The sequence below is a fragment of the Oryza brachyantha genome, chromosome 7 (genome assembly GCF_000231095.2).
Source record: "Oryza brachyantha chromosome 7, ObraRS2, whole genome shotgun sequence".
Lineage (NCBI taxonomy): Eukaryota > Viridiplantae > Streptophyta > Magnoliopsida > Poales > Poaceae > Oryza > Oryza brachyantha.
In genome coordinates, this window is record NC_023169.2 from 4044653 (window position 1) to 4110328 (window position 65676).

At 40.8% G+C, this 65676-nt stretch overlaps 5 protein-coding genes across 5 annotated transcripts; 1 reads left to right on the plus strand and 4 right to left on the minus strand.

Moving 5' to 3' along the window:
• Positions 1–16650: 16650 nt before the first annotated feature.
• LOC102702204 (alpha-amylase/trypsin inhibitor-like) lies at positions 16651–17115 on the minus strand. The gene has a single exon (XM_040526508.1). It carries the CDS (start codon positions 17113–17115, stop codon positions 16651–16653), a length of 465 nt encoding a protein of 154 aa, XP_040382442.1.
• Positions 17116–19234: 2119 nt separating this feature from the next.
• On the minus strand, positions 19235–19731 carry LOC121054910 (alpha-amylase/trypsin inhibitor-like). Its single transcript, XM_040525869.1, has one exon. It carries the CDS (start codon positions 19694–19696, stop codon positions 19235–19237), a length of 462 nt encoding a protein of 153 aa, XP_040381803.1. The 5' UTR covers positions 19697–19731.
• A 1001-nt stretch (positions 19732–20732) lies between these two features.
• Positions 20733–23263, minus strand: LOC102702483. Its single transcript, XM_040526465.1, has one exon. It carries the CDS (start codon positions 23236–23238, stop codon positions 20806–20808), a length of 2433 nt encoding a protein of 810 aa, XP_040382399.1. The 5' UTR covers positions 23239–23263; the 3' UTR covers positions 20733–20805.
• A 12518-nt stretch (positions 23264–35781) lies between these two features.
• LOC102715494 (bifunctional riboflavin kinase/FMN phosphatase-like) lies at positions 35782–39640 on the plus strand. Its single transcript, XM_006657496.3, has 10 exons — positions 35782–36255; positions 36360–36546; positions 37458–37588; positions 37695–37764; positions 38047–38112; positions 38298–38452; positions 38535–38630; positions 38849–39000; positions 39076–39159; positions 39247–39640. Exons 1-10 carry the CDS (start codon positions 36180–36182, stop codon positions 39421–39423), a joined length of 1194 nt encoding a protein of 397 aa, XP_006657559.1. The 5' UTR covers positions 35782–36179; the 3' UTR covers positions 39424–39640.
• Positions 39641–43198: 3558 nt separating this feature from the next.
• Positions 43199–46893, minus strand: LOC102715772 (eukaryotic translation initiation factor 3 subunit E). The gene is made up of 7 exons (XM_006657497.2): positions 46416–46893; positions 45701–45928; positions 45496–45617; positions 44778–44997; positions 44189–44331; positions 43667–43804; positions 43199–43550 (listed from the first exon to the last, which is right to left on the minus strand). The coding sequence occupies exons 1-7, from the start codon at positions 46806–46808 to the stop codon at positions 43445–43447; spliced, it is 1350 nt and encodes a 449-aa protein (XP_006657560.2). The 5' UTR covers positions 46809–46893; the 3' UTR covers positions 43199–43444.
• Between the last annotated feature and the right edge of the window lie 18783 nt (positions 46894–65676).

The following is a 65676-nucleotide window of genomic DNA, read 5'->3' on the forward strand; positions in this document are numbered from 1 at the left end:
CCGCTAAGGGGATATTCAAGTCCCAACATAATTAATAGAATATCTTCATGTGATTATCATATTTAACTATTGCAAATCTTTTAGTTGAGTTTCAATGCATAGATTCAGGTGGTAGGTGATATCTTTTGAAGAAGTTGTGCTTATTACACTATACTGTGAAGATCGAGCAACCTCAAATTGACACAACATTTTTCTTTGTTTGTGCTTCATCCCACAAGACTTTTATATTTCCCACAAATCTTCCGATACCCTAATGTCTGTACTAGATATATAAGAAGGATGTATCGGGCGTACACGAGGGCTGAGGATTGATTTTGCACGTGTGTGAGATGTGGCGTAGATTTTGGGTGATAGCCCGACATGCATAGGTAGTGGGCTCGGGATGATTTGGGTGTGGGCCGGGCTGAGGGAGGCGTTGGTTCGTTGGATTTGATGCAAATTAATATGCATTGTTGGATGTGTGACATGATGATGATGAGTAAAAACATGTTTGTGCAGTATATGGTAGATTGATCGATGGATGATGAATCTTTAAATATATAAACCATATACGTACAATGATCGATGGATGAATCTAGACAAGACCAATAAATTTTGCCGTAGAATGTGAGAGTGCATATATATTGAAGTGCAAACTAAAGGCAGTTAAGGACCATAAGGCATCCATGTCCATATAAATGAACACCACAGTGGTTGGGAAACCATCCTGTTCCCTGAACACACCCACATATCGTCATTTCTCATAACTAGAATTAGGGAGCAACCTGTTTGAGTGGTTTGAGCTCGCAGGGTTAAGAGGCACTGGGAGTGAAGGTTATGCATACTCTCACTTGCTTGCCATTGCATCTATCTCTTCACCTGGCATTCTTATGGAACGAAGTGCTATGATCAGAAGGTGCACCTCAGTGTGTTGGTGTTTGGTTTGTGCCGCACTGACATTGCGATGGGGGTAGCAATGAGGTTGTGGTACCCGTTCTCCTCGAGCATGCATGGTAGCACGCTAAGAACATAGAGGATTGTGTCCTAGCTCCACCGGCCTCTATGGTTACCCCACTGTCGTTTGAAAAGATGTAGCCGTGGATGATAATACTAGTGTTCGCCTAAACGGCTGTTTAGACCGTTTAAACGATGTCTAAATGGTAGATGGAATAAATCTGTCTCGTTTAGGGCCTAAACAGTGAATTAAACGGTCCAAGCATTTAAACGGGCTGAACGGTTTAAACGGCTAATTGAAATGGTAGTCGGTCCATTTAGACGGTGCGAGAGTGGATTAAACATCGACTTTATATGCATTTGTTGTGTGAATTTGGGTGTGCGATCATGTGACATTTGTCAACAGTTCCCTGTTCTAGCCGCTAAGGGGATACTCAAGTCCCAATATGATTAATAGAATATCTTCAGGTGATTATCATATTTAACTATTGCAAATCTTTTAGTTGAGCTTCAATGCATAGATTCAAGAGGTAGGTGATATCTTTTAAAGAAGTTGTGCTTATTACTCTATACCGTGAAGATCGAGCACCCTCAAATTGACGGAACATTTTTCTCTGTTTGTGCTTCATCCCACAAGGCTTTTCTATTCCCCACAAATCTTCTGATACCTTAATGTCTGTACTAGATATATAAGAAGGAAGCATGCATCGTACTACCAGGTTTAGTTACTCTTTTCACGTCTAAGGTGTTTCTGCTCTCACTCAGCAGAAAACAGAGTCCATACATAGTTATATCATTCATATGGGATTTAACGGTGTCTATACTTTCTGCAGGGTGAGGGTAGAAATATGTATGTAAGTATTTATGCACCTAACACATAAAGGGAGTAACTACACCCGGTTTTAGGATCTAATTTTCCATATAAGAAAAGCTTGTGTGCTCATTATCTCAATACTAGAACAAATCAAAACCATCATGAGCAAATAGACTAAAGTTACAATATGTAACATGTGTAAATGGTTTTAAAAGATACACATTTGTCCACACATATACAATTATTATTGAATATTGCGTCATATAATTCATAACACCCTGACTTTGGCATACGGAGTATGAATCCTACCACTCTTAATAATCTCCAAATGAAAATCTACCATATATATTGCAAATTAATTGAAGCTCATCAAACACATGAACAATGTCCATTTATATATCCATGCACAAGGCCGGACTTACCTGTTCATCACAGATTCAGTTTGTGAGGCGCTTATCTAAGTAATTTTTTTTCACGCAGAAGCCTCTTGCAAACCAGTTTGGTTTAATTAGGGTCAGGATGCATCAGGAATGGAGCCTTCTCTCCAAGCATTTTTGTGGTAGGCTAGCCAGTTCTTGGCTGGTACTGATCGGACAATGTTGCAAGACTGCTAATTCGATCTTGCTCGAGTGATTTAGTTAGCAAACAATGGGTAGGAAAGATATCTGTTAAGGCATTAAACCACGTAGGCTGTAGGATGATTGGAGCAAAATGTTATAAATCATCCAGCACCAGATTGCACACCTAAGTTAGCTGGATTATCACCAAATTATTTCTCGGTTGTTGCACGCACATTCTTCCTCTCTCATAAACATGGCATTTTATGCGCCTTAAGAGCATTTGGGCCTACATACATACCAACATATTTTCGTATTGACCAAAATACCCCTATTACTTAGTGTTGGAGATGGATAGCGGCTGAGCAGAGTGGCCGGCACGGCGTGGCACTGGCCGGAGTTGACGGCAGGCCGACAACGCAGCGACGACAACTGCGGGTGACCGGCACGACGATGGCTGAGGGTCACCGGCCCACCTATAGCGGAGGGGATGGCTGCGAGCGACTAGCACGCCGATGGCATAGGCGACGACTGCGGGCGACGACTGCGGGTGGACAGTGCGGTGATAGCTACAGGTGGCCGGTCACCAGAAGCGGTGGCCCTCTCCATCCGATACACTGCTACTGTCGCCAACCTAGAAGCGCTAGCCCTCTCTAGATCTCCCCGTGCGAAGACGAGCACGCCCTCACTGGATCTCCTTGTGCGAAGTCGTGGCCAACTGGCAGAGGTGACGGCGACGGCGACAACCGCGACTAACCAACGGAGGCGACGGCCGACAGGTGGAGGCAACGACGACGACTGTGACTGCCGACAGAGGCGACGGTGGCATGGTGGCGTCTGGTACCAGAGAAGAAGAGACTCCCCGTGTGAAGTCGCGGCCGACCGGAGGAGGTGACGATGACGACCGCGACTGCCGGCGGAGGCGACGGCCAACCGGCTGAGGTGACGACGACGACTGGCCAGAGGAGGCGACGACGGCGTGGTGGCGGCCGGTACCAGAGAAGAAGAGATGGAGTAAGGGCATTTTAGGTGATTGGGACAAATATTGGTCTACATGTGGACCCAAATGCTCCGAAGGCGTATAAAATGGCATGTTTCTGAGAGGGATAATTGTAAAAACATATTTACAATTAGGTGAAATATAATGTCATTTTTTAAAACTAACATATATTTGTAATGACATGGATCTAATTAACCCTTATTTTTTCATCACGAAAAGAACAGAACCTAGTACTATTTTCCTCATCCGAGAATATATACTCATTTATTCACACGCAATACATACACCAAGCATGCAATTAGACCTTGCATTGCATCAGTGACTGAATTGCAGCATATAATGCCCTGACTCTGACGATCATGCATGCTGCTAGCATATGGATGCAGGTACCTCTTTAATTGGCTTCAAATCAAACTAATCATTTATATCAAATTAATTGAAAGATCTCGACTCCTGAAGAGTGAACATATATCCATTTATCCATGTCGATGGCTACACGTCAAGCCTGACAACATACATGCGAAGCTCGCATCAGTGGCTGTTGCTTTGCAACATGATACCCCAGAAAAATACACCACAACATGAACGGGTGCAAAAAATGTAATAGAAGAATAAAGTATCATTAATAAATTATTAATTACAAAAATTAAATGAATGGATCGATACGATTTTATAAAGAAACTTTTGTAATTAAAATTTTCATAAAAACACTGTTTAGTATTTTGGAAAGCGTGCACATAAAAATAAGAGAATATAGCTTACTAACTTGGACAAACTAGCATGGCCAGAGTATCCTACTATTATTAATGTATCAGTCTCAAAATCGAAAGATAACCCTCCATCCCAAACCAAGTGATGATTTTGGGAAAAATATTTCTTCCAAAATAAGTGACAAACCAGAGCAATAAATATGGGCGTACACAATTATTGCACATATAGGGGAGGGGGAGGGGTAAGGCCAGTGCATCTTTTCATCCCAAAGAATGTTAACAAATAGTGCGTCACAAATGTCATTTTAGTCAAATATTAATTTATCTAAAATTGATAAGGCATTCACTTATTTTGGGATGGGGAATACCATACATGAAACTAAACGAATGGTCCTAAAGAGCAGAAAATACGGTGAACAATGTCTATTTATATATTTAAATGTGCAAGGCCTCCAATACCAGTTCTTCTCATGTTCAGTTCATTCAGTTTATGCAGTAACAATGCAAGTCCATACAGAAACCTCTTGCATACAAACCAATGTGCCTTAGGGTTAGGATGCATCAGGAATGAAGCTCATGTCCTAGTACTTATCTGCCACTCAGAGAGTATGTACACTGCCACTTCTTGCCTGTGTGACTATTAGACAAATGCGCAGCCGATGTGAGAGGAGGTCGGTGAAGCTACTATCCTACATACTACTACCCGGACGAGAAGGCATGCTGGCACACTGAGCTGCAAATACTGGGAATAGAAGAAGTTGACACAAATACAAAGGACATAAAATCAGTATTCAAATCTCCTGGTGCTAATTATGAACATTACTAATTAATACATGTTGAGAATATAAGGAAGTGGAGGGAATCTTGCTGTTGAAACTGTGCACATTAGACAGTGTAGTGTCTGCTGTAAAGTAGCTTCAAATTTGATGCATGTTGTTTGTGGTCATTGTGTAAAGCTCTTGTTTCCCTCAAATCCTCCAAGACTTCAAGAGATTAATTCGGTTCATAGGATTCTAATGGATGATTGTAGAAATTCAAACCTTAGTTGTGTTCCTATATATATGATTCTCATTTCACATAAGTATATTCTAGCCAATCCCAAGGATTGCATTCGTATGACCTTATTGCAGAGGATTCTTAGAATGAGATGAGACCTCTCGGTGAAATCACTAAGAATTTGTGTGCAAAAGTCATCCTAAATCTTCACATATTCTATTCCTGTAATTTGAAAATTCTATGAACTGAACAAGCCCTAAGATTTTACTAGAATAAAAATTTAAACAACACTAGAATTAATTTATATGTAGATTTCTTATCAGGACATATATGCAGCAAGCTAGTCTTTTGTATATTCAGTTCATTTCTGCATTGATCATTCTCTTCCCTTAATAGATATCTCAGAAACCATTCCTTGCTTGATATGCACGAATGATAAACGTGTTCTTTTGCATCATCATACATGGCGAATTGAATCGATCTGGACATTGTGTAGATGCAGAAAAAGGTATTTGTTTTTACCCTTTATGCACCTTTATAATATTTATTTCAAAAAAACAAACACCTTTTTTTTGAAATGTCATCAATAACATGTATTTTCTTTTGCATCATCATACAACGTATCACTGTCACACCATAATCTATTTGGTCTGTGACCGTGTTTTTGGTCAAGTTGGTCTAGCTAGCATAGCAAAACCACACAAGAAAAGTACATATCTAGCATCGTTAACATGTAGTTTTGCTGAATGTCATCAATAGAATGCGCTTCAATAAAATGTCACTATATATTAACCTGTTGCTAGCAGCTGGAATACCATTTTACTTATTTTTGGATTTTGCTTAATGTTTTGAGAGGTTGCAGATTTTTTGGACAAAATTGCCCCTAGATCGATTTCTAATATTCTTTCGTTTCTCTTCTCTGCCATCATTCTTCTCTGCTAGGGTGCGTCCATGGGGTGCAGTATAATGGTTTGTTTTGTGTACATGACCTGTATGACACAATGTGACAAGTTTAGGGACCAATGATGCACTTTACTCATTTTTAATTGTGATTATATGTTTTTGACGATATGCATATATTATTGAATGTGCATCACACGTCGGTTATTTTGTTTTATTATTGATTCTACGAACTACATGGATCTAATTACATAGTGTAACAAGTTTGTGTACCATTGATGTACTTTACTCTTTATAATAAAGATCATTATATCTTTTCGAGGATATGCATATATTAATGAATGTGCAATTGCATGTGGGATCTTTTTTTTTTTATATATTACCAAATATCACAAATGTGATTAAACAAAATGTTGGATATTTCCACTCACCACATAATGCTACATCTTTTGCTTGGGAAACATAATAATTGACATTTGCTAATTTAGATGTCATTACAGGACAATGCCTATGGTTCATTGCCAGGGGGGACATAGCCCATATTTTGCTATCATGGTGGATAAGAGAAAGATAGGAGGGGTTATGTCTTTTCAGGAAGATATGGCTCGAGCGCATAATGTATAAGTAAAAAGTACTAGAGTACATTCATATTAAATGCCTGGCTTGGATCAATACTTTTGTGAATATATATCAACCGTTCTGCTTGTACATGTCAAAATTTTGAGTTGGGAATGTACTAGACGGAAGCTATATATTTCGGCCAATGTACCTACCCAAACCGAGTGAAATGCATCGATAGTTGAGCAAGAAAATAGTTAGAATCAGCATATGGTCTGCAACTCTACATATATACAAGTACATGTATGGGTCCCATGACACTTTGATGATCATTCATGCTAATGCTGAAATCTCATGCAAATCTAAGATAGGGTTAGGATGTGTCACGAAGCTACCACAAACTGTCGTTGCCATACAAACTCCACTAAGATGTCGTATGAGACGTTGGTGCTATCAAGGATTTGATATGGTAGATAATCTAATCTACTCAACTTAGTGGTTGGTCTATAAATGACCCTAATGCAGGAGCATTAGGTCTACTCATATCACCGGTATGAGACCCCATAGTGATGTAGATGATCACCTCTGCTTTTTTATCGGAGTTGAGATCAAAGATGGAGATCCTCAAATAGATCCAGTGTTAGTCAGTGATGATGTTTATGTAGATGGACTAGTGGATGTAGTTGTTCGGTTGATCGCTGCCTACATTGTCCGATGATCGCTGCATGTTCTTCATCCAACGCCCTAAGTGATCGGATTAGCTAATAGAAATATTGGGAATAATGAACGTGAGAAACTTGACATCTCCCACAGCCGTATCCCCATTTTATTTTGGGCTGAGGGAGATCGGGGCAAATTGGATCGTAGAAGGAAAGAGCACTCTCGATTATTGCACAAATAGGAAGGTATCCCTGTGACGGCATGGCAATGGGTGGAAATGGCTGCAATTTTGTCACGACTTCCATACCGAAAGATGAATTTCCAACATATATTGCTTTTGATATTTTTGGTGGCACTATATGTTGTCACAGACCCTGAATTGAAATGATATTCCGTAGCTGAATTAGTCGATGTGCCTGCATCAAGTAAATATATTAATCTAATTTCTAAGTAACTTTGATAAAAAAATATGGTTAGAAAATACACAATTTAGTACGTTAGGAAGCACGTCCATTGAAACAAGACAGGAAAATTAGATCCAACTTGCAGGTAAACAACATGTCCAAATAACCAGTAGCCACGATGGATACGCTCACACTGTGCCATGGGTGTGTGCCATGCCACCCGGTACATGGATAGGGTTGGGTGACTTTGGCTGGCCTTCCTGTCTTTGGGTCTTTTCACTTCTGTTTATTCTTATAAATCAAAATTTAAATTTTTAACTTTAATTTAGAAGGTGATTTTGGGGTTTTTTCGCCAAAATTTATTTTCCCGACTTTGCTTCTAGATTGCTAAAACATGCAGGTAAAAGTCTTATTTATAAATTATTTTCCATTTATAAATATGTTGTTTCATTTTTTCTTTGAAAAAACCAAGTGATGACCCTGTTTGTCTCCGCTGCCCCATCCATAGGCTAGGTGATTGTACTATACTTTATACTATTACAATATAAATATGATGTGTTGCATTTGGTTATCTTTATTTTGTATTTATCTTTATTGGACAACTCTACTCATCTTTATTCTGGGACTCATCCATCACTGGTCTCTGCTTTCATGAAAGTTATTGAAACTGGACTGACGTAGCAAAACAAAGGGATCCTGATAGTTGTAAATGACGGTGAACAGCATCCATTGAAAGCCTTACCAGTTCATGCCACCTACAGCTTGTGTACTAGTGCTACGATATAACTTTATGCTCAAATCTCTCGCGAGCTAATCAGCTAATGGTTTTGTTAGGGTTAGGATGCATCGGGAGCTAAGTCGCTGTTGTCATTTGCCCAGAATTCATGCTAGTCCTTATTAGGGCTCTATCTCTCCTTCTACACAAAACTGATCAATCTCCAGACGGTATGATACTTTGTCTCGAGTCGAAACAGTTTGGACAAAATTCAATCAGATTTGAAGAGACGTGGTTGAATTGGAAATCTTCGAGTATGGTAAAAATTTCTGAGAAAGGTCTGATATTATGATCGGTTGCTAGCTTAGCAATCATCTATAGCCAACTGAAGAGGTTACTGAAGATGCTACTGACTTCACGATGGTGGAAGGTGCATGCTGGGTATTCAGAGGATGCAAGCAGTGGTGTAGTACAAAGCAGTGGTTATTCAAAGGTTGATGGAAATAGGAAAAACTCTCTTCTTGCTACCAAGCAGATGAATTCAAGCTAGTGTGGTTTTTTTACTAGCATTTGATACAGATAGCTCAAGTGAAGGAGCTAATTAGGGTTAATTATAGTCTAAATCATTAGTGGAGATGGATAATGCAGCTTCAGATTCTCTGTTCCCTGAAATCGTCCAAGATCTTAAAACTTTTACTTGAAAAAAAGTTAAATAACTGCCATGAAATTTAACTCGACTGTATGAAAATTTCTTCGTAGACGTAGATTCAGTAATTAATGTCTTATATATATTTCTGTGTGTTTATGTGAAGCAAAGGGGCAATAAGAAAACAAAACAACTCTTTATACATTGATGTCTGTTCTTCCGTGATCATCATTCATCGACAACTATAATAGTTATCTACATGTTGAGCCTGGAGCCATGTGCCGATCTGACATATTAAGAATTAGTCGGCTATGTTCTTTTCTCAGTTAAAGATCAAAGATTATATAAATTTTGTGACAACCATTTAATAGTGTAAAAAATAGAATTAACTAATACAATATTGAAAAAATCTATGTTGGAAAGATAAGACAATGAACTTATATGTAATTTTTAAAAAAATACATTAATAGTTTGATAAACATGCACATAAAAGTTGAGAAACAACTGAGAATAATCCGGAAAAGAATACTGGCCGTTGTAATGCAGCTATGCAGTAGCTCTTAGATTCTCTAGTTTCCAAACTGCAAGCTGCGCGATTAGGAAGTAGCTGTAATGTTTGCTACTGTTTTCTCGATCTACCGTATCGGTTGCACACTCGAGTACTAGGAGATACTACAATTCGAGCCCAGTTATGGCGCAATCTACTTAGAGTAGAAATGAATCTGAACCGTTGAACTAATTTTGGTTAATTAATATCTATTTCTACGACCACTTCAGTTGACAGTGCTAGAAACATGGAGAGGTATAATTGTTAAAAAAATATAGGCTTGGACAAGTAAAATCGTGTATTTGTGAGCAAGCGAAAAGATGTGTCGTCGAGTACGTGTTAGGTAGGTATATGAATGGATAAAAACCTCTTACCAAAAATTGATACGATCATAAATACTAACATTACCCCTAATCGCTGAGTTAGTAAAGTATTTTATGCTCTTATAAATTGATGGTCCAGATCGATTCTACTGATAATATAATACTAGTAGTAAAGAGCAATATAGTGTTTCTCTTTGCACTATATGATGTGATAACTCCTGGTACTCACTTTAAGGACCGTAAATTTCTTTTCATACATATATTAAATGCAACTAAAGGAGGACCTTAAAATGTCCATGCCACCATGTATCATATAAATTGAGACGGTGGAGTCAGTGCAGCCTAAGCCTCAGGGCATGCATCCTATTGTGTCCCGAATGCATGGGAGACATCCCATAACTAGAAGAACAAGAGACCGCGCAACATGTTTGAGTGACTTGCACGTTGTAGGTTTGGAAGACACAGGGAACCACACTTACACATCACATTTATTCATGTCTCGTTTGGTAGATGGCAACTGTGGTGAACTTCCCAATACCGCGATATAATCATGTACCACATCACTAATATGCAACGGCACAAAGGCAGGTTAGCCAGCTTCAGCGTATGATTTGTCCTACCTTATTGTATTTGGTCACACCAGGCTCGACACTAGAAAATGTGAAACTTTTAGGGTAGCGATGGTCATTGCTCATTTGGATTACTCATATTAATTCCGATGAGGATCTCTGCATCCAACAACGTTGGTGGTTTTGAAAATGATGATATGTGTACAGGGCTTGCAGTGTGTGTTTTAATTCACTGCCATTGATTTCATACATTGGCGCGGTGGATATTCTGCTGTTTTGAAACTGAAATTTTGGAGAACGTTCTGTACATATATTTGATCAAGTTTTGAAATTGATGTGAAGGTAGTTTGGAATGTAGTGAAGGGAGCGTCATTCATTAATTCTTAGAGTGCAGTGCTCATTATCACTTTGTTTTACTGTGACGAACTTCTTCCACCTAGCTCAACCAGTACATATCTATGGTATTGCCGGTACATGCATATTTGTTTGGAAGAAGATGAACATGGATATCATCCACTTTGGATAATACCCCACACATTGGTGTGGGTTTAGAAGAACAATTTTACATTTGCAGATTATCATAAATTATTAAGCTGCAGAAAAGGTACCATTTAATTTTGACACAAAAACTGGGGTATGTAATGGAACCTCCTTCTATTTCTATACAACACTTCCTGACTCAACAATTGACGCTTATATTTTGACTTCACTTCTCTGAAACTTATAGTGCAAATATGACACTCTAAATTATTTTAAATTAAATGTCAACAACAACAAATTTTTGATCTTATCGAGCTCTACAACTTGGATATATGTAGAGCATGTGTCCATCTAATTTTGTTTCCAATTTTTTTTTGAATACAGATCTGGGAAATTTCAAAGAATACTGGGGCCATAAACTATCTCGAATCTAAGAACCGAGTTACAAAGTTGTATTTGTTGTTGAGCACTATAATTTTCATATAATGTATATCCTCATCCATCTTCATATGAAAACATTGTGATTATTTGTCGAAATAGAGATAGATACATCTTCAATGGATGTCGTTTCTTGATCATAGAATACTCTGGAAATTACCATATTAATTTCAGCAGTATTTACAGAGGCAATCTGTGATTTGCAGTAAAAGTGGTGTCCAGTGTACTACCACATAAGATGAATAGCTTGATGGATGAGTACTGTCCCTATATTTTAGTTGGTGCTAGTGTACTCATCATCAATTGAGCGGGAGCTAACTGTACATTGGACCCAACAATATATCTCCCCTATCACATCAAGCCATGTGACTTTGAGGCCTGGTTCTGAGCTAGCCCTAACAATGTCACCCATTGCATCAGAACATATTCAACCCCAAGGACTTGTTACTGCGCTCACCCACCAAGTGATTTAGGAAATTGTTCAAAGTATTTAAATATGCACGTTAATATCATGTTAAATTACGCTATATGACATCGTGACTTCATGAATTTAGTTGTAGGAGGACACCATACTAAGTAACTTTTCGGTGGAAGAAGAGCACTCTATAAATGTAGAAATTAGCTCATGGACACATCATCCATTAGAATATTCATTTCTGAAAGGGAAAGAGAAACTGTGTGGAATTTCTGAAGTACCCCTGGACCCACATGTTAGATCTCCCATCAATCTATCTCTCCTTCGCTTATGGGGTTCGCATGTTCCTCTCCTTTCTCAAGTCCATCTAAGATGAGCAGTGGAGAGATGGATGAGGGCGCATCAGGACTATGACGAGGGAGCGGCCATGACAATATCGGTTGAATGTATCTCTTGGTGTGACTCTTCCATAGATGGCGGTAGCCAGCAACAAGGAGGACTAAAGCAACGGGAATACCACTAATGATTGAAGGCAAGGTCTTGGAACAGAGAGAAACATTGGTGGTCAGCTCTCGTGGTGAACGTGACTAGCTGAGCGTGTCAATATGAGTTCTCGAATGATGCGGTTCCATTTTCCTGAAACGGTGGTGTGGATCTAGGCGAAAGGGTGGCCATGGTGGCCATCCATGGTGAAAAAGAGGAAAGGAAAGTTGAGGGCAAACCCTCACCAAGGCGATGTAGCACTGCCAGCGTGATGGAGCACCAAGAGAAGTCTAGTGTCATCGGAGATGCAGAGCCCAGGGTGCTAGAGTGTCTTGGCGACCGACAACAGACTTTTAGAACATAGAGGCATACATGCTTTCCCATGTGCAAAAGAAAGAGCTATGTATAGATATATGGGAGACATGTCATCTGGGTCGAATGGTATTTTAGAACTGTTACACAGTTTCTCTCCTATTCAATCAAAGATGAATATTTCAGTAGGCGTGGTGGCCACGAGTTCAATCAAAGATGAACTGTTACAAACTGCTTTTCCCAAAATCACTCCATGTGGTTTCCTACAGCTAAAATTGCAAAGTCATGATGTCATGTAACAAAATTTTACCTATTACCATTTGTTTGATAGGAATGATTTCCAAACCTAGGCAAACTTGTCACAGTGTGCAGTCCAGGCAACCAAAAGTAGTCACCTAGGTCACGTTAGGTCCAACTAGAACGAAAACTTTTGGTCCTAGACCAATACAACTTAAAGGACTGGTATGATGGGTGAGAACCATCCTTACCTTTTATGTTATGCCTCCATAATGAATTACATGTGTGGAATTAAAACCCTCACTGTTATGTCAAGTTAGTTTTCTGAATGGCTAGATTGCCACATAACACATAGAGGTGAAGACATGAAAGGCAGTTAATAACGTCTATTTATATATGCATGTAGGATGCCCTATTTTCCTTTCCTTCTTAGTGCTAATTGGTCCAGGTCCGTGCATAAATCTCCTCTAAGCATGTTCCTCCCTTCAAACCAGTGCATGATGGAATGGGATCCTCTGTAGTAGCAAGTATATAAATATATATATATAACTACTATAGAGGACTACAATAAGATGCATTTGAGACATTTCGTCGCCATTGGATCAAAACAAAAGGCTGATAAGATTCATCGCTATGTGATTGCTACACTGCATGTCTATACTACTGCAGACAGTCATAGGATCCATGCATGATAGGGTTGAGATACATCTGGAACGAAACTCCCATTGTGGTATTTGGTGGACTACAAAGCTACCGGTTTTATGGTCTGTAGATGGGTTAAGATGCAAAAATCTCTCCTATCTCGAATTTTTCTTCCCTCGTCTCCTTCGTCCTGCAACGGTGAGTACAACAACCACTTCTCTTTTAGCACCTATTTGTATTCTCATAGCCATTAGTTCAGTATGAAAAAAATTTAACTATACTTGTGGTTTCTTTCGTTTTGCATAAATATACAAGTATTGTGCTGCAGGTACACAGCGCCACCTCAGTACACCATCACTCTAGAGCAGCACTGCTGTGCTATGGGTCTGTGATAACGGTTGACATTGTCAGCTATCATTTCATGTACTATCCAGCGCACACACGCAACGCATGCTGGTGCCACAGACCCACCGTGCGGCACCGTGACACTGCTACAGAGCGACACGACAATGCCTCAAAGCAGCGCCTCCACACCACGTCACATTAATATTTCTAGTGTCCCTCGTTTATATTCCTGCAAAACAAAAGAATAAGTATATTTAAAACTAATTTTGACTCGTTCCATCGTTACCTTCTATCGATGATCTGGATCGGTAGTAATACTACGGGGTGGCTAACGAGTCACAAATATTAATGGTAAGATATAGACAAGGGGTTACCCATGTTTAGGCTCTTGGTATGCGAGATAACACTCTACTCCTGTTTGGATACTATATTTGCTATATTTGCTAGTGAACAGATCAATAATAAGATGGCTGATCTGAATATCACGTGCTCCTCGGCTGATCTGAATATGACATGCCCCTCGAGGGGAGCCCCTCTCCCCCTATATACAGAGGGACAGGATTACAGATAGCTAGAGACTCAATCTGCTAAGATCAAGGCCTACCTGTCCTAGATACGGTAGAGTCCAACAATCTCGATATATAATCAAGATGTACCACACTCTAACTGACCCAATACAAGATAATGTTGTCTTTCTCGGCTACCTCGATGGGCATTACAATAAGTCATTCTTGATAACTCCAGTCAAAAGCGTCCGTGTCATTGCTATCGTCCATGACACTCCCGCTATGACTGCGGGAGGGAATAGAGGAGAGAGACAGGGGATGACACAGAAGGGGACGCAGTCACCAAGGTGGAAGACTGAGATGACACAGAAGGGGACGCAGTCACCGAAGTTGAGAACTATCCATCAGAGATGCAATTGATGATGGAGAAACAAAGAAGAGAAGATGGTGAAACAGAAGATTTCAAATCCAGTCACAAATGTTCGCTTCGCTCCCGTTACGACTGAGGGTGAATGTTAGAGATATAGATGCATACGGTTAAAGATAACAGAGTCCAACAGAAGCTCTAGAGATAAAGATAAAATCCTAGAGATATACGATAGAATATTTATCTTGTACTCCAAGGTTCTATCTCCTATGTACTCTATAAATATACCCATGAAGGTCAGTGCAATATACAATAGATCACAACAGATCATATATTTCTCTCCCATCCAATATTTTCCAGACGGATGAGGCCGTGGCGGAGGACGGTGGGCTAGAGGACGTTGACGGTCGACGGGGCGGCTTGAGGACAGCGAGGCGAGCGGAGGAGGGCGGGGCAGCCGAGGGCTATAGTGGACGGCGCGCGGAGTCTGGCCCGGTGGTGGACGGCGTGCAGTGATGCCCCCATACCCTAGTTTTGCCGTGAGGGGGGAGAATGTAGACGAAATTTTTAGGGGGTGGTGCGACGCACTCTGGCCTGCATGGGTGGGTCCGCGAGTGCATGTGCGGGTGCTAGCATGCCGCACGAGAAGAGCCAGGCTGACGAGAGAGTGTGGATTCGTCCGTTTCCACTCAGCCTGGCTACGGGGATTTTTTTTGCATTAGTTGGGCCTGGCTCTACCTCTTGTACGGTAAACCAAATAGGCATCTCTCTGTATGGCAGATGCGAGCCAGACTTGATACATACAACCAAATACACCCTTAGCGAAGCTGTGCGGTTTGATGGCCACAATGGCAAATTTCTCCTAATTATTCAAGGCCGATGGCAACCTGAAAATGATATTGGAGTGATCTTGAGGTCATTGATGGAAGACCCTGTCGACCTATGGAGTAATGGTGTCCAGGTATGGTATGTATAGAAGAGATCCTCTTTTATATATCTACATGCAATTCTTTTCATACACCTGATCTTAATGTAAGAAGAATTTTTTTGTTTAGGGACTTACCATAGTGCGTGGATCTTCATGTTCATCATGCGATCGATGTTAGTCACGTCAAAAAAAATGCCTGTGAAAACCTAGTTGGCATCTTGTTAAACATTCCTCGGTAAACATAGGCCATTCTCAACTCAAAGGAAGACCTACGACACCTCAACATCTGGCTTCATTCAACACGTACTAGCAAGTACAGGAAAACCAGCTATTGTGAATGGTTGTACAGAGTCAAAGTTTCATCTGGTTACTCATCCAAGATTAGTAGTAAGGTGAATGTAAAAGAGAAAAAAAATTAATTGACATGAAGTCACGTGACCGTCGTATCTTTTGCTCCCTTCATAATATATATATATATATATATATATATATATATATATATATATATAGCAAAACTAATATGTGCACCCCCTTAGAATAAGCTATTGTATGCCCCTACCCTCATAAGATTCAAACCCTCTCCCACCCCATTCCAAAGGCCCAAAACTCCTCTTTTAGCTTGGTCAAAACACTCTTCCATCGATCAAACTTGTCCATTGACCTTCCTCCATAGCCCACCTTTATCAACTCCCGTCTATCTGAAAAGTACAGTAACACGAAGGTAAAAATACAGTAACATGTCTTATAAAATACAGTAACAACATCAAATATAATCATGACGTATCTAGTTTTTAAAATCATATTTTTTTTAACCAATGTGGTGAAAACGGGTTTAAAAAATTATATAAAACATATAAGATATTACTCTCTAAAGATTGGGCATACAATATTTAGCTCTCTCATATGCATTAGTTATGCTGTAGCAACATTATACAGTAATGATTTACTGTACTTCTATCGTGATGTTACTGTATTTTTATAATGATGTTACTGTAATTGTGCAACACACATTACTCCATGCAGATAGAAGAGGTATTCTTATGTGCATTTCAATATTCAAATCAGTTTGTCAAAACTCGCGATGCAAACTGAACATCCAAATCAGCTTATTATTCATGATGAGCATTACTAATCCATATCACATCATATGCATTTTGGCTTGAGTTCAGTATTTGGGCATCTCTCTGTCGGTGAGCGAGAGGCAGTACGGGCCGCCATGGACGGTCTCGAGGTTGCACTCCCCCGGCGTGGTGAGCATGGCGGCGAGCTCCCTCTGCGTCTCCCTCGGGCACCCGGGGACGTCCTCCAGGAGGCGGCCCTCGAGCGCGCCGCTCGACGCCGCCAAGCCGCCGTCCATGAAGTAGGCCAGCGCCGCGCACCGGCAGTCGGCCGGCACGGCGGCGAGCTCCCGGCAGCACCGCTCCTTCACCGCCCAGTCGTACAGCCGCCCGCCGGCGCCGGCCGCGAGGCCGCACGCGCGCCGGCGCACGTACTGGCGGCACCCCCGCAGCGGGTCATGCGGGATCGCCATCCCCGGCTGGCAGTAGGACGCCGCCGCCGCCGCCGCGGCGATCACGGACAGCAGCAGCACGGCGGCGGCCGAGAGGTGTAGGAGGTTCTTGGATGCCATTATTTCTCTCTCTATCATGCAGTGTTGCAGTTCTTGCTGATCGATGAACATGAATTGAGATTTCGAATTTTTTTGTTCATATGGTTCTTGCTTTTAATGGAGTCACGTACGTACTGAAATTTTGACGCTGCATGTGAGATGTGATGATGCTGGTTAATTTGTTTTTATGTGATTTCTGCTCGTAAACTTGGTTTGTGTATACGGCTGAAAAAATCTGTATTTGGAGCTTTGTATTAACAGAATTTGATGAGTGCAAGTTGGGTTTATGTGTCTTTGTACATTAAATTAACTGAATTTTGGATGGACTAGATCGAGACTTGTTGCAAGATTGTATAAAACTATAAAAGTAGGGGTTTGCGTGGGAGAATAGACAGATTAATAGCCACCGATCGAGTGCATATAACCTTTTCTCTTGCTTGTATTCTGAGTTGTCCATCTGTATGATTATATATATCAGTTGTATGTTAGTTCGACTGACGTGGCATTTTATCCGTTAAGGTTTCTAATATGTATGTTTCTTTGACTTGTGAACTGAACTAAGTGACCTTTCAGTTTCCATTTCATCAGATGAGCCTAAAACCAAGGGGCAGAATGTGAGTTGTGAATTTGTAACATCATGTATGCTCATGATTTATGTCACATCATGTGTGCTCTCTCGGTTTCGTTTTATTTATGTTGTTGACTCGTGGATCTAAGTTTGCTCACTCATCTTATTTAAAATAATTATATAATTATTAATTAATTTGTTATGAATTGATTTATTACTAAATGAGCTTTCAAAATGACTCATAATTTTATATCTTTGCACAAAAGATTTGAATAAAGATAAAAGATTTTACGTAGATCCAAAAGTAAACGGTGTAAAAAAACTACTTCATCGATGCATTTATGTCTACCATATATATACACAACTCATATATAAAGTTGACACAAACTTAACATTTTATCGAGGTTGATTTCAAACTAGTACAAATTTAGTGAGCAACCAGATACAGAACAATATTAATTATATTGGCGTAAAGAATCCTTCAAAAGGGAGAAAATGATTGACAAGTTGTAAATTTGCGCTCAAATTTACAACTTCGTAGCACCTTTTTATTTAGGGCAACTCTCCGGTGCATTTTACTGTAGTATCTAAGTCTGTCAGCCTTTCGGAATGTTTTCAAAGCGACTATCAATCTAGTCTTTTCGCTTCCTCTCTATTTATACTTAACTAAAAGCCAAATTTTCAATTTTTAATCTTAAATTTAAATTTAATTTTGAGGATTTTTTATTATAGTTTATTTTTAGTCTTTACTTTTAGATCGCTAAGAACGCGTATATAAAAGTTTTATTCATATTTTTTATTTGCAAATATGTCTTTTGTTTCTTTTTCTAAAGAAAAGCCAAGCAATCACCCCTACTAGCGCCAGGTGAGTCAAATTTTGTCCACGTGATAGGATGCGCCTTGGAGGCTGCAACCAAAATGTTGATTTTGTATGAATATAGAAAAAGTTGGCCACTTTCTGTGAAAATTTGCAAATAAGAAAAAAAATTGTAGAAAAATTAAAAATTCCAACCCCGATAACTTTTTTTATTCTGAAATTGGGAATCCTAGCTAGTTTTGCAAGCAGTTACATGCATATACCATAGTACATATTGTCCCAACACATTTCAACATAAAGATATGGGCTATGAGCCTATGACAAAACTGAAAATATCATCAACTTAGGAACAGATATTGTTTGTAAATGTCCAATATTAGTTCAAATTCAGTAAAAAAAGTCATCACCAACTTGGAACAGATTATTCGTAAATCATGACCTAGTTCATACACCGGCAAGTGTGCACGTGTAGTAGAGAGGAGAGTGTGTCATCGATCCACGCCTAATAAAATTATAACAATAATAAACTAATAATAGAACAAATATATAATAGTCCCATTGATTTTTTTAAAAAAATATTACAATTCACCATGGATATCTGAATGAGATGATCTGAATATCAGATCCATCATATCCACCGATGCAACACTTTTATTCGACAAATTAATTAATCTTATATTCTTATATATCACGGGCTTCTTTTTTTTTTTGCAAACAATACAATTTTGTATAGAACACAATTAAGCTTCACTAATTCAGTGCTTGAGCACGTCGACGAGCCAGTCGCACTGCCCCGCCGGCTCGCCGGCGCCGGAGTCGCCGTCGCGCAGGTCGCACTCCTCCGCCGCCATGAGCGTCGCGGCGACGGCCCTCTGCGCCTCCGCCGGGCACGCGCGCAGGCCGCCGCCGCCCTCGGCCTGATGATGATCCTCCCCCGCGCGCACGGCGTCCATGAACAGGCGCAGCGCCTCGCACCGGCAGCGCGGCGGGACGGCGGCCAGCTCGCGGCAGCACCGCGCCTTCGCCATCATCGGCCGCCGCGGCCCGTGGCCCGGGCACGCGCGGCTGATCACGTAGCCGCGGCAGCCGGAGAGCGGGTTGTGCGGGAACGCCTCCCCCGCCCGGCACTCGCCGCCCTCCCGGTCGGCGGCGGCGACGGCCAGCGCGGAGAGGAGGACGCCGGCGGCGACGAGGAGGAGACGACGGTTCGGTGCCATTCTTGCGTTGTCTTCCGAGTACTACTTGTTTTCTTTCCTTTTTTTTTTCTTGGCTTTATTTGTGGAGTTGACGATAAAAATATATACTAATTGCATTACTGCAAATTAATACAATCTTGTGGGGCTAAATTTGGTATACTACAAGTTTTGCACTAGCAAACTAAAGCAAATATTCTGAAGGGTTTTGCAAGGGGGGATTTGGAGTTATCATGCAAAAGCCGGGGTTCTCATTTGCTTGGAGGAATGGATAAGTTAAATTGAAACGTGTGAAAAACAATCTCGTCATCTGATACACTAATGGATTGTGTGATTTGTATGTATGTATATACATATACAATAATATATACATACACATATACATATACAATATATACATATGTATATATATATATGTATATGTAGATGATTCATCCACCGCATTTGCATCAAGTGAATTGGGCTCATTATTACCCCTATATCCGTCTCCATCAACTTGTTCCCAAAATATTCCGGCGGATCTGAGGAGAGATCTTTTGGAAATTTTCAAAATATTTAGGCCTAAATAATTTAAAATATTAATAATTTTGGCTAAATTAAAAATCAATTTTGCTAAGTTTATAAAAAAGTTAGAATTTTTAAGTGAAATATATATATTTATATATAGTTTTCTATCGGATGGGTTCAAAATACTGAACCCTGTGTCGAATGTCAAAGATGAGATTAACTAATTTGTTGCAAGAAGGTTAAATTGATCAGAGGATATGCTTGGCCACCTACTTATTATATTGTGCTCCCCTTAACACCCCTAATTTAAGGTCAAGAGAAGGCAATATACATCACAAAACTTATACTACAAGTACATCAACCGCATGTGCAATTAATATTTTGTGTCAACACAATTTATTGAATGGATATAGATAAACACAATACAAGGTCAAAAAATGCACGTTTGAAATAAAGCACACCACACCAAAACAAAACGAAGAAGGCATAAGCTTACAATATTGCAAGCCGCGTATGAGTCAATCAAATCAAACCCCAGCACCATGGCGGCAGAACGTACGAGGCCGGCGGAATGAGAGTGGACGTCGTCGATGCATGGGTAGGTTAGGTAGCTACGCTACTGCGTGCTACACCTGATCGCCGCCGGCGTGCAGCTCCGGCGGCGCCTTGTCGAGTGGCTTGCGGATGATGCCGGTGTGCGTGCAGATGGCCCAGAGGTAGGTGATGAGGTCGCCGCCGCTGTCGGCCAGCGCCGTGGCATGGCCTTCCACGTCGTTGGACGGCGCAATGTAGACGACCATCTTGACCCAGAAGCCGGCGAGGTCCTTCCATGCGGACGCCTCTACGTCCAGCTTCTTGAAGAGCTTCACGCCGGCCTTGGCCGCCGGGTCGCTGACATCGTCGGCGTCCATGTCCATCAGCACCGTGCGCCAGCACCCGCACTTCCACAGGCGGCAGGGGCAGCAGCAGCACCGGCGGGACGTCTCCTGGAGGAAGCCCTTCATGTCCGCGTACCTGTCGGACACCCACCTCTCGTTGTCCGGCAGCAGCTCCGGCGAACGCGCCACCAGGTACATGCAGTACCTCGACAGCGCCGTCACGACGCCCCGGTGCGGCTCCTGCTCTCTCTTCTGCTTCCTCCGCTCGCACCACGATAGCTTCTTCGTCTTCGTCGTCGTCTCCGTCTTCTTCTCCACCATGACGACGTGCTTCAGCTCCATGAGCTCCGTGGCGAGGTGACACGCCAGGATGGCTTGTGTACAAGTGTCGCTACCTCCCTCAAGAACAAGCTGGCCGCGTAACTTGGGCATTGTGACGACGGCGCCGGCGCCGGCGCCATCGTCGTTGTCGTTGCTTTTTAGACTGTCACTGAGAGCCTTCTTCAAGACGTTGACGATGTCCTCCCCGCCTTGCGTTGGCAGCTTCACCAGTGGCGACCATGACAAGAGCTTGTGAATCGGCTCACAAACTCGTAGGATGGACACCTGCTTGAGCCTGATCGTCTCGACGTCGACGCCTCTGCAGCTGAGACGAAGCATGCACTTGAACGAATAGAAGAGCAAGAACCGTCCGGCGATGAAGCAGCGGATCGCCGGCCGGCAGAGCCACTTCCACAGCCGGCCGCCGTCGCTGGCGAGCAAGCAGAGCAGGTGCACCATGAACCAGTTGGACAGCAGGTAGGAGGTCAGAAGCTCCGTGAACTCGATGGTGAGGAGAGTGACGACGAGCAGCCAGGCAATGGCGACGTAGAGGGCTACGCCACCGCCACCGCCACCACGTAGGTCCTTGTCGAGGATGACGATGACGACGGCGACGACGTACATGCAGACGAAGAAGAGGGAGAAAAAGTAGTTGACCAAGAAGAGCCATGGCGCCGACATGACGACGGGGGAGCCGGTGTCGTAGTAGTGGTCGACGAAGTCGAGCTCCTGCCGGATCACCTGGAACGTCTTCTTGGACCCGCCGGCGAGCAGGCCGTCGAGCATCAGCCGCCTCGACATCCTCGACCCGGCCTCCACCATCGGGTAGTGCTCCAGGCGGCGGCGGAGCAGCTTGAAGAGGGAGAAGGAGAAGCACAGGAGGTGCAGGTGCTCGGTGAAGCTTCTGCCCGTGAAGCAGCAGCACCAGTGGGGTACGCTTATCTTGGTCGAGATCTGGTCGACGGTGATGACCTCGCCGGACTTGCTGAGGTCGACGAGGAGATGGGCGTGCTTCTGCTCGCTCTGGTGGTCCGGGAACCTCCCCACGCCGTAGCCGCAGCCACGGGTGGTGATGGTCACTACCTTGCCGCCGTCCCTGTCCTTCTTCTTCTTCCTCGCGGCCACGACCTGCTTCGTGTCGAGCAGCACGAGCTTCTCCTCCCCCATCACCACGTACTTGCACCGTGCCAAGGCGGCGTCCCCGGTTCCGGCTCCGGTGCGGGGCGGGGGCGGCTCCTTGAACTTGTCCTCCTCCTCGTCGACGACGTGCTGCATGTAGCACGCAATGAGGTGGGTGTTACCGGCGGTGGTGAGCGACTCCTGCGCCTTCCACTCGTTGAACACCCTCTGCACCAGCTTGGCGAGGACGAGACACCAGAGGACGGCGAACATGGCGATCACCACCGTGTTCGTCCCGCCTTTCTCCTTCGCGGCGTAGTCGGTGTTGGAGAAGATGAGGTAGCCTATCCAGAGGAGGCGGGTGACCTCGTCGGAGTGGCCCATCGGCCTGAAGCGGCCGGCGGCCCTGGAGAAGCCGCCGGAGTCGGCGACTGACCGCACCATGCCGGTCACCTTCTTGCGGATGAGCTCGATGAGCAGCAGCCACAGGATGACGAAGAGGATGCGCTTCGTCTTCTCCGGGTCGCCGTCGCCGCCGCCGCGCGACATGGAGGAGAGGAGCGGGAGGGTGAGGAGGAAGGTGGAGCGCAGCAGGAAGCGCAGCATGGAGAAGAGCGTGAACCGCCCCCGGATCAGCCGCTCCACTCCGACCACCGCCATGGCGCCCGCCAGGATGGCCATCACCACCACCGCGAACATCGTCAGCGGCTCCTTCTCCGCCTCCGTCATCGCCATCGCCATTCTCGATCGCTACCTACCTTACCTATTTGCGCGATCACTTGCAATTCATATTTTGGCTCAACACAAACGTTGGGGTTGTTAATTTATAGTCTTTTTAGAAAACTTTTATCGCAAATAGATCCTTACGAAGACTTCAATACCTTTTGCTCAGCGTCATGTATAGATGGCCATCTGGGCCGCCCAGGCACGGCCCATTAAGGCACGAGCGCACGATAGACACGATTGGCTAGTCGTGCCATGTCGTGCCGCGTGCCGTGCTTTGTAATAAGCCCAGACATGGCACGGAGATATTTTATGCGTGCCGTGCCGGCCCGAATTCCAAACACAAATCTCAAAATACAAAATTAACTGCTAGTCAATAGTTCAAAAATTAAAAAAACACTTGTTGACAATGAAAAGCATCCAATGATCTAGTCCAGACATCCATTATCAACTAGACAACCAAAATTATATAACTCCTCAAATTTATAATTTTAGGCATAGAAATCACACATATAAAGCTATAAGAAACAAATAGACATATAAAACGGGTCATATTGGGCCATCCCCGTTAACGGGCCATGCTCGTGCTGGCCCACCGTGCCGGGGTTACGACCCAAGCACGACACATAGTCACGGGCCGGGCCGGCACGAGCATGTAATTGTTCGTGCCGGGCCGTGTTTGGGTCGTGCTTTATCGGGTCGTGCCCGTGCCCCATTAAAGCTCGACCCATATGGCCATCTGTAGCGTCATGATCATTAGCGCCGATGTCTAACGTCTCAACGCAAAAGACGATAGCGCGGACACTCTCGACCTACGAGACGGCTATGTCATTGATACGGAGAAGATTCAGAAGGGACACATTTTTAATATAAGTTTTTAAAGTCTATTTATAAAATAAGTTTTTTAAAGGGCTAAAATGTGAAAAAACTAGGAGGGGCACATTCATCAGCAAGCTACTATACACATCTATGACGATGGAACAATTTTACAATCTATAAATAGATGCCAAGAGATACAAAAATTTTAGTGTAAAATTTGGTATTTTATAATACCTAAGGTATCAGGAGTTACTAAAATTTACCTATAGAAAAGTGATATCCTGGTACATTCTCAAGAACCGTAAAACTCCTCGTGCTAGGACGATCACAAGAACCTAGTAAACACAAATTATATATTCTTTGCTTATTAGTTAACGATGCCTTCGATTGCTTTCAGGTGCCGATTGCCAATGGCAATGCGTACGTGCTTTAGTTACACCTTATGTGCCTAAAGGGCATCAGCTCTCTGCTGCTGCATCTGCTTGCGTCCCTTTTGAGCTGGCCTTGTTGATTTATCATCGGACCAAGCCATGTAAATGCTGGAACACGATACTAGACGTGTACTATATTGCAAGACCCAACATCTTTTATATATTCCTTAACCAGAGCAAACCCTCTGTACATATATTTTTTTAATGTGATGCCGTTGACTTTTATGCATATGTTTAACTATTCGTATTATTCAAAAATTCATATAATTAAATATTAACTAATTTGTTATGATTTTATTTATTAATAAATATATTTTAAGCAAGGCCAATGATTTTGCGTATTTGCACAAAAGTTCTGAATAGACGATCCATCAAACGTAATCGCAAAAGTTAATAGCGTTAACTAAAAGAACCGAGGCAGGATATGCATATATCCCTCAAACTCCATTGTTCATCTCTTAATTATTACTTGTTCAATTCAGTCTTACATCACTATTTAATTAATGATAGGGAGAACAATTTATAAGTGCAACAATCGTCGTCCATCAGGCTAGTCTTTGGGTCGTGATACAGTGTAATTTGCAGCCCCACCTAAATCTCGGATGACCTCAAGAAGAGCCACCCGATGTGTGTGATGATAGATTTATGGTTTCAATCATACCACCTATCAAGGTAATAGCTAATTAGGGCCACCATAGATGGTCAAATGGACCGCTCAGCCGGACACAGTTCAGGCACGACTAGGCCCAGGGCGAGATCAATTGGGCCGGCACGGCCCAACCTACCCGCAAGACCGGGCATTACTAGCCCATGGGCTGTACCAATTTTCCCATGCATGGCACAATAAAGCTCGGGTTGTGTCGGGTCATCCCGAAGACAGGCCATCGTGCTTCTTTATGAAATAAATCTATTTTTTCCTTCCTCATCTCTGTGTTATATCTTATATGGCTATAATAAGTCTATTTTGATAGATTCCCCCTACATTTTTGTCATGACTTATATGGATGAGTAAAGTCATTTTTAAATCCCTCAACTAATTTTTTTCCCTACTCATTGGATCGTGTTGTGCCGGGCTAGCCCCTGGGTACCAATGCGTCGGCCCAAGAATGGCCCAACGGTTGGATCGGGCTAGCATGGGCCTGGTACCAGTCCTATTCTGTTGTGCTTAGGCTGGGCCAAATGGTTGTGTTGTGAACCAGGTCATTGGGCCTCGAGTCTTATGGCCATCTATAGGGCACATCTTATAGGTGTAAGTTATTTTTTGGTTTTGTAACCTTGTTTTCGCACCCTCAGCATAGTGTCCCCTACAATGAAACTAGAGAGCATGCGCCGTAGGAGATCCGCGTGAACCAACGCATGCGGAACTGCGATACTAATACCAGTCACAGGATATAAAGTGCTGGTATATATCCACAGGTGATAATGGCTGTGTACATTCCAATGGATATAGAGGTCGGGTTTTTAATTAATTTTCTAAAAATGAAAATCCACGGGTGATAAAGACACATCTTTTCAATCCTTAGAGTAATTATGCCTTTAATTGATATCACTTCGGGTAAACCCTAAATAAGAAGCAACCTTCAAACAAATTAGCAGCAACAGAACGTACCAGAGCATAGATAAATCAAAGGCGCAAGCAACTAAGGGCTTGGATCTAGGAAAGAGTCCATAATCTTCAGCTTCACTTTTGCCTTCCGGGGAAGGGGGGGAAACAACAAGACTGAGTACATACATACACACTCAGCAAGCCACGAGAAATGTGCGCATGCTTGCTGCAAAGAAGGGTTGGGTTGATCTGTTTCACACTCAGTGGCGGCGACGGCACGGAGAGGAGGACGCCGGCGGCGAGGAGGAGGAGACGACGGTTCGTTGCCATTCTTGCGTTGTCTCCAATCCAAGTATATGTTGTTTTCTTTTCTTTTCTTTTTCTTGGCTTAATTTGTGGAATTGACGATAATATATATATATATATTATCAATACTACAAGTTTTGCACTAGCAAACTAAAGCAAATAGATAGATCGATATGATCATGCAGTATTTTGGAGGGTTTTGCAAGGAGGGATTTGGAGTTATCATGCAAAAGCTGGGTTCTAATTTGCTTCGAGGAATGTAGAAAGTTAAAATGAAACGTGTGAAAAACAATCTCCTGATCTGATACTAATGGATTGTGTGATTTGTATGTATGTATATACATATATAATATATACATGTGCGTATGTGTGTGTATATATATATATATAATATGTGCCCCGCAAAAATATATATATAATATATATGTGCCCCTACATCCATCTCGATCAATTTGTTCCCCAAAATATTCCCACGAATTTGAGGGTAGATCTTTCAGAAAATTCAAAATATTTAGGCCTAAATAATTTAAAATATTAATAATTTTGGCTAAATTAAAAATCAATTTTGCTAAGTTTATAAAAAAGAAATGTTAGGATTTTTAAGTGAAATATATAGTTTTCTATCGGATGGGTTCAAAATATTGAACCCTGTGTCGAATGTCAAAGATGAAAGTATATGCTTGGCCACCTACTTATTATATTGCGCTCCCCTCAAGAGCATCACAAGCAGTTCATCTAAATTTGGTCATCTATATCTTTATTTTGATGATCATCTAAAATAATTTCATCTTTTATATCTCTTCGCACTTCAACAGATCATCCATATATACATCATCTATATCTCTTTGAAGGATAAAAAGAGAACATCCAAATATTGAGTTTCTCTCTCATAATATAGAGAGCATCAAAAATAGAGAATAAGATAGATGTTCTGCGCTAGAACTTAATCTTTATCCTTCATCATCTATTTTCAGGATGTAAGATGGGGTGGAGGTGCTGCTGAGGATGCTCTAACCCACCTAATTTAAGGTCGAGAGAAGGCAATATACTTATATACATCACAAAACTTATACTAGAAGTACATCAACCGCATGTGCAATTAATATTTTGTGTCAACACAATTTATTGAATGGATATAGATAAAGACAATACATTTTCATTACATATTCTCGCAACACAAAATTATAGAATGGATATAGATTAACGCATAATTTCATTACATATTTTCTCTCAACACAATTTATTGAATGGATATAGATACACACAATACAATTTGATTACATATTTTCTCTCAAACACAAAGCCAAGAATCAAATTTCAAAGCAGTCGTGACGCAGGCCGGTTTGCTCCTCACTGCTCTCGTAGGCCACCGACGATGCCGCGTAGAAGAAGTGGCCAGGTCCCAGGACGCGTGCGTAACCCATGGCGACGACGAGATGCAGTCTCCAATCCGCACCGCTTTCCACCGCGGCGCGAAGACGGCGGTTTCGACCGAGCCAATGTAGAGCCTAGGCTCCTACGTGGCGAGCCGGGGCCACTCGCTACGTAGGAGCATAATATTATGTACGTCATAAGGGCATTCACAGTGGAGCCACGATACACCCTTATATGCTACGTAGACAAAACCACACACCCATACAATACAGGCTACTTCAAGTGGGACCCATGGCATTTTTTTAGCCCTCTCCACCTTTCCCACCCTCTTTGTCTCTCTCACCTTTCCTTACCGAGCAGGCGCTGACGAGGCTCGGTCGGTGCAAATCGATGACCGCAAGCACCAATGGGGCTCCTGGTTCCCTCCCCTCCACGCGGATCTATGCCGCAAGCACCAGCGGAGATCGAGCGGTTGAGGCGGACAGAGCTCAGGTCGGAGGCCACGAGCGGCCAAGGCACCCGGGGCAGCCATGGCGACGGACTCAGGGTGACGGAGGTAGGGGCCGATGGAGCAGTCGAGCTCGGGGCTGCCAGCGTCGCTCCTCCATCCGCCAGCGACGTTGTCCTCTTCCTCTTCGATCCACCGGCCCTGTCCTCCCTCCTCCTCCACCAGCGATGCGCCTCCCTCCGAAGCACTCATCGAAGCCACGAGCTCCATAGTGCGTAACTAGGGCGTGCGTCCACTGAGCGCGAGGTGGAGCTGCACGCATCTTTGCCAAGATCCGGTAGCTTCTGGGGGGTGACGGAAATATGGGCCCACGTGCACTGTGGTCGACGCGGCGGGCTGGGGCTACTCGCCACATCGGCGCGGCGCAGAGTGAATGCCATAAGGCCTCTCACAATGCAAGCCACCCATATGAGTGATCTTGGTTGCCAACTAGGACAGGACCACTCGTCGAAACAAATTAATTTCTTCCATAGTGTAAGTGTCTTCGTACATGTCTTATATTTGATATGACATCCCTTGATATTTTTTATTTTAGTCCTTATATATTTTTAATTTTATTTAGAAGTCTAAAAATTTACATGTTGAACCTTATTATATGAATAAATATTCAATCCACCCCACCCGACCCCACCGACAGCCTCCGTCAACTCTTCCCCCTCCCCATCATCCCCGTGGGCGGTGCCAGCTAATTCGGCCAGGGTGGCGGCGGACGGCGACGGATGGAGCTTGCGGCGGGCTCGGGGCTCGCGACAAGCGGCGGGGGGCGGCTGTCACGCCTAGAAATTTACACCAATTTCCAAACAATAACATGCATTAAATCTTGGTCAATCAGCCCGAGTACACACTATGACAAATCAAATACACAGTTTCACGACTTGAAAACAATTGTCTATCGAAATGCGGTAGAAAAAGAAACAAACTCCAACTACTAATCTTTAGCTGACGAAGATAGCTCCACACCATAGCCATTCTCGACGATAGAACGGAACTTCACTCTTGCGAACTAGCACCTTCTGACTTAGGCTTCGGCACTTGCTTTGGTGGGGAAAAAAATTAAGCAGAGCTAAGTATAAACGACGATACTCAACAAGTAACACCCGGGAGAGAAGAATAATGAATGCAATTGGTATCATCGAGAGGCTAGGTTAGTTTGCATAAAACGACAGTATTTAGCAAAACAATAGATAAAATAGAATGAATAGAACATAAAGTAAATATTTAAAATAATCATCCACTGTCCAACATTACACCATGTTGCAACCTGCCCAAACCGTTGTCCAAGGTTACACCATGTAGCTATAGCGTCAACCCTCTGTCCAACGTTACATCACGTTACGACAGACCCAAACCACTACCCAACTTTACACCACATTGTGACAGGGTCAAACCAATTCTAAATTCATCAAGTTATTAAAGGTTTGACTAATCCCAGCGAATCTGTCAGTTTACCCTATAACCACAGGCACGCATATTCGAATCGTTTTACTCTGATCAGAGGTGTACAACTTTACCCATAAAACATGGCTCTCACAACATGTTAGCATTCCCCAACATATCACCACGATACCTCAGTAAGAAAACCATGATAAGACCATTCACCTAATTCTCCCTAGACAATTGCACCACACTTTAGGTTTCGTCCCCTCCTTTACACCAAGTCGGGTAGCCCGCTCTTGTGCCTAGGTTGTAGCATAGACCGCCGCAGAGTCCATCCATACTCCATCACGTGCACCCTTGCATTGGTATGTCAAATAGGGACAAGCTAGACAATGGGTCTCGTCGTTGTCCATTCTAGCTCGTGGTTAGTACGTGTAAGACTTCCAGAGTTTCCTGAAAACCAGTCCTTAATTGCCATGAACACGACTATCAAAACCATACAACTATAGTCCATCATAAGCAATATTTTAGTTATTATTAACCCTCACCGAGTAATTAATCATCAATAAGAACTATTAAAGTATAACATTAATGAAATTATAACCCGTGAGCTAGTTGAACTAAGCACGACTAAGCAATTCCTAAGCCTATTTCTAATCAAATTAACCCTGTAATGACAATAATAATAATTGGTAATCAACCGGTAAATAAAAGGTAAATGGCCAGTAGATAAATAAATAAAGTAAATTTGCATAAAATAGTGAATGTTTGAACTTAAAACAAAAAATTTATAATCATGGGATCAACATGTTTAAGGATGGGGTGCCACTTGCCTTGCTCTAACCCACAAGGAACATCAATGACAATCTCGAGAAGAAACGACGCTTCGGCGGGTTCAAAACCTATGATAAATAAGGCAAACAAGTGAAAACAGTCTATAAAACTACTGAAATAGAGATAGAAACTATTTTTAATGGATTCTTGGTATTTTTCTAGATGTAATGAAATTTGAATGGACTGAAACGAAGACTATATCAATTAGTTATGAATTTTAGAAGTTAATTGTGTTTTTTTAAAGCTAACAGAAAAGCCTAAAACAATTTATTGTGCAGTAAATAGAGGCGCTAATGTCAGCATGAAAGGAGAGAGGTTGCTGACACGCCGGGCCCACTAGTCGGTGTGAGCTAGCCAAGGGGAGAGGGAGTGAGCCACTGACACATGGGGCCCATGGGCAAGAGAGGAAGGTGAACGGCTGACGGGTAGGCCCCCATGGTCGGTGAGACAGCCGGGGGAGGCAAGCCTAACTTACGGGACCCACAGGTTAGTGGGGCGTCTCACCGACAGGCGGGCCCACCAACCAGTGACCCCCGTCCTTAAGGCAAAAGAGAGAGGGGAGTGGGCGGATCGGCCGGCACAAGGGCACGGCGACGGCGTGCAACCGGCAGTGGCGGCTACCAGCGTCAGCGGCGGTGGCTGCTCCCGAGTGGCGGCAGCAAGGAGAGGTGGCGCGGCACAGCGGCAAATCATGGCCACGAGCGCGCGGCGATGGCGGAGCACGATCGTGGGCAACACGAGGCTCGCGACGTAGCTTTACCGGGCGGCAGCGGTGAGCTGCTAGAGGCGGCGACACGAGGAGAGGGAGAGGATCGACGTGTGTCACGCCCAGAAATTCCTCACACGAATTTCCGAACCTTATTATGTATTAAAATCCCCGTTTAGGACCAACCGGGGTACACAATGTTGATTATATCACCATAGTTCTTATAAACAACATTAAATATAATTAAAATCTAATGAAATGCAGTAGAAACAAAATAAAGGCGTTGGGTTTCAGCACAGCACGACTCCAGACCACAGGCAACACCTTGACGAAGGATAGCTTCATTCCTAAGAGTTGTCTCCATCTGAGCTATACTCTACCTCTGAAGGGGGAAATTAACACAAGGCTGAGTACAAACCACGTACTCAACAAGCAGCATGGAAAAGGAATAATAAATTTTTGCAAGGGATCCCAAAGGTAGGCTAGGGTTAGTTGCAGAAAGCAACAATTAAGTAAAAATAGAGATTTAAATAGAATTGCGTAAATAAATAAATATATGAGTAAATAAATATTGGTATAGTACCAACATCACTGTCCAATGTTACACCACGTTGCAACAGGCCCAACCACTACCCAACATTGCACCACGTTGTGGTAGTACCAAACCCAATTTAGATTAATCAAGTTATAAAAGGTTCGACTAATCACAGTGAATCTGATAGTTCGCCCGTGACCATGGGCACAACAATTCGAATGGGTTTACTCTAATCAGATGTGTACTATTGTACCCACAAGACATAACTCCACTACACATGAACGTGTGCTGACGTGCCACCATGACACACCGAAAAGGAAACTGTGATAGGACCTATCGGATAACCCTCCCTGTTCAAGCGCACCACACTTCAGGTTTCGCCTCTATCTTTACACCAAGTCGAACAGCCCCTCTTGTGTCTAGGTGAATCTGGAAGCAGCATAGGACATCGTCCACCACGATGCCCATCCATACTCCATCACACCCACCCTTACCTGGGTACGTCAAACAGTTCAAGACTACACTTCAAATCCCACCTTGCCCATACCAACTTGTGGCAAGCACTAAATTACTTTTAGGGTTTCCTGCGAACCGGTCCTTAATCATCATGGCTGTGACTCTCAAAACAAAGTACCCACAACCCACATTAGCAATATTTTAGTTTGCATTAGCCCTGACTGGGTATTAAATCATAATTAACAGCTATTCAAGACTAGCAATTATTAAAGGGTTCTAAGCAAAGCTAAGCATGACCTAGGCCTAACTCTATTTCAATTACCCCGGGTATAACATGAATATAGATGGACAAACGATGGCATAATAATAGGTCAAACCTAGAAAAATAAATACAATAAATACTTTTAAGTAAAACAATGCATGTTTGAAAGAATAAAGCGAGAATTTATAATAAAAGGGAGCAATATGATCAAGATGAGTGCCACTTGCCTTGCTCAGCCCCTGTAGGTACTCTGCAACAATCTTGAAGTAAACCGACGCTTCGACGAGCTTTGAATCTAAGAGACAAAACACAAAAATAAATAAAACAGCCACAAACTCTACTGAAACAGCAAAGAAAAACTATTTTTAATGGATTCTTGGTATTTTCTGGATTTAATGGAATTTGAATGGACCAAAACGGAGACTAGCTGAATTAGTTATGCATTTTAGAAATTTACTATGTTTTTAAGCTAAACAGAAAAGCCTTGAATCCATTATTGCGCAATTAATGAGCATTATGACGTCAGCACTGGGGGAGGCCGGCACCGACGGGTGGACCCCACCTGTTGGTGAGAGGGGATGGGGAAAATGGGCTGAGTGGTGAGCCGGGCTGAGGGGAGAGAGGGAAAAAAGGGGGTGGGCTGATGAGCGGGCCCCACCCGTCGGAGGGATGAAATAGGGGAGGAGGAGAGGAGGTGGCCGGCGGCGCTCAGCTCAGTTGGTGCTACAGCGGCGGTGACCGGTGGCGCTACGGGTGAGCGACGGTGATGACGACGACGGCATGGGAAGCGGCGGTGTAAGGGTGCGGCCGGGGGGAGCGACGACATCGGACCGACGCGGCGGCGATAGCGCGCGACAAGTATGGACATGCTCGGGCGTGGGCGGCAGCGGCTCGGAGATGGCATCGTGAGGACGACGACGCTAGAGGAGGGCGGCGGCGACGATGTGTGGCCAACCCGATGATGACGAAACCGGGAAGGGAGAGGGGAGGGTGGCTCACCGTCGGTGTAGAGGGCAGCGACGAGTTGGCGTCGACGGGGGACAGGAGGTGACGGCCGGCGATGAGGGAGAGCGGCAACGGACGACGAGATCGGCGTTGACGAGGTGGGCGGCGATGGCTCAGGTGCGGTGGAAACCGGCGGCGGTGGTCTGGGGGAGGGGTAAAATAGGGGAAGGATGAGGTCGCCGGTTAGGAAAGGGTGGGGAGACAAGGAAAGCAGGGATTTCGAGCGTGGTCAGGGGTCACGGTTGGCAGTGGCGGCCGACGAAGACGACAGCAATGATTGAGTTGGGCAGGGTGAGGGTTGGCTGACGGGTGGAGCCCACCCATTAGTGGCTCGGGGAGGGGGAGGCAGCACGGGGGCAGGATGGGCCAGCGGCGGGAGGCGCACGCGCGGGGTGAAACAGGTTGCGACTGCGGGCCGGCCCGAGGACAGGAGAGGGAAAAAGAAAGATACAAAGGGAGAAAAAGAGAGGGAGGATTTGGGATGCGGCCCAAATCCGAAAAAAAAGAAAAAGGAGGGGAAAAGGAGAAAAAGTGGGAAAACCTCACTTCGCCAATTTTTAAATTAATTTTTGGGACAAGCTTTTATACTTTGAAATTCAAGTTTAAATCCAGTTAATAATTTTTCTGTTCCCGAGATATTTTAGAATATTCCGGTGAACTTCAATTTAATTAAATTAATTCTTTATAGGGGATTTTCCTGAGTTAATTAAACCAATTATTATTTAATAATTTCTTTTATTGATTTTGGCTTGGGATAAAAACATGGGGTGTGACAGCGTGGCGACAAAAGAGAGGGGAGGATGGGGAGAGAAGCTCACCGGCAAGGTCAAGGCGGTGGCAGCAATGACGCTCGACGGCGGAAGAGGCGTGGCGTGGCGGCGCGATAGCTAGATGAGGAAGGGGAGTGGCGGCGGCTGACGGGGGTGATTTAGAGGGGGTGAGGGCGGTGGTGGCGCGCGGTTGCGCCGCGCGGACACGAAGGAAGCGGGGTTGACAGGTGCGGACGGCGCGAGGGGCGGAGGCGGGCGTGGCGGCGCGGCAAGTGCGGGGCGCGGCCGATGGTTGCGGAGCGGGATTGCCAATGGCGGTTGCGGGTGATGGGTGATGGGACACGAGTGTTGCTCGCGGCATGGATGCGGCCAGCAGCGACCGGGGAGAGAGGGGAAGGCGGGGTGGACTTTGAGCGCGGGTTGGGCCGCTGCTCGGCCAACGCAGGAAAGAGGGGGAGGAGGCCGAATGGGAAGAGAGAGGAAATAGGCTGCCGGGTGAAGGAGATGGAAAAAAGGGGTGGGCCGGTGGTTTGCTTGGCTGGGAGGGGGAAGAAAAAGGAAAAAGGGAGGAAAAGAAGAAACAAAAAGGAAAAAAGAAAGGAAAAAGAGAGAAAGAAAAGAATGGAAAAAGAAAAATAAAATATTTTGCCTCTAATTTTGCCATTTTTATTAAATTTATTTAAGCAAATTTTATTCATTGAAATTTAAATTTAAATCATGTTAATAATTTTTAACTGCTTTCAGGACATTTAAAATATTACGAAAAGCTTAAATTTAATTAAGTTAAATTACACACTGTGTTTTTCTCCTGTACTTAATTAAATAATTTATTTTTAGTGCATTATCTAATTATTTTTTGTTAGGGTAAAACTCTAGCGGGGACGGCAAATCCGCTCGGGATCCCCGTGCTACCATCGATCAGCCCTGTCGCCGGCCAGGAGACTCTTCACCACCGTCGGATTAGAGATATGATAGTTAGAATCATATTAGAATATAATTAATTTATGTGACTCCTTCTGTACTGTAATTCTTTTCAAATCCATTTCCCATGTACTCCTGTGTATACGGCCTACGAGACTACCCAATATCCCTCTGCTATCCAACACGCCTCTCTCGGTCTCTCCCTCGCCAACGCGCGGCCGCCACACGAAAAATCAAAACAGATCAAAAAAACCCGCAGCTCGCCGGTCGCCCATCGCCCAGGCCCGCTGCCGGCGTCCCCCACCCTCCGCGCGCCGCGGCCGGGCGTCTTGAAGCAGCCGCACGCCGCCGCCCGGCCTTCCCCAGCCGCCGGAGCGCCGCGTGCCGCGGCCGGGCGTCCTCCAGTAGCCGTGCGCCGCCGCCCGGCTTCCCTGCCTCCTTCACGGTTTATTCTTGTGTTCTTGATGAGAGTTAGTTGCAGTTGGAAAGAAACTACTTCTCTGAATTATAAGATTTCTTGTCATCTTCCTTTTTCTTTATCCTCTATATATTTCAAGTGTTGAACCATTGTCAATGAGTAGTTTATTACTTCCACATGTTAATCAATTTCAATTTATGCTCAATTCTATGAATATATGAAACTATGCTCAGTGTTATGTTATATGTACTATATATTATACAACTATTAGTTTAGAACTACGTGGTATTATATACAACAAATATTAGGTTTATGGTTGTAAAAAAAAAATCTTTTCTATCCCTTCTTCCTATTTTGAATATCCAATCTTAAAAACCTGGGCCCGCCTCAGGCTTAACATGTATATTGATATTCTACAAACAGTAGTGATTTTCCACGAAAGCTCAAAAACCTTGAAACGTAACCTGTAATTAATTGAAAATATGATATCCATTCTTGAAAACATTACTGGGCTCACCTTTTATGTTAAAGCAGCTATATGAGCCACTTGCATAATTTTTCTTCTATGGGTACATCTTTGCAAATATGATCTCATCAATGTCATGTTTGCATGAAGATTTGGCTCTTTGACAGGTTGGTCTTTCCATATAGCTTGTTTCTCTTGCTTCAATAAGGTCTTCCATCTTTGCAAATGGCAGCTCCCAAGCCCATTACTCGGCTTATTTCCCATGTCATTCTTGATTTGGATGGTACCCTCTTAAACACAGGTGATTAAAAAGTTGCAAAATTTGCTTGCATTTGTCATTAACCTTTGCTTGGTTGAGTTGTCTCAAATTTATATTTGTTTCTCTTGGTTGTAACCATCTGGCAGATTGTGTTGTAAGTCAACTGCTGAAACCATTTTTAGTTAAAAATGGGAAAAAGTGGGATAGCAAGAAAGCTCATAAATTAGTTGGAAAGACGCCGTATGAATCAGCAGCTGTTGTTTTAGAAGATTATGGACTCCCTTACTCAACAGAAGAATTTCTCTCAATGCTTACTCCCATGTTCAATGAGCAGTAATGTCACTGAATCTTCTTACACTCATAACCGCCTGCATTTCACAGATTGCATATTGCCATGCTACCCAACTGGAGAATCTTCATACATTTCTCTTTTATGGTTACTTTCACATAGTGAGGTTTATTGGATATTTTAATATTCAAGTACCCATGTATGTGTAGTTTGCCAGTCAGTTCTTTTGAAGGGAATAGTACTGGCTTTATCCAGTAGTTAAGATTTTTGCCAATCAGTTGTTACCGTAATATTTTAAATTGTGATTTGCCCTACATATACCACTTTCTCAATGCTTTCTCCCAAATGTTTTCACAAAGAGTCTTAAATCATATCTTCCTTTGGTGTGCCTATGTTTATGTGTTTGAACAGCAGCACACCATGCTCTGATGTATTTGGTAGAAATATGAAATGTCATTAGTAGGTTGGCATTACACATTTCTCTATATTTTATTAGCATATATTTCAATTTGGCTGCAGTATTGGTACAATATAGTGCAAAAAAAATCTAGTATGTCATGGAACCATGTCAATGCCAATCAGAAGTGTTTGTTTTTATCTAGCTTGTATTTGAAATAATGACAAATTACACTTTGCAAGTTACTGTGGAGGAAATTCAGTATATGCTGTAAATAAACAACATAATTACATATAGTATCTAGTTCATTAATATCGTTCACTGCAATTTAAATGTAATGCTCAACTTTCATATAGTGCAGCTAAGTACTTTACTAGATATAGAGAAGAATTGTCCATTGACTAGGAAAAAAAGCATTAGTAAAGCTTGTTATGCTTTATTTTAAGCGAAAGATTTGGAAAGATTGCAATTATTGTTCAATAATCATTTTATCATGCTCTAACTTGCAAAGATGATTGTATTGAAAAGAAAGATATGTCAATCAATTTTATATTGCAGATGGTGCAACATAAAAGCTCTTCCTGGAGCAAACCGGTTGATAAAACATTTGAAGAGTAATGGGGTACCAACTGCTTTGGCTTCCAACTCACCAAAATCAAACATTGAAGCCAAAATTTCCTGCCATCAAGGTAGCCTTCTCTTAGGTTAAAAAGAATATCCTGAATTTGCATATATTTTATTTGATTTTATGGAAAGATATATCATATATCACTACTGTACTCTTACCATGTGTAGGATGGAAAGAGTCATTCTCTGCAATTGTTGGTGGTGATGAAGTAGAGAAGGGGAAGCCGTCCCCAGATATGTAAGGCTGTGTGCTATGTAGTATTACCTCCGTTTCAGGTTATAATATATTTTGGTTTGCTCTAGATTTATCTATGAACCAATGTATATAATTTATATATATGTTTGGATTCATTAGTATCTATATGAATCTAGAAAAAGCCGAAATAACTGAAATGGAGGGAGTATTATTTTTGTTAGTGGTACTTTATGGATCTGTTTTACTGATCTCATCTCGTTTTGTTACCTTTGATCTGCTTGTGTTCTGATATTCCAAAACCTCCCGGGGTCGCTGATATTCAAGATTCTTGAAAGCTGCAAAAAGAATGAACACTAATCCTCCAAACTGCCTAGTTATTGAAGATTCCTTGTAAGTTTTTTTTTCCCTTTTAGTATGCTTCTCCTGTGTGCAACTGTGCATGGCATGACTATGTTGTGTACATTGTATCTTGATCTGTTCTTAAACAATACTATGATGTTCTAACATTTGACTGTGACATGCAGTTTTCTATTCACAACTTTATCTTTAATACCGTGAGTTATTGGTTGTATTAGGCCAGGTGTTATGGCTGGAAAAGCTGCAGGAATGCATGTCATAGCTGTACCATCAGTACCCAAAAGGACTGCTGAATTCAGTTCAGCTGATGAGGTGATCAATTCCCTCCTTGATGTAAAGCCTGAAAAGTGGGGGTTGCCGCCCTTTAGTGATTGTATGCTCTAACTCTTGGGACTATTTTCTGTTAAAAAATTATAGACATCTTTAACTTCTTCATTGACAAATTCTCTGTGTAGGGATTGATGATACCCTACCAATTGAACCATGGTTTATAGGAGGACCTGTGATAAAAGGATTTGGCCGTGGTTCTAAAGTATTAGGAATACCAACAGGTATGGTGTGGCATATAAGTAAAGCTAAATTTATGAGATCTAGTTTTAAAGAGCAGTTATTTTGTAGCTTTGCATTTTATGATTCATATGAATGATTTTTCTTATAGTGTATAAGTTGCATTGTTTATTAACTGGGTGCTATAGGAGTTCATTTTTTTTCGATGTTAGCTTGCCCAATCTTCATTGCGAGCACTGGTAACTATATATTTTCCTTGCAGCAAACTTACCCGCAGAAAATTTTTCTGAAATACTATTAGAGCATACATCAGGGGTATACTTTGGTTGGGCTGGACTTTCAACGCGAGGTATATATAAGATGGTCATGAGCATTGGTTGGAACCCTTATTTTGATAACACGGAGAAGACCATTGTGAGTGTTTCTCGATACATCCCCTCCCCTTCCATGTTTAGTGTATTACTCTATTCTAAAAGACATTTGTGGCAGGAACCATGGTTGCTTCACAATTTTGGTGAAGACTTTTATGGAGAAGAGCTGCGCCTTGTTATTGTTGGCTACATACGACCCGAGGTATTTTTTGACCAGACACTATTTTATAGTGTACATTATATGTTAATAATGTATTTTCCTGACTCATCATATTATGTAAATACCTAGGCCAACTTCCCTTCACTTGAGAGCTTGATAGAAAGGATTCATGAGGATGCAAGAATTGCAGAGAAGGCCTTAGATTTACCTGTATATGCTAAGTACAAAGACTCACAGTATCTTAGAAACTCCTTAAAGGATGACAGCTCGGCTACTGGGAACCAATCAGTTGTAGATTCAAAGTGATCCAAACGTTGTGAAGTGAAAGACATGAAGAATGCTCAATTGTTGTCGATGCAGAAAGAGTAGTATTGTTCTTATCCTTATTTCTTCTACCTATATTTTTTGATTAGTAGTATGTGATTAGTGTACGGTTAAGACATGCAGTAATTTTTAGTCAGTGTATGGTTGAGTAGTGTTTAGTGGACTATTCTTTGATTAGAGTAATTACATAATATTGCCATGTTTTCCCTTGCATGGATTACATTTAGGTAAGAACAAGTATTACCTTTATCTTTTTACTCCTATTTATGCTTATAACCCACATGTGTTAAGGCCAGATTAATTAGGCTCAAAAGATTTGTGAAACGGCTTTCAGTCGAGTTATGAAATTTGTTTTTTCATTCGTATCAAAAACATCTTCCAACATCTGGTCAAATATTTGATGTGACACTAAAAAAAATTCCTTTTCGTGAACTAAATAGGACCAATAAAGAAAACGGCACTATATACGACGTCACTATACTTGTAAACCTTTCGATTCGTCCTGGGTGGTCGGTGTACCCCGCGGGCTGGCACGGCATGACCCAGTGTGGTTATTGGGCCGTGCCAGCCCGACAGGAGCGGGCACGGGCACGGGCGTGCTTGGGCCATCTATAGTTAAGATTCTTCAAACTTTCGATAAATTGCTCATGGCTGCAATGAAGAAAATGTTGGAAAAACTCCCCTCGTAAATTAATAATATGAATATATCAGTATTCTATCAATTGCTTAAATTAGTTTGCAGCATGTATGGCTGTAGTGAAAGAAAATGTTGGAAAAACTCCCTCGTAAGTTGATTATATGAATAGATAAGATTTCTAGCAGATGCTTAAAATAGTCTGCAGCATGTATGCCTGAAGCAACTTACATGTTAACATGATTGGTCGTCATGACAAGTTCCAGACACTGAATCAATCTTGGCATCAAGCTTTGAATTCCTAACTAAGATCATTATCCACAATTCTGCCTCATCATAGCTCATGTTCAGCTTCTGAGAGAGCATGCTGCAGAACATTGGAAGAAACATCTTAGATTTGAAAGAAATTGCATTGCTACATGATTCATCTATTAAGGATAAAAGGCGTGCTGAACTTTGGAACACTGAGAAACCAATATGATTCTTCTTAACTGAGATAACAGAACTGTCGTCAAGTAATGGTTACAGTTTTTTACTGATAAACATGAAGTGCTCCATAAAACGTGGAAAGCAGATGACTGACGAAAACAATGCAAGACTGAGCAAAGGCAGAGAACCAACTTGTTGTAATAAAATCATAATTTACAGCTACCACTGTCATTCATCTATGTGAACTTTTGCATGTAAAAAATAGTGATTAGAAGATAGAAACACCCACCCAATATCAATGCACCGATGAAAAGTTATATTGGGTGGGTGTTTCTATTTGTTGGTCACTACTTTTCTGATCGTTGGATCTAATAGCACATATCCTACTCAGCTAGATCCAATGGTGAAAAATGATTTGGTCACCGGTACCTCGAGGTACTTTTTGTTAGACTAGAGCAAATCTCATGATGAGAAATAATTTGGTGCCTCGAGATATTTTTTGTTGGACCAGAGCAAATCTCTTTGAAGATGAGCAATTTTACTGTCTAACAAAAAGTATCTCGAGATACCGGTATCTCGCAGTACCAAATCGTTTCTAATCATTGAATCTAACAGCACATATCCTACTCAGCTAGATCCAATGGTAAGAAATGATTTGGTACCTCAAGATACTTTTTGTTGGACTGGAGTAAATTTTTTTGAAAATAACCATACGAGCATTTTCAAGGAATTCATCTCTCAAAGGGACAGTGATGAAATTCCCTTCCTCAATGCGCTTTCCAAGGAAAGGATCATTCAATATGACTAGAAAGGTAGCCATTATTAGAACAAAGAAATGCAAGATAGTTATGTAAGAATCAGATATATATATAAATAGCCCAACGATATTTGGTGATGCAAAACCACAGCTGTGGCCAGAGAAGAAATTATCATTTAAGGGGGAAAACAGAGAATATAGTAACAAACAATGAGCATTCAACTCCAGAAACATATACAGGCCAGGAGAACAGGCCTTTTGAGACGCGTATATATAAGTATGTGAGTGAGAGCTAAACTTTAACTTTCGAATCATAAAGTATTTCTAGGGCAATGTAGCCGATACAATTGCTGGGGCAAGTGTAACTTAGAGCTTAACCCTCCACCAGAGATCAAAGCTAATGTAGCCCCGCGTCAAATGTCAAGTTCTGTCAATGATTTTTTAAAAAAAAACTTAAAAAAGAAGGTGACAATATGCCAAGGATAATTAATTGTATTGATTTATATGATATTTTATAAGAACCTTGTGTGTACATATTTATACTCATGGATAAATACTAGTCCATATCGGACATGAAACATGTTTGATAAAGATAAAAGAAAACATACAAGTCTTGATCATCCATATAGGACGCAACATATGTTTTCTAAAGACAAAAAAAGATATGCAAGTCATGATTGGACGCGAGAGTTAATTCATATCAAACACGACATATGTTTCCTAAAGACAAAAGGAAACGTACACATCCTGATCAGATGTTAGACTTAATTCATATCGAACATGACACATGTTTTCTAAAGACAAAAAGAAACATACGCGTCCTGATCAGACATTAGACTTAATTCATATCGAACATGATACATGTTTCCCAAAGACAAAAAAAACATACAAATTCTCATCGACACTAAGACTTAGACCATATTAGACATAACATATATTTCCTAAAGACAAAAGGAAACATACCAGTCCTGATCAGAAATTCCTAAAACTTGTCTAATTAATAGATAGAATTAAACTATCATGTCATGGTGTTTATAATTCTTTCTTGAGCTCTAACTCTTTTGGATAGGTTTTGCCTCTGCTGATTGTGTTTTTTTTTCTTAACCGAATCCATCCTCGGGAGCTATAAAATAGGGATCATTGATGAAGGTGCTCTTAGGGAGGGAAATGAGAGGGTTTTTTCACTGCTTAATATTTGCAGATAATATGAAAAACATATCTTAAGTATGTGATTTTTGGTAATTTGGTTAATATTAAAATAGTAGCATTAAGAAAAAAAACTTATTGTAACTTTTGTAAAGATGGAGGGAGCCATGACCCCTTTTATCTTTACACGCTTGGTCCCAAAACTTTTTCAACTTTTCTCACAATGTATAAGTGAAGCATAAGAGGTAAGTTTTCTCATAATGTACTCACTCCATGTTTAGTTTACATCATTAGTATTATTGAGAAATTTTATACAAATATGCACAATTATAAGTCAGTCTGAAGGCTTCTTTAGTAATACATCAGGTTATCACAAAATAATTAATAATTATATAAATTTTTTGAATAAAATGATTGGTCAAATGTGGATTGAAATGTTAAATAAAAAATGGAGACAAATGTGGAGAGTATAGAGGATTTTGTATCCCATCCCACATAATGGGCCTGTGGCCAATCCATTACGGATGTGTGCTTGGATTTGAGCTACTACACAGGATCAGTCCTACTCCTATGTGGGCAACAAATAACTAGTGAAAATATGGGCATACGTTTGGCTAAGGATTCATCTTAGCAGTTGAGCAAGTGCCGAGTAGAAGCGTAGATCACAACCAATATTGTAGCTATAAAGATCCAAACCAAGATCACTTCGATAATAGTATTTGCCGGGTCCAGGCAGAAAAGCATCGAACATATAAAACTGTAAGAAAATGGCCACAATTACGCGCTTCACAGGATCAATCAGCTATGCTTGATTTTGTAGTACTAAAGAGAAAGGAATTAACTTCAGCGACGGGATTCCAGGTACAAAATATAAAAAACGTCAGCATATGCTGTAGAGGACGACAGATCACTCCTTGGTAACCTTAAGTAATGATAAGGTGGAGTTGATGCTAAACAACAAGACCCCAAAAGTTTACAAGGCTGTCTCTACTTAAATAATACTGGGCACTTCAAAACTGTAGTTTTCGCTGTCAATCTCAACGTGTTGCCTGTTGTGCTGCTTGAGCTGGTTCCACAATGTTCTTTGCTAGCATGAAAGTGCGCATGTTAAGATTCTTCAAGCTTTCGATAAATTGCTCATGGCTGCAGTGAAAGAAAATGTTGGAAAAACTCCCTCGTAAGTTGATAATATGAATAGATCAGAATTCTAGCAAATGCTTAAATTCATGGCTGCAGCATGTATGCCTGAAGCAACTTACATGTTAACATGATTGGTCGTCATGATAAGAGTTCCAGACACTGAATCAATCTTGGCATCAAGTTTTGAATTCCTAACTAAGTTCATTATCCACAATTCCGCCTCATCGTAGCTCATGTTCAGCTTCTGAGAGAGCATGCTGCATAACATTGGAAGAAAATCTTAGATTTGCAAGATACTGCATTCCTACATGATTCATCTATTAAGTATAAAATGTGCTACATTTTGGAACACTGAGAATTTAGTTAAGACTGTTCCTGAGACAATAGAACAGAACGATGAAAAGATAACTGTCGTCAACTAATGATTACAGTTCTTTACTGATAAACATGAATCGTTCCATAAAACATGGAAAGCAGATGACTGACAAAAACAATGTAAGACCGAGCAAAGGCAGAGAACCAACTTGTTGTATTCAATATATGATTTAGTAAAATCATGATTCATAACTACCATTCCCTGCCATTCATCTATTTAAACTTTTGCATGTAAAGAACAGTGATTACACAGACAGAAGACTCACCCAATATCAATGCACCGATGAATACGGCAGTAGGTTTCAAAGATAAACAGACGAGCATTTTCAAGGAATTCATCTCTCAAGGGGACAGTAATGAAATTCCCTTCCTCAATGCGCTTTCCAAGGAAAGGATCATTCAATATGACCTACAAGGTATCCATTAGAACAAAGAAATGCAATATAGTTATATAACAGTATGATCACCATTGAGAAGGTAATGCTATCTATCTATCTATCTATATATATATATCTATATATATATATATATATATATATATATTTAAGGAGGAAAAACAGCGAATAAAGTAACAACAATGAGAATTCAACTCCAGAAACATATACAGGACACGTGCACAGGCCTTTTAGATATGTGGATGTGAGTGAGAGCTAAACTTTAACTCGCCAATCATAAAGTATTTTTGTCAGGTATCATATGCAGAAGTATAGCAGGAGAACATTCATATAGCAAAAGGATATCTTGCCAACAAAGAAAGGGGAAATTGTCTTTCAATATTTTTATATTTCAATAGTAATGTATTATGCCAAGAAACAAATTAATGATCGAGATGGACTTTAAAACATGCTAACATACCTGTTCACACTCTATGAGTTTCTGTTGTGCACCATCAAAATCATAGTTAACATACAAGCATTCAAGGAATTCAGTAATGGGATCCTTGTAGCTGTGCTGTTCTTGCTGAATGACTTTAATCAACTCTTTAAGCATGTTCCTTCTCCTTTTGTTCACAACAACCGCTGTAGCAAGGTATCTCAGAAGATGGGGCGCATTTGTCTGGATCGCATTCAAGTACCTGGGAAGGCAAAAGGTGCAATTGAAAATTAGCTGAGATAAAAGAAATATAGTTTTGTTATTGGAACTAGATAGTACAGAAAAAAAATAACCAAGCAAATGCTTTACAGATGACAGAAGCCCCTTGGCTCTGTAATCTACTATTTAATTTTGTTATTTCCATTTTCTTCCAGTTCAGCTCAGCCAGAAAAGAAAAGCTTCAAAAATTATGTATCTTAAAATACTGTGTATACCAGTAAACATATTCTAGAGTAATAACTCAATGTACAAAAAATATGTAGATTCTTTTAAGTGTTAGCTTCATGTGGTCTCTTTCCTACAAATTTAGCCATGACATAAATTATTAATACCTTACCAACTTACCAGTAACGAGAAGTCATTTAATGTAAAATTTTATAACAGCATTGCTTAATGGTTATTATGCCAAAGCCAGATTGCTTTTGACTGTAACAGCACAAGACAAGTGAACACAATAATGTTGGGAATTTCATAAACAAACCTGTCCTGGAAGAACAGATCGATGATCCCGTTCCTGCCATTTTCATGGTTAAAGAAGATAAAGATACTCCAATGCATCAGCCATATCCTATTTTGGAGCTGATTTAGTGGTGATGAGAAGTTCTGTGAGAAGGAACAAAAATATTATATAAGCACCTGACGAACCCTAACAAAAAGTGATACTCAAATCAGTTATTCAAGTGAACCTTTGAATCAATAATCTCCTTCAAACGGTTGAGCTCCTCCAGTGCAACATCCCAGTTCTGCATCAAAATCTCGGCCGCCAGCTTTCCCCACAGGGCACTCAAGCTCCTCTCACTGTTTGTGCACAGAGCACGATATTGATACAAGTAGACAGCAGCATCTGAGTAATTTCCGCAGTCAAATTGAAATTTGGCATACTGATACAGAGTCTCAATCTGCTCAGGACCAATCTGCATCATTAACAAGAATGCAATTATTCAGTTGGTTTGTACAAAACATGCCATAACTATACTACATAGCAACCTAAACGGCTACAAACAATCATGTTAACAGAATTCGACAATTAAAGCAATGGGCAATGAGGAATAATGAAATGGACCCAAGACCTACATAACAAGATTTACTCGTATACATAGCACACCCACCAAAACTCATGCCAATTTACAGTTATTCTAGACAAAGGATTCTCCCACTATTTTAACTATCAGTTATGTTCACAATTACAGGGCACCTGCATCCCAATACCTCACAGATTCAACTGTGACCCAAAGGTGAACAAAGTAAATCACCAATCTTTCGCTTCGCCACCTGCAATCCACAAAGGCTGGCACTGGCAACCTTCACCAATTCAAACGAAGAACAGATCTAGCGAGCGGCGACGCGAGCACGCGAACCGGACAGAGGAAGTGAGGGCGCGGATTCGAATCGCGGGCGGACCTGGAAGCGCTCCTGGAGCATGTGGAGGTTGTACTGCTTGTCGGGCCTGAGCTCCTGGACGAGCTGCGGGTTCTGGAGGAAGGAGACGATGGGGGCGGTGGCCTCGTCGAGCGCCCTGAGCCTGGAGACGACCTCGGTGCGGCGGCGGACCATGTCGTCGGGGACGTCGTCGGTGTCGTGGAGCGACTTGTGGATGTCCATGGCGTAGTCGACCATGTTGGTGCCCCGGAGGAGGCGGAGCTTGGCGTCGAGGATCTCCTTGTTGGCGTAGAGCTCCCGCTCCTGCAGGAACTCGAGCAGCGGGAAGACCAGGTGGCAGTCCATGTGGCCGGCCATCCGCGCCGTCAGGTCGTGCCTCGCCATGGCCTCCCTCAGCTCCTGCTCCTCCGCCATGGCCGCGGATTTTGGCTGCTGCCTAGGGTTTTTAGGGTTCGCGGGGTGGCGGCGCGAGGAGGAGGAGGAGAAAGAGGAGGAAGAGGGTGAGGTGGCGGGTTGGGTTTTGGGCTTTTTGGCCGTGGGCTTTCAGGTTTGTGAGGTGCTGCGTCCACGTGGATCGTGCGGTCGGATACGTGTTCTCATCGTCGACCGACATTGAACATTAGACCACGGGGATCAAACAGCATTCTTTATCTTGTTAAAAATAAAGTAAGTAGGTAAAAAAATATTGTTTCAGCTAGAGGCGGTAATGGGACCTGATTCCCGATTTTTTATGGTGAATTTATACATTAGACGATGGAGATGGTTGAAATATACCATCCATGGAGAATCAAATGATATCAATCTAATCCCTATCGGGGATGGCGACAGTGCGCTCTACTTCACATCTTTATTTCCCGCGGTGACCTGTTTACAGCGTGAAAGGACCTAATGTAGACTTTGGATATGGATTCGATAAAAAAGCCCACAAGACATGTTATATAAGCCTAACCAGCTAACCCTAATCCTATTCAGTATTGGTCATCGCTGTTCTTCACTCCCGCTGGCGTGTCGTCTCCTCTCCGCCCGATGCACCAGCGTCACACCCTCTCTGCTCAACCACCGCCACCTCAACGATGCCCACACTTGTCCGCCCGCTCGCATTCCAGCCAGCGCGCCACCCGTCCGCTGGACTATGCCGGACCACCGCCGTTCGCTGATGCGCCGCCTCCTCTTCACTCGATCGTCGCCTCCACCAACGCGCTGGCTCCCACACTTCTCTGCCTGCCTACCTCCCCGCTGGCACGTCGCTCCTCTGCGCCAGTCCGCCGAACTACGTCAGGCCACCGCCTGTCGGCGTGCTCCCTCACAGGACGAGGGAAACCAAGGTGAAAAATCACCGTGGTTATCGGGGATGGCTTAAATATAAGCCGCTGTCGTGGTTGGCGAAATGAGGACGGAAAAATTTTATCACCGCGGATACGAGGACGCAGCAGTGACCCCTAACGGTGAATTACTCATTGTTATCTCTAGCTCTTATTCTTCAAAAACAGAGCATGTGAGAAGAAAGATGTTGAACGAGGGTATGCAGATCAATTTTACCGTAATTAGCACCAATTAATAATAAAATATGTCTATTATATAATTAACACTAATTTAAAAATGTTAATTATAAATTATTAATAATATAGTCTAATTATTTCTAAATAATGGGCAGTGATACTCTAAGTGAAGGTAGCTGAACTTATCTGGCCAATTTATTTGGAAACATTCATCCATCGTATTCGTTGAATGTTTTTTCCCTGGCCTTATCCAACAAACCAAACACGATATTAACTACTCACCACTTTACAAATGGCATCACATATTTACCATCAGTGAGAGAACAAATTTTAAACTTTACATTGTTAATTCATGACGTGACACCTAGACATGCTGAATTTTTTTAGAATTAATATTACATGGAAAATAGCAAAAGTAGAGGTCATCCGGAGGAAATCACAAATTTAGGGGGTCTATCGAACGGAGGGAGTTCAACAGAGACCACCACGCGTTCGACTGCTGAGCCAGCCAGACCAGTCCACATGCCTTGTTGAAGTCCGATCTCCTTTTGAGTCATGCGTTGGCCGTTCGATAAGGCCCCTATCGAACTACACTCTCGACGTTCGATAGGGCCCTATCGAACTACACCCGTTTGAAGTAACCTATATTCACGATTTTCCCCAGTTGACGCTACTTTTGTGATTTTCATTAAAATAATATTAATTCTCAAAAAAATCTAGACATGTCACTGGGGCCGCGTTCGCCACCCCTCCCTTAGTTAACTTATCTACCTCGTTTTCCGCGCGCACGCTTCCCGAACTGCTAAACGGTGTATTTTTTGCAAAAATTTTCTATAGGAAAGTTGTTTTAAAAAATCATATTAATCTATTTTATATTTTTTTAATAATTAATAATTAATTAATCATATAATAATCTATTATTACGTTTTTTACGTCGGGGGTTAGTTAACTAACAACCCCTAGCCGAACTCGGCCCAGGACTATCAACAAGCTGAGCTCAAGCAAGCTTGCCTATTCGGAGCTCGAGTCGAACATTTGTAATCTTTGAACTAGAGCCCCATCAAGGTCGTGCACGGTTTGTAAGTAGTATATACATATTTCAGGATAATTTCGCCACAAGAATAACTAATCTCTACCACTTTCATCTCGTATTAAGATTATTTTTCAGTTTTTAGATACAATGTTTTGACTCTTTGACTTATTTGAATTTTTTTTCGATTAATGTTTTTATTTTACTAGATAAAACATGAATAGTAATTTATGTGTGACTAATTTATTTAAAATTTTGTACAATTTTTTTAAATAAGACGAATGGTCAAATGTTTGAACACAGAAATCAAAAAATAAAGTTATTATGGGACGGATGTAATAGTTGATTACATTAAAAAAGAGGTGCAAAAGGAATATTATAGATATATTATGCTAAATCATCAAGTGGATATACAAAAATGAAATATTTGATAACCGATTTTATTTATTAAATAAACATTAAAAATTATATATTCTTATACCGATTTAAGGTTCGAGCTCAGTTCGACAAAGCCCTCGAGATTATGCGCAAACATGGGCTCAGCTCGAGACTAGCTCTAAACGAGTCTCTGATGAGTTAAACTCAAGCTTTTTTTCAATGGCACTACATGCCACCGTGGAATGTGAGGATAAAATATCTACTTTTCACTATGGCTACGGCTTGGGAATGAGTGTTAGAGTCCCAAAGATAGAGTAAATTTCACAAAATTTTGATCAAACTGTCACAAACTACATATTACGGGTGTGCATCACAAAACTATAGATTTAATTAACACCAATTTTTTCACAAAACTACATAAAATTACAGACTTAATATAACTTTATCATAACTCTATGAGTTTTGTTACTCAACAAAAGGCGAACAGTGGAACTCTAAAACTTATAGTTGTTCGATAGCTTCACCACTACATCTGTAATTTTTTGATATAACACCTTAAATGTATTGTTTTCTAAGAAATTTAGTGCTAATTATATAGTTTTGTGATGCATAACCTTAAATCTATAGTTTTGTGATAAAATTGATCAAAGTGCATATACTTTTGTGATTTGTACTCCAAATTAATTGATGTAAAATGCACAGCAAAAGATAAAATAGATGGATAAACCAGTTAGCCTTATACCTTAGGGTATGTTTGGATGATGGTCGAGGTCAGATAAGATGTTGTGATCAATATTTTCATGGGTGTGGTTATCTAGTTTTGTATTTGGTTGGACTGATGGGATAATCGAAAGTTTTATTTGTTTAGATGAATGAGGGTGAATAAGATGAGCATATTAAGTTACTAATAAATACTAATTTAAATTAATTATCATAGATCTTAGCATAGCTAGTACCAATTAACATCAATATGTGTGTGTATACATATATATTGTCCCTAATTAACACCAATTTAAAATTAGTAATTACTAGTTAATGACAAAATATGCTAATTATTACTAAAGAATCACTAATGATCACGGTTAATAATGGTAGATAAGCTCATCAAGTCAATTTACTCGAATAGTCTCACCAAGTATCTCTGTGGAAAATTCTTTTTCATGGCCGCTCTATTCAACTTCACCCATGAACCCATGAACTCGAATAGTTTCACCAAGTATTTAGCATCCATTTGGTTCATGTATGAGGTTGGAGGGTATATTGCAATCCATGCATGTTTGGTTAGATATGATGGCACATGTTGGTTGTTTGGTTGGATGGATGGGATAAGCTTTTTTATTCAATGGATAAGAGTGGCTGGAATGAAAACAACACTAATCTTACAATAATTAACGCTAAGTAACAATAAAATATATTAATTATGCCTAATCAATGCTAATCTTAAAATGATAGTCACTAATTAATAACAAACACAATAATTAGTTGCTAATAATTATTGTTTGCAAGGTGAATGACCACATCCAGCCAAATTGGACAAATTCATCAATTTTCTATATTTGAAGAATATTTTCATATCCACCCCTCCACACATATCTATCTAACCAAACACACACGTACTTTATGGGTAACTTTGTCTAAGTTCATAACTAATATTAATTAAGTTGTGGCAAGCTATAAAAGTATGGCTGACAAAATGCTAGCCATAAGTTTGCTTCCACAAGGAGCACAACTTGTCTAAGGTTGGATGGATGCACACCAAGACACCAAGTTAGGTAAGTTTGCCTGATTTTAAGTGCATGTTTGGTTCATAGTTGCAGTGCAGGTCCAAATGCCATTGAGACAAACAAAAAGTGTAACATGAATGTCTCATCCTAGCTAAAGTGTGGTTCCCATTTTGTTAGGCACATTTTAGTTAAATTGGTCAAAAAATTGAAACAACCTTACACAAGGTGAAATACCCAACCAAATAGCCCTTGACATATAAACCACAATGCTGACCAAATGTGATAAGTCACAACTGTTATAATGATTCAAACACAATGCTAGTACTTTCGAAAGGTAGAAGCACCCCTAAATTCTTTTTCAAATGGGGCTTCAAAAAAATTATTATCAGATGTAGATAATTTAGTTATGATACAATTGTTCTCAACCAATGATTGTGGTTCGAATAAATTTAACATGTAGCATAACAGAGCCCGGATGTGCCAAGACAGTTTTAGCCCCTGTTTGTTTCAGTTTAGGAATTTTTAATCTAGATTATAGAAATAATCTGAAACAAACAATTACTCCCTCCGTTTTATAATGTAAGATGTTTGACATTTTTTTCCAATGTTTGATCATTGTCTTATTCAAAAAAATATGGAAATATCATTTATTTTGCTTGTGACTTACTTTATTATCAAAAGAACTTTATGTACAACTTGTTATTTTTTATATTTATACTACCTTAGTTTTATAATATAAGATGTTTGACTTTTTTAGTTACAACGTTTGACCATTCGTCTTATTCAAAAATTTAGTATAAATATAAAAGATGACAAGTCGCGCTTAAAGTTATTTTGATAATAAAGTCAGTCATAAACAAAATAAATGATATTTCTATAATTTTTTAAATAAGACAAATGATCAAACATTACAAGCAAAAAAGTCAATCATCCTACATTATAAAACGGAGGGAGTGCTAAATTTTTGAATAAGACAAATAGTCAAGCGTTGCAACTAAAAAAGTCAAATATCTTACGTTATGAAACGGAGGTAGCAGATAATTGTGCCAGCTTATTATTATCTAAAGTCTATACTACTATAATCTGATAAGCTCCTCCGAGGATTTTTTTTCCCTAGATTATTAAGTGACTAAAGACCCACTATACTAAGGTACTTTAAATTAATTACTCATTTTACCATGCATTACCTAATTTAGTTTATAATAATCCAGTTTATAGTAATCTGCTTTAATAATATGAATTACAATAATCCTAAGTTAAAGCAAACAGCCAAACTCTAGATACTTGTTGCAATACAAGTCACCACAGTTTATTATACCAAGGTAAAGTCTCTTTGGCCGCTTTCGGCGGTAGAGACGAGTTAACTTAACTGCATCGTTTTCCGCGCGTACGCTTTCCAAACTGCTAAACGGTGTATATTTTGAAAAAAATTTCGAATATGAACTTAAAAAAACCCCTTTGATTGTAGACAAAACCATTAACATTTTTTTCATGGTGTTTTTTGCCCAGTTGGGTGCAAAAACAAAAGAAAATTGTAAATTATAGTGAAAAGGGCCAAAATGGATCGCTTTATCTTTTATAATGGTGCTTCTTAATTTGTGCTTACTGCTTTAAATAATTTCCAATATATCAGTACTAATTTGTACTTTACTATATAATGTATATTATTTTGTTAATATGTGAATGAAAAAGTATTGAAAAGTATATTAATGACTTCTTTGATGCCCCGATTTGGATCGTGCTGAGGCTCAATCTGTTTGTGGCTCGCCATGCTGTTGCTTGTCACCGTCGGCTTTGGATCACACAAGGCAACCATGGTGTTCCAATCTGTTCCCAGAGGACTTGAATTCTTTTCTTATCCTTGGTTCTGTCTTTACATGCAAAAGGAAGACAGACATGTCCTCCCTCCGGTTTTTTTAATTGACGTCATTGACTTTTTTATCTACGTTTAACTATTCGTTTATTCAAATATATATATATATAATTATTGATTATTTTGTTATAGTTTAAATTATTACTGAAGTAATTTTAAGTATGACTTATAATTTTGTATATTTGGACAAAATTTTTAAATAAGACGAACGGTCGAACGTAAATAAAAAAAGTCAACAATGTTAATTAAAAAAATCAGAGGGAGTAATTCTCTTATTCACAGGAGGGTGTCCTCTGAAACTAAATACTAAGAAGCATTAGCATCTTTGGGCTTAAAAAAGAATCAAATTTCTTCCTATCTTAAAGTTCTTAACCCACCTGCTCTTCAATCTACTTTTATTTTATTGAGCTTTATCGTTACAAACAATTAAGAAATGCTTATATTTTGTATCAGGCGTATTTCGTAGCTACCTGCCTGCTAATTTTATTCCTTAGCTGATGCTTTGAATTCAAAATGCATTTGGTCGCATCCAATGGTTCTTGATTGTGTTTTCCAACCGGCCGTAGAGACACCCGGCGATCTCTAACCAACAATGGATAAGCATCATGTTCTTTTTTTCTGTTCATAGATATATATCCTTCTGCAACGTAATTATACCGTAGTTATTAATACCAGCCACATTCAAAAATATGATTGGCAATTAAATGTTCTACATTTAAAAGATCCTAAAGTGCAATCTTTAGGATTTGAAAATCACCGAATACTAGATTCTAGACAATAAAAAATGAACTCCATCGATTCCTTTTTAATGATTATTAATTCGAGCACGCCTATTGAGATAAAAGGTATATATAGTCTCTGGCTACGGAGAGTCGTAACTCACGGGCAGCTTCATGAGTCAGAGTCCAAAAACATATCAAACCACCTTTAAATTTTGAATTATGGCTCAATAAATTCTTCATATCAAAATCTTATAGCACACAAATAATTTATTTTAGAGATTTTTAAGTATTTGTTTGAGATTTTTAAAGTGATTGTGTAGTATTAATAAAATAATTGATGTTTTATATATCATTTAAAAAATCTAAAACAAATACTTAAAATCTTCAAAAATGAAAACATTTTGTGTGCTATAAGATTTTGATATGAAGAATTTATTGAGCCAATAAATCAAAATTCGGAGCTGATTTGATATGTTTTTAACCCTAACACGACTCATTTTAGCAAATCTCTCTGTGTGTTATATGATATATAAGATAATCAATGGAGACTATACAATCAACAAAGTATTCATGGAAAAACATGAAAAAAGCAACTTGGGGCATCCCTTAGGCCGGTTGCCCCCCCCCCCCCCCCCCCCAATTTCTTCCGTATGGGTAAAAAGAACTACTCATCACAGTTATGGTTCAAAAATCCAATGGAAGCCATCAGGATTTTGCAAAATCTAGACTAACTGGACTAGGGCAGCATTCGGGGCAAGGGGATAAGTTAACTTATCCGGTACGGAAAATATAGTAATAGATTACTACATGATTAATTAGTCATTAATTATTAAAAATATATAATAGATTAATATGATTTTTAAAACAACTTTTCTATAGAATTTTTTGCAAAAAATACATCATTTAGTATTTTGGGAAGCGTGGCGCGGAAACGAGGGGATAAGTTAACTTAGAGAGGGGCCGGACGCAACCTAGATCGATTATACAAACCAATCCATTTTCTAAAATTTTAAATTCTTGATAAATTTTATTTAGATTTTATGGTTTTTTTAGTTTATCAATGATTTTACGAAATCCGAAGATACCACTTTTGAGTGTTTTTTGATCTTGCATCAGGATTATGAACCCTGCTAGGATCCATTAGTGGCCCTAATATAGAAACTCTCACGCTTATTATAATAAAGATACACAACATGACTAACTATTTACCTAGGAGTAAATTGTTGGCTAGCTTCGGGGTTTTTAATTTTTTGCCACTATTTGCCACAACCACTTAATCCGTCTCACAGCTACAGTGAGAAGAGAGCGGCAAATCTATTGCCACTCACCTATAAAAGTGACAAATAGTTAAATTTCCCTCTAGCTTCAAATTTCTGCCATTTTTACATAAATCCCAAAAGAAATTACAACTCAAAATCACACTGCCGATAGAAAGAACTATAATCCCTTACGATGTGTTTGGTTCCAGGGTTGGGATGAGATAGAGCCAATCCATCCATGACCCTGTTTGGTTGGTGGATGGATGGGATGGGTTGGACCCAGGAGAGAAATATTCTTCCCAGATTCAGGTCCAACCCATCCCACCAAAACGGTGGGATGGATCCGTCCTAGGACGACAACGACGCATAGAGGGGTGTCTATTTTATTTTCTAAATTTATTTAAAATATATTACTTGTATAAATATACATTCAATTACTTTAGATTATTCATATATTAATCCTAGTATTTTATTTTGTTTTGGATATGAGAGGTAACATTTATCCCATCTCATCCCTTCGACCAAACAAAAAACAGGTCCAACACATTCCATCTCATCCCTTCCACCAAACAGAAAACAAGGTCCAACCCATCCATCCAACCAAACAGAAAAATATAACCAACCCATCCTACAATCCAGGGATAGAGCCAACCGAACCCACTTCGTCTACGAACCAAACGCATCCTTAGATCTCCACTATGGATCTTATAAACTCTCTATAAATTGATTTTTTAACTTTACGTTTGGAGTTGATTTTGGTGTTTTTTTCACCGAAGTTTGTTTCCAGCATTGCCTTTTAAGTTGCGAGAAATATGTATGTAAATTTTTATTCATAAATTATTTTTTGTTTGCAAATATATTGTTTGGGTTTTTCCTGAAAAAGCCAAATAATTACCCCTTATATATTTAGATGGATGAAGTGACGTTATATTAGTGTAATATGTTTCCTTCGTCATTTCTATGCTCAAATTTTGTCTCCAACCACTTCCTATTCAAATTTCTTATTATCTTACCCTCAACCATCATCTTGCTTTTTCCTTACACATCATTCAATAATTAAGGAGCATATAAGTAAATCACATCTTCTAGTAATGCGTGTTTTTGGTGTTAGAAATCCACTTATTTTAGGACAAACGTATCATGTGATAAGGATATGAACTTGGAAAGACAACTCCAATTTTAGAAAAAAAAAAAGGAACCACTAAAATATCTTACGAAGGTGTTGTTTGCTTAAAACAGTTTTAAGAATTGGGTATAGAAACAAACAGGGGCGCAGCAGGGGCTGGAGGGGGCCTGGCCACCCCCAATGACAGCCACCACATACCCCTCCCCTCAAAAAAAATATTAGTTTATTTTACTTTAAGAATATAATAATTATGTATATTGTCTATGTAAGTTGGTGACAAATATTTAACTTATGAATTAAACCTCAATCCATATGTATAACTTGTCTACTCACACTTTCATTTTAAATTTCTAAAATGCTAGTATATATCTATTCTAAAATATAACAATTTTCTGCCTATGTATTTAAACAAAATACTTGACCAAATAGGTAGCTAAAATTTTGCTATTTTGGGGGATGAATGTAGTGGTTAATAACTAGAAGATAGATAATTTCTTTCTCATTTTGTCTATGTCTTTTTTTATCTAATTATTTACCTCGACTACTTTTTATTTGTATAAATTATCACTTCTTATAATATATATTTTTTGTATGTGATATAGCTATCAACATATTTCTTTTGTATTATCATGTGTTCTTTGTTTACATTATATATATATTACCTATAAAAAAATCTTAAAATTATGTATGTTTTGTATTTTTCCAAATTACTAGTCAGTATAGCAACCCTCATAATTAGACCGTGGCTTCGCCTCTGAACACAGACGGTGGGTTTCTCGTTCATGTTGAAGCCTTGAATGGACCTTTAGAAAACATATAAGGCCCAAAATAGACTTTATCCTTTGCACTTAGTGTGTTTTAATTAGTACTTAGTGCTTTAAATTACTTCCAATGTATTATTAGTACTTCATTAGCAGACTTTCTAGCATTGTCTAGTAATGAACCTAGACACATAGTATATACAGTATACATTGATAAATCTAGACATGGTCAAAAGTCTTGCATATGAAATGGTGTGAGTACTTCACTATTTGGTGTATATTATTTTTTAATACATAATTAATAAACAGATAATAATATTTTATAGGTGAAATAAATAAGCTAAAGCTTGCTAACAAGCTCAACGAGTCGGTGTGCGTTGGCACGACAAGGTAGACTTTTAACTCGTTAAGGTGAACTAGCCAAGCTAATTCCTTATCCACCTCTACACACAAATGAAAGACCACGTCATCTTCAAATTAAAGTCTATTTTTACATCCTTAAACTTCACTGTAGAGTATAAAATCAACTCGGAACTTAAAAGATTTGTTCATGCTACATGCTCTTAGTCTTATATTCTTTTAATGTTAACTGGTCCGTCAAGTTAGCGTATCGTATGATCAAATCACTTTGATTTAGTGTTCGTTGGTGGGGTCCAACTCCTTTAAGAGCTGAGTCTAAAGTGGAGCTATGGAGCTGCTTAAATCTAGCTCCACTTATGTATTCATTTTCCAGATCACTTCAATCTGCTACATTCTTATTTTGTGCGGAGCTGAAAACCGTTTGGCTGAGGTCCAGCTCCGAGCCGGAGCTGTGTCAAATAAGACCTTAGGAAGAAGGAGTAAAATGAGAGCTTTGTAAAGTTAAAGGTTAGATAGTGTGCAATTTAGAATTTCAGAGTTAGTCCTCACACTTTGTTGGAAATTTAAGTTCTTCCACCTTCCAAGAAGAAATAAACATTTTAAAGGATCTAATATAGGTTCTCCAAGACGCAGTCTACGAGCCTAATAGGCTAGTACCCAAATTTTTATCACATTTGTATAATGCTCAAATACCATTTTGTCATAGCTCAAACAATGTACCAGACATTTTTACCATGTGTCCACATATTTATATTGTCAACAGATACTAACAATTCCCACTCAACAACATAAAACTAAAAAACATTTTATTAGAAAGAAACTAAAAGTAAAACACAGGAAACAACGAATGAAATAAACACACCAAAATAAATGTTCAAAACATTAAACGAACCTTAAACATAAGCACAGTACAACAAAGTAAATGTTCAAAACATTAAATGACACTTTAAAAGTAAGCAGAGTACAACAAAATTAAGGTTCCCCAACCACAGGGACGACTCAAGACCAAGATGTTGCAAACGAAAGTTCAAGCAATGCATGTGAGAGTTCAGACTGAATAAAATCCAACAAAAATTTAAGCTAAGTAATACGAGATACTCCACCCGTCCCAAAAGAAAAACAACTTTTTGAAACGTTTCAGACAACCGATTGTCTGAATTCATCCCTAGAAATTGATTGTTTTTTGACCGAGAGAGTAACAATTATTATTAAACGAGGGATGATCAGGCGGTGCTCCATGCAGATGGCAGGCAGTCTCAGTTGATCCACCTGGCCAGGTCAAGAATGACGTCACTGTCATCCATGCCGCCGCCGGCGCCGGCCACTCGGGCCTGCTCCAGCATCGCCGTAGTAGCCGCTGGCCTGGTTGGACTCCGCCCCGCTGTCCGCCGCGTGGCTCCAGGCGAACGACGCCGGCGGCTGGTGGTGCAGGCTCAGGCACTGAGCCTGCAGCTCCAGCGCGGCAATCTCCTGCGGCTGCGCCGGCGCCGGTGGCAGCCGGCCGTAGTACAGGTTGCCCCCGGCGTCGAGCTGGAGGCAGCATCCGCTGGAGGTGAGCTGCGGCTCCGGTGCCTCTGCTGGCATCGGCACGTGCAACAGGTTCATCGTCTCCGGCTGCGAGCGTGGCGAGTCCCCGTTGAGCAGGTCGAGGAACGTCACCATTCCCCGCGCGGCAGAGCTGTCGGGCACCTGCACGGCGGCCGGCGGGGTGGCAGTTGCACTCGCACCGACCAGCCACCCGGTGCCGTAGCCGACAACGCCGAATGCTGCACCAGCCGCCGCCGCCGCCGGCGGCGGCGGCGGCGCAGTCCTGGAGCGAGCTGCCATCTGGGCGCGCTCGTCGCGGATGCAGCTGCGGATGTACTCTTCAAGCGGCGAGGGTCCCCCACGCGCGCCGCCGTTCTTCCTCCTCAGCCGGCGCTTCGAGCTCAGGCGGCGCCTGGTCGCGTTCCAGTGGTTCTTGATCGCGTTCTCCGGCCGGCCATGGAGGAACTTAGCGAGGACCGACCAGCAGTTGCCATAGGATTTGCGCGCCTTGATGAGGATGTTGTCCTCGTCCTCGGTCCAGATGTCCTTCTTCTGCGACACAAATTCAAACGAGTACGCATTAATACGAGTTGTATTCATATGTGTATATGATGATTGGCAAATAAATGTACTGCATTTAAATGATTCTAAAGGCAGCAATCTTCGAGATTTGAAAGTTATTGAATTTCAAATTTTTGGCATTAAAAATGAAATCTATTGATTCGGCTTTGATGGTTATTAAATAGAGCACATTTATTGAGATATATATGATAATCAATAGAGACCGCAAATGATTAAAAAAAAGTATTGTAAACACATGAAAAAGAACTCTGGCCCATTCTCTTGGTGGAATCCCCACCCCCACCCCCTAATTTCATCCATATGGGTACGCAAAAATTACTCATTTTAAGGTTCACAAAAAATGAAAATCGGTACTAAATGATTGTACAAATCGTTCGGTTTTTGGCAAATCAAACTAAATTTTAAATTGTTGACAAATCTTGTCCGAACTTCATTGTTTTTGTCAGTTTATCAATGGTTTATGCAAAATCCGGACATGACACATTTGAGCGGTTTTTGATCCTATATCAGGACTGTGAACCCTATCAAGATCCATCAGTGGCACTAATATAAATACTCCTGCACTTATTTGAAAAAAGACATACAACATGACTAAGCTTTTACTTAGGAGTAAATTACTAGCCGGCTTCCAATGGTGGAATAAAATCTCAATTTTACATAAATCAAAAAAAAATCCATCTCAAAATCACATATACAATAGAAAGAACTGTGATCCCTTAGATCTACACATATTCGGTCTAATAAACTCTACCCCAAAAGAGAGACTATTATCGGTCTTGTACTCTGTATCTAAACATGTAAATCTTAAAAAAAAAAAAGGCATGAGTACTTAAAAAGGGAATCTAGCATGATTGTACCTTTATGTCTGGCTGCAGATGGTTTCTCCATCTCTCGCGGCACTGCTTCTCGATCTGACCCGGGAGGCTCTTTGCAATTTCTGCCCACTTGTGAACCCCATGGTGTCCCACCAATTTCCTAAGAACTCTGCAAACAAGAGAACACATCGATAGTACAAGATCTTGTTGCTAGGATGAAGATCCAAAGAAAACATGATTAGAGATCTGATTAGAAGTTAGTCAGTATATCACTTACTCATCATCTTCCCTTGTCCACCCTCCTTTGTGCAACCCTCGATTGTCGTTGCAACCTCCAACATGTATTTGTTGTTGTTGCGGAACCATGTTAGCACCTACCGGAATAACAGTTAGGTCTCCATAGCCGATAGCTGCCAGGCCCTCCTCGGGCATCACAAAGCTTGATGGAGCCATGCCTATGCTAGCAACAAGACACCCTATGTTCTGGTAGTCGGGACCACCATGGCTAGAGCCAACTCCCCGTTGAGAAAGGAGTTCCCACCTGCCACCATCAACTCGCCTTCCAAAGAAGGAAGAAAGGCAAGAGAATCGTTGGTGGTGTAAGGATATGCTAGTAAAAGGAAAACGAGCGCAATAGGGAGCAAATGAAGAAAGGGATTAGTTTGGTGTGGAAATGGAGACCCAAGTCCCTTGATAATATAGGAGAGGACGAGACAGATCCACCGTTCATCTTTCGTGCGATCTAACGGCCACATAAAAAGTCAGAGTATAAGGTTCCATATACGCCCAAGTGTGTGCAACATCACAAGAGGCTAGCTAGCACACTAAAAGGCCTAGTTGTATAGGTCAGTAGTGGTGGTGGGTTGCCACTAGGATAAACATTGATCAAACTAAAGACAGTATGCTATTATGGCTAGAGAGGCATGCCTAAAATGCTCAATTTTTGCGTAGGATATATGGTTGTATCTACAAGACATGCAATGCACATAGGTGTGCATCCCGTAGAAAGCATGAACTAGAATGTGTGCATCCCGTACCAAGCGCGCATGAACTAGAATGTGTGCATCATGTACCAAGCATGAACTAGAATGTGTGTACCCTGTACCAAGCATGAATTAGAATGTTACGCTTGCCACTAAGCCTGTTCAAACCAGCCATGTCTAGGTTGGCCCGATCCGGTCTAGCCAGAAAAAGCCGAAGCACAGCGTGACCCGAGCATGCACCACGCCGAGCTTGAGCCTAGGTATTGAAACTCAAGAAAGCCCAAAAAAAGCCTAGCCCGACCTAAGAAAGCTTGGGGTCAAATCAGGCTGAGCTAAGCCAGACTTTGTTTCTGTGAATTGTTGGGCTCGGACCATGATCAATCCTAGTTTTTTGCTAGGATTTTCCCCCGAGCTAGTGTTTGAACAAGCCTACCTACCCCCATGCACCATTAAGTAGTATCACCATCACATCAACATGAGCATGATGGATGACTAGTCCTTTGAGATGTCAACTTGAACCAAAGTACAATAAAGATGATCTTATTATGTTATCATGACTTACATATTTGGAGTTTTTTTAATCTCTAGAAGTATTGAGGAAAAAAAACCAGCTAAGAAAGGTGAGTGTTAAATATATCTATATAATAACATAACACATGAACTAAATTCAGTGGATTTATCCATTCGAGATTTGTTGTTTATAATGTTGGCACATGATAGAGATTATTTGTCATATTAATGAAAACATGTACTAAGACCAATGTGTCCATGTTGTTGCATATCCAGCGGTAGTGAAGGTTGCCCATGTGCCTCAAGTTTGAGACATGTGTCCCTAGCTAACAAAATAGTTCACTCAGTTTGGTCAGGTTGACGAACATCCCTATTCCTCGCAGGTGAGAACTGCTTGGATCTTGCTCAATGTGATTCAACATGCACTGACTAGTCGGCTAGTAGCACATGCATTGGTAGTGGTAGTGGCAATTAAATCTCAAAGATCGATTGGTCTCATCTATGGATGTACTCTTGGTGTTGTCTAGAGAGGGTGAATGTCTAGAGAGGGTGAATAGATGTTTTTGAAAATAAAACATTTGTGTGGAATACATAATCTTGAATTTCTAGGAGAATTACCGATGACAGGGTGTGGATAAAACACAAACAACTTATTTCAGACCAAGAAATCTACTTCCACTTAAACTCAAAGGTGACAAAGGATGAACATAATCTGAATATGAGGTCACCAACTAGATCAAACAAGCAAACATGTAGATTAGGTAAAACCAACGCACAAAGACAAGATTAACACAAGTGAGAGCACGAAGACAAACATGTTTTTGTGCAGTTTGAATCCAATGATATTACGTCTCCATTGAGGAGCCTTGAAGGACAGGTCTTTTCAATCATTTTCCTCACCAAGTGACCACACATGTTGAGCTTGGTTTTTATTCACATGTCATCTTTCCCTTGTGAAGGCCAAACCGAACCTTATAGATCTGCCTTGGCGAAGACTTGAGTGCTTAAAGGATGGATTTTAAGCTCACTAGCACTTTTCACATCCAATCTATCAGCCCAAACCAATAATTTGGTTAAATCTAGGGTCATAAGAGCTTAATAAGGCTTAGGAGCTTAGTCTTAGCTTTTTAGAGAGGTAACCATCAAAAGAGAGGTGAGGAAGTTAAACATTTGTACCCCAGGAATATAACCATTAGGAAAAAATAGAAGACATAGAACTTCTAGATTTTAGTTCAAAACTTCTAGGCCGTAACACTTAGCTCAATCGAGAAACCTACGTGAACTTTTGGTTTCAACCAAAAGGTATGGAGTAGGACTAAAGGCTAGCTAATAAATCATACATGCTCAGAGCTTTTGGTCTCAACATGGAACATTTGAAATAATGGGTCCAAAGCTGGGATCCAAAAGAATTGCACTTAAGAAAGCTCTATAAGACAACCAGAAAGTTTCAGATGAACCTAACTGAGAACCCAACTCATAAATTTTGGGTCATAACCTAGAACTTTCTAATTCAAAAGGATTACACCAGAGAACCCTCACTTAGAAAACTATTTATGAAAATAAATTTTAAATTTCATATTCAATTTTATAACTCATAACTATGGTGAATTAAAAATGGAAAACAATGATTAATAGATATTCCATGAAATTCTTACCTAGGGTTATGGGTCACGTGCCAAAACCCTCATGGCTTTGTGAAAGAAAAAATAGGCTGACTATAGTACGGGATCCCGTCTAGACGAAATAAATTATGAAGCAAATGAGGATACCAGTTGGTACTAAATTATACCAACTATTTGGTATCATCTGATACCATCGACGTCATGCCGCGAGGAAGCATGGAGGGCGTGACAGAGTGCGGGGGAGGCATGTACCGGAGCATGATGCTGGTGGAGGGGAGCATGGTAGATGGAGATCGGCGGTGGTGACAAAGCCAACAAAGGGAACAATACAGGTGGAGATCAGTGCTGGTGGTGAAGTCGGTGGAGGGGAACGTGGACCAAAGACGTAGGTGTACAAAGCAGGCAGCACTGGCACAGATATGCGGATGTGGAGGGGGAGCGTTGGTGGCGAGGGAGTATGGGTGGTTTGATGATTCATCATTATTCCCATCCACACAGGAGAACGCCCTTGAAAAAATATTTATTCCTTATTCCAGGAATCCTAAAGCCCCACGAAGTAGGGGTGAAAATGAGACGGGTATTTCCTACCCGCCCACCTGACCCGAGGCTCATGGGAAGAAAGAAAAATGGATACCCAATACTATCCAAGTTCGAAGCCGAATATGCCAAAAAATATGGGTTAGGATATGGGGTGAGCTATATACACCGACATGTCTCATATTATTAAATATGTAATAAAATATATTATGAGTCCACATATAAACATGATAAAAATTCAGTTAATCACTGTTGTATGAGCTCACGAGTAGTATTGTATATTTTTTCCTTAAAGTATCATTCTTAAATTCTAATTACCTTTCTAGATTAATATATATGTCAACGATCCAGGTCATCAATAATATATGGGGTGGCTATAAAGGCATAGAGAACGATGGTTAGGATGAAGATGAAGATTTACCCAGGTTTAGACTCTCGGCTAGCGAGATAATACCCTAGTCTTGCTTGGGATTGTACTTGATGATGAATACGTAAATGTGTATCGGTGTGTGTATCTGTTGTCCCCTAGAGGTTGCCCCGTACCCCCTTATATAGTGGGGGTAGGGTTATAGATAAGGTACAGCCATAATTTAATAGGACTAAGATCTATTCTATTGGATACGGTTGGGTCCAGCATTCCAGTCAGGCAATCCGGATATTACCAAACTCCTTAACCGATCCGGTACAGATATTGATTACCATCCTATCTAGTACCCCTGAACTATACGTACATGTACAGATAACGGATACCCAAGTATAGATATCCCATTATATATATATATATATATATATATATATATATATATATATATATATATATATATATATATATATATGATGATATCGAGACGTATGGCTAGTTATTGTTTAATTCCTAGCGTTATAAACTTAGAGTGCTTTTTATACTCCAAACGTCCTGTTAACTGAAAATAGTTATTTATTAACTTCTCTAGCAGTGAACCGATACTTAGAGTCCGTTGCTAGGTTAAAATTTAACTGTGAAAGAACGTAAATATTGTGTGTCAAAGCTATCACACATATGAGTTAAAAATTAACTTTGATATTTGGTTCCATGTGGGATTTGTTTGGTTATATGAATCATCGAGTTAAAAAATAACTCAAGAAAAAAGCAGCCACACCTAGCATTATATATTGGGCTTATCAAACTAGCCAGTTGAATTAAATATATACATCTAATTCACCAAAGAGAAACCTATTAGTTCTGCGAGCACACAAGTTGGATGTTGTGGTTTGCCTTGGAGCCATAGGTTTATAACAAAAGTTATGGATCCCAAAAAAGGTTTGACAAAATGGTTGAACATCACATGTGTTACACCAAAGGATCAACAACAGCAAGTGCGTGAAACTTTTCGATATTGAGATGGTGCGACACGGCTTGGTTGTGCTCGCTGAACATAAGCTGGTGTAAAATGCTTGAGCGGATAATCGTCGAGTTGATCTGCATTACACATTGGGGGGATTTTGTTAGAGTTATATGATGAAAGGTAAACCTTGTCAATGGTTCAATGTGAGTACGATATAACTTGTTACCACGATGGTTAGCTTTTCGATCGGTTCCTAGCTTGTTGCTGTCATAAGCCTCCGTGAACCTCATGACATAAAATGCACGGTCGTTGGAACAAAATCTTGCTGAACCCACCAAACCTACAGAAACTCTATGGCGCAGTCATTTGCAATGCATGGCTCAACCGCTTCACGACCCGTTTGGACAACGCGCCGTGGTGATTGCTAACCATTGTTCTAATTAACTGGTAGTTGTTTGAGTCCGTTATGTCGGCCCGCTTATGTACGATGTTGATTGCATATGGTGACAATGACTATTGTGGAGCACAAGTACAATTATCTAAGCATGTGGGCAGAAACAAGTTAGCATATTACTAGAGTTTGGATGGGTTTCACACTCATTATTGGTAGAAACAATCCATGATTTTTTTTGGAGCGAAAAAATAACCA

Excerpts from the sequence above, each read along its gene's own strand:
- LOC102702204 (XM_040526508.1), bottom strand. The coding sequence starts at position 17,115 with ATGGCATCCAAGAACCTCCTACACCTCTCGGCCGCCGCCGTGCTGCTG.
- LOC121054910 (XM_040525869.1), bottom strand. The coding sequence starts at position 19,696 with ATGGCACCGAACCGTCGTCTCCTCCTCGTCGCCGCCGGCGTCCTCCTC.
- LOC102702483 (XM_040526465.1), bottom strand. The coding sequence starts at position 23,238 with ATGGCGATGGCGATGACGGAGGCGGAGAAGGAGCCGCTGACGATGTTC.
- LOC102715494 (XM_006657496.3), top strand. The coding sequence starts at position 36,180 with ATGGCAGCTCCCAAGCCCATTACTCGGCTTATTTCCCATGTCATTCTT. Across the intron at positions 36,547-37,457 it reads ACTCCCATGTTCAATGAGCA|ATGGTGCAACATAAAAGCTC; the intron begins GTAATGTCACTG and ends TTTATATTGCAG. Across the intron at positions 37,765-38,046 it reads GGGAAGCCGTCCCCAGATAT|ATTCTTGAAAGCTGCAAAAA; the intron begins GTAAGGCTGTGT and ends CTGATATTCAAG.
- LOC102715772 (XM_006657497.2), bottom strand. The coding sequence starts at position 46,808 with ATGGCGGAGGAGCAGGAGCTGAGGGAGGCCATGGCGAGGCACGACCTG. Across the intron at positions 45,618-45,700 it reads AGGAGATTATTGATTCAAAG|AACTTCTCATCACCACTAAA; the intron begins GTTCACTTGAAT and ends TCCTTCTCACAG. Across the intron at positions 44,332-44,777 it reads AACTCATAGAGTGTGAACAG|GTCATATTGAATGATCCTTT; the intron begins GTATGTTAGCAT and ends GATACCTTGTAG.